At 37.6% G+C, this 72,089-nt stretch overlaps 2 protein-coding genes across 3 annotated transcripts; one reads left to right on the top strand and one right to left on the bottom strand.

The window, feature by feature from the left end:
• Positions 1-19,966: 19,966 nt before the first annotated feature.
• LOC121386762 (signal recognition particle receptor subunit alpha-like) lies at positions 19,967-41,068 on the bottom strand. Its single transcript, XM_041517772.1, has 14 exons — positions 40,930-41,068; positions 39,078-39,161; positions 38,028-38,221; positions 36,754-36,890; positions 36,058-36,199; positions 34,919-35,066; positions 34,031-34,164; positions 30,370-30,488; positions 28,178-28,264; positions 27,581-27,753; positions 26,442-26,655; positions 25,180-25,265; positions 22,683-22,859; positions 19,967-22,209 (listed from the first exon to the last, which is right to left on the bottom strand). Exons 1-14 carry the CDS (start codon positions 41,044-41,046, stop codon positions 22,084-22,086), a joined length of 1,938 nt encoding a protein of 645 aa, XP_041373706.1. The 5' UTR covers positions 41,047-41,068; the 3' UTR covers positions 19,967-22,083.
• Positions 41,069-42,274: 1,206 nt separating this feature from the next.
• On the top strand, positions 42,275-67,682 carry LOC121386283 (upstream stimulatory factor 2-like). 2 transcript variants are annotated; one of them, XM_041517137.1, is made up of 8 exons: positions 42,275-42,406; positions 46,224-46,291; positions 51,094-51,192; positions 51,994-52,088; positions 54,977-55,139; positions 55,464-55,598; positions 60,292-60,398; positions 62,949-67,682. In XM_041517137.1, exons 1-8 carry the CDS (start codon positions 42,375-42,377, stop codon positions 63,162-63,164), a joined length of 915 nt encoding a protein of 304 aa, XP_041373071.1. In that variant the 5' UTR covers positions 42,275-42,374; the 3' UTR covers positions 63,165-67,682. The 2 variants fall into 2 exon arrangements, with proteins under 2 accessions (XP_041373071.1, XP_041373070.1); XM_041517136.1 differs by having other exon boundaries at positions 51,091-51,192.
• The last annotated feature ends 4,407 nt before the right edge of the window (positions 67,683-72,089 follow it).

Below are 72,089 nucleotides of genomic sequence, written 5' to 3'. Positions count from 1 at the left end.
AGGGTGTTTTATTGATTTAGTAAACTAGTCTGGGAGTGGCAGTCCTCTTTGTGGCAGTCACGAAGGAAGGAAGTGTTTTATTGATTTCGTAAACTAGTCTGGGAGTGGCAGTCCTCTTTGTGGCAGTCACGAAGGAAGGGAGTGTTTTATTGATTTAGTAAACTAGTCTGGGAGTGGCAGTCCTCTTTGTGGCAGTCACGAAGGAAGGGTGTTTTATTGATTTAGTAAACTAGTCTGGGAGTGGCAGTCCTCTTTGTGGCAGTCACGAAGGAAGGAAGTGTTTTATTGATTTAGTAAACTAGTCTGGGAGTGGCAGTCCTCTGTGTGGCAGTCACGAAGGAAGGAAGTGTTTTATTGATTTAGTAAACTAGTCTGGGAGTGGCAGTCCTCTTTGTGGCAGTCACGAAGGAAGGAAGTGTTTTATTGATTTAGTAAACTAGTTTGGGAGTGGCAGTCCTCTTTGTGGCAGTCACGAAGGAAGTGTTTTATTGATTTAGTAAACTAGTCTGGGAGTGGCAGTCTTCTTTGTGGCAGTCAAGAAGGAAGGAAGTGTTTTATTTAACAACGCACTCAACACATTTTATTTACGGTTATATGGCGTCTATAGAGAGAGGAAACCCGCTGTCGCCACTTCATGGACTACTTTTTTCGATTAGCAGCAAGTGATCTTTTATATGCACCATACCATAGACAGGATAGAACATACCACGGCCTTTGATGTATCAGTCGTGGTGCACTGGCTGGAGCGAGAAATTAGCAGTCAAGACGGGTGTATGGTCCAGTCAAATATTTTCTCGGTAGTGGAAGTTCTCTCAAAGACAAGGCACAGGGATAGAGATACATGGAATCAGCCACTATTTTAACAAACGCCCATTCGACTCTATATTTGTGTAAAGTTAAAATTTGTTGGGGGGTTTTGTTTAACGATACCACTAGAGCACATTGATTTATTAATCATCGGTTATTAGCTGTTAAACATTTGGTAATTTTGACATACGGTATAGTCTTAGAGGGAAAAAACCCCGCTACATTTTGTCATTAGTAGCAAGGGATCATTGATTATCATCTTTTATATGCATCATCCCACAATCACCGGCCTCGGTGGCGTCGTGGTTAGACCATCGGTCTTCAGGCTGGTAGGTAATGGGTTCGGATCCCAGTCGAGGCATGGGATTTTTAATCCAGATACCGACTCCAAACCCTGAGTGAGTGCTCCGCAAGGCCCAATGGCTAGGTGTAAACCACTTGCACCAACCAGTGATCCATAACTGGTTCAACAAAGGCCATGGTTTGTGCTATCCTGCCTGTGGGAAGCGTAAATAAAAGATCCCTTGCTGCTAATCGGATGGAGTAGCCCATGTAGTGGCGACAGCGGGTTTCCTCTCCAAATCTGTGTGGTCCTTAACGCCATATAACCGTAAATAAAATGTGTTGAGTGCGTCGTTAAATAAAACATTTCTTTCTTTCATCCCACAATTAGGAAAGCGCATACCACGGACTTTGATATACCAGTCGTGGTGCACAGGCTGGAACGAGAAATAAACAAATGGGCCCACTGACGGGGATCGATCCGAAACCGACGGCACATCAAGCGAGTGCTTTACCACTTCACTGGGTTATGTCCCGCCCTCCATGGAATCAACCACTATTTTCACAACCGAATAGAATAGAATAGATGTTTAACGACACTCGAGCACTGAAAATACATCGGTTATTGTGTGTCAAACCTATTTTGACAAATGCCCATTCGACTCTGCATTGTGTAAAGATACGGCCTTGATCACGTATTACGTAATCACGTTTTGACGTTCAGATTCCATGTACAGTTACGAAGATGGCTTGGAACTGTTCATTCGAGTATATAGTAGAGAGCAAATGTTTGACTGATTCAGTCATGTAGTAAAATGATAGAATAATTTTGTCCGAATCCGAATCTGAAAAAAATCACGTAATTCAACATTGATAAAAAAAAAATAATAATATAATATAAATGTGTATTTTTAAAAAGTGTAAGATAGAACCCCGCTATCGGGTTTACATTAGGTAAACAAATAAATTTTAAATAATTCTGTATCTAGTGAAAATTATGAGTTCATTAAAAACTGTAGATCTGTAGATGTTTTGTTGTTGTTGTTGTTGTTGTTGTTGTTGTTGTTGTTGTTGTTGTTGATGTTGTTATTGTTGTTCTTTGGGGGTGTTTTAGGCGGGGAGTGTCAGATGTTTGCTTCTTTTCTCTATATTATTTTATTTTTCCATACTCCTCACCAACAACAACAAAAATCACACTTCTTTTTTTCACCGTCCACCTTTAAAATAACACATAACGCATAGACGTTGTGTGGGTGCCTCCCCTTCCCTCTCCTCGTCCCTCCCTAATATCGTCTTCCTACGCTATTGTATTTAAATTTTAAAGGGACTGTCACGGGGATCCTATAATACCCGTAACTGAATAAAACACGATTATCAAAATATCTCTCCTAACTGTATATCTATTAGATCTCTCTGTATCGGGCAGGCTACTACCCGAGTGACCCGATCATGAAGTTCGTACCCCGGTCGCTTTGAATTTCACCTGGTAAACCCGTTTTTTTATACGTGAAGTATTTAAGCAGCGCACTAGCTACAACAGATGCAGTAACCTTCCTTAAGGGAATCGCCTCTGGAAAACGCGTAGTTAAGCACATAATTGTTAACAAGAATTGGTTGCCTGAACGCGTTTTCGGTAATGGCCCCACGACATCTATCAATAGTTTTGAAAAGGCTTCCCCAACTATGGGAACTTTCTGCAGGGGATAGGGAGGAATTATCTGATTTGGTTTCCCCACAACCTGACACACATGACATGACATACAATGCTTACTGACATCTGCAAACATTCCCTTCCAATAAAACTCTGAGGCAAGTTTACTATGAGTCTTATTCCGCCCTAAGTGGCCAGCAAACACGTCCTCATGTGCTAACAATAACAATGACGGACGGTACTTAGAGGGCACCACAATTCTACATCTTGTCACACATTCCTCACTATCAGGCACAACCTTCTCCACACTCTTATTCATTAATACTCCCTTGTCCATATAATAACCTGACATCTGATCCTCCATCTCACCCTCAGTTAACAACGTAGTGCGAGTTGCCAACAAATTTGGATCAGCCCCCTGCTCTAGGATTAACTCTTGTCTATTACAAGGTAAGTCCCCTCTATCAAACACAACTGGTTCATTTCCCCTCTGCGGGAGGTCAACAGGTTCCACCACATTTAGTTCCTCGGTTGACTTTTCTACCATTTTACTGAAAACCTCATCCACTCCAATTTCATGGCTCACACACGTATCAGACAAATCACAATTTTCCTCTGGGTCTCGTGCTACCCTTCTGGCCATAGCCCTAGTCATTACACACGCAGGATATCTAATCTCATCAACCTCACACTCTTCTATTGGTAAAGGGCTGTCTTCAATTAACAATTGGTCACCTGGCGGCTGGCAACACTGACTAGTCAAATTGTTACCCAACAAAACTCCTATGTTTTCAAAAGACAAGTCCTTCACAACACCCATAACGACTGGTCCCGTCACAAACTTCGAACACAAGAAAACGTTATGTAATCGGACAACCATATTTTCTCCAGTAACCGAGGTTAAGGCCAAACTACGTCCTGTATCTGAATTCTCTATACCAGCTAAACAATCTGACGTTATAAGAGACTGGCTACACCCTGTATCTCGATAGATTGATATTGCCTTAGGACTCAACTCTTGTTTTACATCACAAACCATACCAGTGGACACATACGGGTTTACTTTCTCTGCCATGGAACTAACCATTAACTCTCTCGCTAACGGAGCTGAACTCACTAAACCGACCACTTGCGCATTATCGCGTTTCCTTTTAAAACAGTCCCCAACAAGATGGTTATCCTTTTTACAGTAACTGCAATGTGGACGAAAAGTTCGTGCATTGCCTGATAATGCAGGTTTATCCTTACTTTGCCCACCAGGTGCATTCCTTGCCTGACTAGCTGACCAACTAGATGACTCTCCCCGCGATAGTTACTTTCCCGGGGAAAACCTGGCTGAAATTTCTTAATCATCTGCCACTATGCCTGCCTCCTCTACTTTTTTTGATATCACGATCCTCTAAATGAATACGTAAGCTAACTGGTAATCCATTTTTAATGTCCTGTAAGATCAACAATTCCCGTAACTCGGTATATGACCCTACCTGATGAGAAACAACCCAGTTATCAAACATCCCTGCTTTCTTAGACACGAACTCACTATAACACTGACCCTGCGTTTTTTTCAACTCGCTATACCGTAAACGATAATCCTCAGGTCGTAACTCATAAGCCCTCAACACTGCAGACTTAACTAGGTCGTACTGACTTGCTTGCTCATCACTCATTGAATTATAAGCTACGCTAGCCTTCCCCTTAAACTTAGACACGGCTAACAATGTCCACTTAGAATGCGGCCAATTTAGCTGCTTAGCGGCCCGTTCAAAAAGTTGGAAGAACATATCTACCTCCTGGTCGACAAATACAGGCACTGATCCATAAGCCTCCGACATGTTAAACCCATTTCCTGCCTCTCGTCTAACTTCTTCAGTATTTAACTTTAACTCATGTTCCACTTTTAATTTTGCTAACTGGAATTCTCTATCCCTATCTCTCTCTCTCTCTCTCTCCCCCCCTCTCTCTCCCCCCTCTCTCCCCCCCCCCTCTCTCTCTCTCTCTGAACTCTCCTCTCTCTCTCTCTCTCTCTCTAACCCTCTCTCTCTCTCTATCCCTATCTCTCTCTCTATCTCTCTCTCTCTCTCTCTCTTCTCTCTCTCTTCTCTCTCTCTCTCTCTCTCTCTCTCTCTCTCTCTCTCTCTCTCTCTCTCTCTCTCTCTCTCTCTCTCTCTCTTCTTTTTCTCTATCCCTCTCTCTATCTAATGCACGTTCTTCTCTTTCGTACTCAAGCTTTTTAAAAGCTAACTGTTGTTCCATACTCAACTCATTTATTTCTATCTCTGGAACAATCTCACTTTCTTCCATAACAGGGCTATCACCAAAAACTTCCTGGATAATAATTGTCCTCATATCTCCTAATGTTTTAGCTGATGTTAAATCAATTTCCCGCTCACTCGCGATTTCAACTAATTCGGCCTTACGCGTCCGCTTTATCTCTACTACACTGAGCGTATCCAGCAAATTCTTATTCATGTTTAGATATGACACACTTATTATTTATTTTCTCTAGTTAACAACGTTGCTACTTATAGTGAACTTGTAAAAAATTTTTATAAAGCCCCCATTTACAAACCATACTTTTCAAATATGCATGTCCCGTTTCAGATCCGGGACGAGCACCCCAATTTTTATTCCTGTCACGGGGATCCTATAATACCCGTAACTGAATAAAACACGATTATCCAAATATCTCTCCTAACTGTATATCTATTAGATCTCTCTGTATCGGGCAGGCTACTACCTGAGTGGCCCGGCTTTAGGAGTGATCAGATCTGATATAAATATATATATGTAGCACGTTTAGTTCACTAGAAAACACAACAAAACACAGTACACTTTGGAATCTGTATTAACTCTAACGCTGACAAATGTACTTGCCGCAGTAGTTAATTAACAACAACAAAATAATAACAACCGAGAGCTAATCACTTAATTAGTTAATCACTAGGTGTCTAGTTTACACAATATTCTAATCACTTCACAGTGATACCACACACACACGTGTGATAATTGAGAAACGCTGCCAGGGGAACTTAATTAATAAAGGAATTACAACTCTATTCCTAACTGGTTAATTTTTATTTAACCCTTAAATACTCATTCAGTAATCTTGTAATACAGAATTAATACTGGTACATATCACAATAAAGACAATAACCTACAGTTTACCTAAGTCCTCTAGGATGACCGGCTAAGCTTTATCTTACCAAATACTCGTATAAAAATATTAGAACAGTGAAGCCTACAATTTACTTCGTCAGATTACCGGAGACACTGTCTAAAGAATATTGGTATAATACAGTATTAAAATATTTAAAGTCACATCAATCACATCAAGGTTATACAACAGAGCAGAAATATATATTTACCAAGTCCGGTCTGAACTAATATAAGTCGTTCAGTTGAACCACGTCCGTTCCCCTGGTTACTTCCAATGTTTCGCCCCGATATATCTAAAATCCTATCTATTTATTCAAAAATCTCAGACTAGTCCGGAGACCGCGAAAATCGCCTGGGGGCACAACGCGGTACCTCACCTATCATGTGATATTTCCACAACTCCCAGAGACGGTATATTTTCTTAGAAGCCTAGACTGATCGACGCCTAGTTCGCTAGAGATACCATGGTCGCGCGGAGGTATTACGTAACCACTCTCCACATGGCCTCCACAGCTGGTCTGGGTGTGTATTGGGACGCAGGACTACCATCTTCGCGCGGGGGTATTACGTAACCAAGCTGCACACGGCCCTCTAAAACAATTAACATCGCCACAGGCGAAAAGATAAGAGCATGTTTTGTCACAGGGACATACCCTAGTTTCAACCTCGTAAACATTAACAATAAGTTTATTTAATCTACAAACCTGTATCACATGTGGATACAGTTACAACTGAGTGAAACATGAGTCTGTGTCTTTGAAATGTTGAAATACCCTCTAAAAATAGACTAAAACTCGACTCCATAACTGTTACTTCTCAGACGCACGCGCGTTTTTAAAAATATGAGAAATGCAATTTGTAATATTAAAAACACCCGGATGACCAAAAACACTTCGAATGTACGGAAACTGATAATCTAAACCATAAAATCTAAGTGTTTAAACACTAGGGCTTGTCCCTTTAAGGAAAATGACACGAACCTATGATAAATCCACTGTGGTAATTTCTAACTGCGCAGCTCATCTAGTTTTGAAATGCAATAACTTTCAGTCTGTAATATCAGCAATAATTACCAAATTATCCTAAATATTGCATCGCTCTTTTATTAGCACTAAATCTTTGCCACAAAAATACTTTATTGCTTTTCCCCTTTGACAGCATCTTCCTCTCATATTAAATCAACTGAGTTCTCTTTCCTTCCTTCCTTTCTTGGTTGGTTTTTTCTGTTTTTTATCTTCTATTTTGAAAGACAAAACCTTATCTGTGTCCTACAATACCAATATTGCTTAATTTCTTTTGAACACTGGGATCCCGTAACGACTAACCGATTATCGATGTCATTTGCCAACAAAAATGGTAAGATTTTATTCCTTTCGTGTTCTTTATCATTCCGAGTTTTCAAGACAGTATTATTGGGCAATAAGAACGGCCGTTGAGTAGGCGATGGCCGTAAAACCGTAAAACAAACAACCTCCTGAAGCGAGGATGTTTGATCTGTTTTATGACATTTAGTCTTATGGAACGCTCGCTTTACCGGAAATAGCCTATCGATTCGGTTTCAGATTCCGATATTAGATTTGCATAAGAAGGCGTTTTTTGCGACGAGCGTTCGGATGAAAATCAGTGAATTAGTGGTTCAGTTACGAACTCACCACACAATATTGTAACATTATTTACAAATGCAGAATAAAAATATTTTTAATACGACTGTTATCATGCATGGCGGAGCAGGTGGCTTGGGGGCTCTAACCCCCCCCCCCCTCCAAATAATTATGAATCAAAAATATTATCGGTAATAAATCTCTTTTTTTTCTCTCTTTTTTTGGTAATTAAAAAAAAGTTTGTTTTGTTTAATGATACAACTAGAGCACATTGATTTATTAATCATCGGCTATTGGATGTCAAACATATGGTCATTTTGACAGTCATAGAGACATTTTTCCATTAGTAGTAAAGGATCTTTTATATGCACCATCCAACAGACAGGATAGCACATACCACGGCCTTTAATATACCAGTTGTGGTTCACTGGCTAGAGCGAGAAATAGCCCAGTAGGCCCATCGACGGGGATCGATCCTAGACCGACCGTGCATCAAGCGATCGTTTTCCCACTGGGCTACGTCCCGCCCTTTTTTTGGTAATTAAGGCAGAGATTAATTTTACTTATAGAATACTGGAAAATGCATTTCAGGACATCTAGATTTCAACATTTCACGGGGGAACATACACCCGAACCCCCTAGAAAATTTGCTTTGCGCCCTCAATCTCAGTCAGTCCTCTCCCGCCACGCCCCCAATGTCTATTTGCTTCCGCCGTGTCTGATTATGCTAATGCAGCTTTAAAAGCATACTGTCACAGATCACTGACCTGTTACATGGCCTAACAAAGTATTACTTAAAAATATATATATTTGATTTGTCCCTAAATGTATTTTATTCAACCATCTACGTAACCACCATACTCCTCTTATTAATGATATTTTGTAAAAATAATTGAATTATGGCAATGGTCCATAATTCAAAAACTAGTATTGCTGAGAGGATTGACATGGATTTTACTCCATCATGATGTAGTTAAAGTGATGCAATAGTTAGATTAGGTCTGTAAAAATTAATGTAATTTTTATTTATTATTCATTAAAAGAGAAATAAAGTCCTTAAATCTGTGACAGTATGCCTTTAATAACAAGGTATTCAACTTATGCCTGTGGTTAAAGTTTGTTTTGTTTACCGACACCACTAGAGCACATTGATTTATTAATCATCGGCTATTAGATCCCTTGTTACTAATGGGAAAACGTAGCGGGTTTCCTCTCTAAGACTATATATGCACAATTACCAAATGTTTGATATCCAATAGCCGAAGATTAATAAATCAATGTTCTCTAGCAGTGGCATTAAACAAAACAAACCTTTTAAGTTTATTCCCAGGACAACGTGCTTGAACATCAGTTTGGTACAAGCACGAAAATACATTAATCTTCGAATAACTCCGGGAGAACATAGATCTTTTTTCAACTAACAATCTAACTCAGGTGCCGATCCGGGATTTTGTCACAAAATTCTAAAAAAAGAAGAAGCAATTTGAGTTTGTCGAATAAATGAATAAATGAATGAATTAATTAATGAATGTGTGCAAAGCAAATAAGCCGAGCTTCCAAACGGAGCGAGATCTCGGAGACAAGTTTCCAGGAAATGTTTGAAGTAAAGATTCTGTGAATGCGTTGTCAGGGCAATTTAGTGTGGTATATTGTGAATGATTTTTTTTAAAGGTGGGGGGCAGGGGGCGGAGGCACTTTAAAAGGGTGATTGTGCCATGGGACCTCCCTGAGCCTCTAGATCCTATATACAACTTTAATCTCCCCAAGAATGACATAAAACTTTTATTTAAAAGTGCATTGTCCCATGTTACAAACCAGAACCAAATGAGGCTAATTGGTAAATTATTCCAGGAAAACGAATACCATAAAATGAGCAGTTAGAGTTTCTCCACACAAGGGACAGTCTAAAGCTCGCATGTTAAAGTACAATGGCATGTCTAAAACAGGAATCCCTGGAGAATGAATAGTGCCGAAAACAGGATTAAGATTAGTTAAATGTAAATACAGCTCAGTAACATCTCTGTTTGTCTGTGTGCGCGTGTGTTTGCAGTGAGAGAGAAAGAGAAAGACAGACAGACAGACAGACAGACAGACAGACAGAGAAAGACAGACAGACAGAGACAGAGATAGAGAAAGAGAGAGAGAAGGGGGAAGAGAGAGAGAGAGAGAGAGAGAGAGAGAGAGAGAGAGAGAGAGAGGGGGAGGGAAGGGGAGGGAGAGACAGACAGACAGACAGAGACAGAGAGAGATGAGGTCGAGAGACAGACTGAGACAGAGAGAGCGACAGACAGAGAGAGAGAGATAGAGAGAGAGACAGAGAGAGATGAGAGAGAGATGATGATGATGATGTCGAGAGAAAGAGACAGAGCAAGAGAGAGAGAGAGAGAGAGAGAGAGAGAGAGAGAGAGAGAGAGAGAGAGAGAGAGAGAGAGAGAGACAGACAGACAGACAGACAGACAGACAGACGCAAAGAGAAACAAAGACAAAAAGAGAGGAGGAAAGAGAGAGAGACAGCTAGAGAGACAGACAGACAGACAGACAGAGAATGAGAGAGAGAGAGAGAGAGAGAGAGAGAGAGAGAGAGAGAGAGAGAGAGAGAGAGAGAGAGAGAGAGAGAGAGACGCTACGTCTTCCAATAAAGATATGTTAGTAGTCGTTCAATAGTTACGTAACAAAATAGACTTTTTGTCAGGAATGGAGAGTTACTCGAACATTCCCCTATACCCAGTACTTAAAATTAAACTGGTTTGAGATTATTGTAGTATGGTTCAGAGACAATGACCGATTAGAAGATAGTGGGCTTTGACTGGCAATTTATGGACACCGGAGTACAGTGGTGTTTTTTGGTTTCTTTGTTGTTTGTTTTGTTGTTTTGTTGTTTTTTGTTGTTGGGTTTTTTTGGGGTGGTGGAGGTGGGTGTAGTTTGAGGCTGGGATAGTGTTGTGCTGGGGGTGATATCATCATTTTGTATATTCATGTTTTTGTATATACATTTGTTAAAATGTTTTGTTGTTTGACTTGTTTCTTGTACAATATGTTATCTCTAGGGGCGGGACGTAGCCAATTTGTAAAGCGCTCGTCTGATGCGCGATCGATTTAGGATCTATTCCCGTCGGTGGGCCCATTGGGCTATTTCTCGTTCCTGCCAGTGCTCCACAACTGGTGTAACAAAGGCCGTGGTATGTACTATCTTGTCTGTGGGATGGTGCATATAAAAGATCCCTTGTTGCTAATCGAAAAGAGTAGTCCATGAAGTGGTGACAGCGGGTTTCCTCTCGCAATATCTGTGTGTGGTCCTTAACCATATGTCCGACGCCATTATAACCGTAAATAAAATGTGTTGAGTGCATCGTTAAATAAAACATTTTCTTCCTTCCTTTGACAACAACAGTGCATAAAATCAATATAGATTGACCACGAACTTTTTCAGTTAGCCACCTCCAGGGTGTATACTATCAAATATTACTACCTCTCACCGTTAAAGTGAATCAGAAAAAAATGTGGGTCAAGCTGCTCATTTCAGCTAGTTCCGTACAAAATGTGAGTACGTCATACTTTTCTATCAAAAATTGGGTGGACCTCGAACTTTGACCCAGCCGGAAGTTATTTGGTTTAGTACTACTTTCATACCAGAGCACCACTTGTACGGGCAGTTTACCTACGAACGATACAGGAGGGATAAAACATCCTGTTACGCATCTCCTAGGTGAGTGACGGTCCTCTTAAGGACGAGTACCTGATAGTGGATCATGGAAGCAATCACAACTAACATCCTTTTGACTTCGTCTTGTGCAGAGATCTACGCGATTTTAATATCGGAATACGGTTTTGCTGTTATACAAATTGCCGTGTACCACTTGCATGGCTGTTATCAGTTAGTACTAAGACTGCGTTCAGCGTGGACCGAGCGGACAAAAAACGTCCGCTAGACTGGTGTATGCGCTTTACGGTATACCAAATGGCCACGTTGGGAACCAGTCAAATAGTTCGCGAACGTTAGCGAAACGTTTGCTGGCTGAACTTAGGGTTGGTGTAAAAAATAATAATAAAAAAAGGAAGGAAAATGGTTTATTTAACGACGCACTCAACACATTTTATTTACGGTTATATGGCGTCGGACATATGGTTACGGACCACACATATATTGAGAGAGGAAACCCGCTGTAGTCACTTCATGGGCTACTATTTTCGATTGGCAGCAAGCGATCTTTTATATGCACTACCCCATAGACAGGATAGCACATACCACGACCTTTGATGTACCAGTCGTGGTGCACTGGCTTGAGCGAGAAATAGCCCAATGGGCCCACTGACGGGGATCAATCCCAAACCGGCCGCGCACCAAGCGAGCGATTTACCACTGGGCTACGTCTCGCCCCTGAAAAAAAAAAAATAATAATAAAAAAAGAAACTTCAAACTAACGGATTATTTAAATAAATTTAACAGTGGTCAACATGTTGGTAATAATCAAAGAAGGGACCGGAACGTAGCCCAATGGTAAAGCGCTCTCACGATGCGCTGTCGGTTTGGGATCGATCACCGTCGGTGGCTATTTCTCGTTCCAGCCAGTGCACCACGACTGGTGTATGAAAGGCCGTGCTATGTGCTATTCTGTCTGTGGGATGGTGCATATAAAATACCCTTTGCTACTAATGGAAAATTGTAGCGGGTTTCCTCTCTAAGACTATAAGTCAAAATTACCAAATGTTTGACATCCAATAGCCGATGATTAATAAATCAATGTGCTCTAGTGGTGTCGTTAAACAAAACAAACTTTAACTTTAACTTTCAGTAAAGGGACATTCCTGAGTTTGCTCCATTGCAAGATGTTTCCGACTAATAAAATATTTCTACGATTAAACTTACAGTGTGTTTCTGGTCATCTCAATATTTGTAAGAGGCCCAAACTGGATTTGGTCTTCAAATAAATTCGTATGTACGAAAACATAATTTTTAGGAAATAAAATGAAATTTAACCTAGTACAAATATTAGAACGATCAGAAACACGTTTAATATACAGCCACTAATATTGTATGCAGAAAAATATATTTGATATGTAATTACAATCGTTAAAAAGTTTCTGTTAGTCGATAACATCTTAGAAATTGCAGCAAACTCAGGAATATCCCTTTAAAGATAGATTGAACAAGGCCTTTCAGAATGTTGTATTACGTTTTTCAAATGAGGAATTATTTCCTAAACCAAACAATATACTGCTACAAGTAACGACACGACAAAATGGCGGTGTGGTGCATTCATAGTCTGTAACTGCTAACTCAAATATGGATTGCTGTCCATTACCTGTCGTCGTTTTACAAACGACCCCATTAACTTCTGCATTAATGGTTCATCGTGCGAGGGAATAGGATAGAAACAGTGCTATTACCCACAGCGTGGTACTGGGCGACATCAAAGTATTATGGGAACCCTTCCTGCTGCGAGACATAGGCATAAACAAATTATTGTAAACCAAGGTTTTATGGGTCGGACGAGCAACAAATTGTTTTGGCGTATTAATATAATGATCTGTTTGTGCACCGAGGAACGATAAATGGGATTAAGAGATATTTCGATGTTATGGGTAATAATTCTATATTGATAGAAATAATGTTCCGGAAGTGCACGTCTGGAAAGTGTACTTAATTCGGACATAACGCAACGTGATGGCACTAACTTATTACTGCGAAATCACTTTTATTTGTGGTGTTCTAATTTTTGTGTAATTCATGGACAAGTGCAATCAACGAATTTAGGAACACAACGAAAATACAATATATGTATACATATAATATGAACCTATAATATTGCCTCCACGAGTCCAAAATATTGGACTCAAGTACTCGAGGGACAAACTCGACCCGTACCCGAGTACCCGACACTTAAACTAGATGATGATGAGATTAAGGAATAAAGTAAAACAGTCTTATGCATCTTAATCCCAGTGCTGAACATGGATGCCAAATCATGCCATTAAATTGCATTTTACATATTCTACTTTTGTTTTCCCTCCATGTCTCATAGCCCTATAATGTAACTTGTGGCAAGCATATGGCAAAGTGACGTAAAAAATATAATTCGATGAGAATGTTCTTCCTTGCACGGGTACTCGAGTCTTGTGAACGGTCTTGCTGGACTCGGTCCGTGCCCGAGTACTCATGGAGACCCTACAAATCAAACTGAAATTATTTACGAAGAAAACATTTTTATAGAATGATGGGACGGACCCAACGAATTGTGTATTTTTGTTTTTATAAAAAAAAAGAACACGAAACTTTAAGCTCACGAAAAGGATTTCACAATACAGATTGTTTAAAAGTACCTGTAGTGAATCTAGAAATTTGTAGTTGTCGGATGTGGTTCTTTCTACTTCTGTCTATGAATGAATGAATAAATGAATGATTATTTAACGACGCCCTAGCAGGAAAGCTATTATATCGGTTACTGAGTGTCTAATAAATGTAGCACTTGATGTTCCAGTAATAGATTATAAACAAAAAGTCATCGGTTGCCCTCTACTGAATCGTGATTTGATAATCGATTTTGTAAATTCAATATTTCATTGTCAGCTGTAATAACTGTTCTAACAATGTATGGGATTGAATTGATATATACTGGCATTTGGGTTTCTTTTAAAGACTATTAAAGGAAAATACCCTAGTTTTCAAACACTAAGGCATATTTTGTTTTACTATTAGAGCCGTTTTTGATAACTGAAATCATACTTTACTTACATTTTATTGTTTATATTATCCATTTCCCTACATTCGAAGTATATTTGGTCATCCTGGTGTTTTTAATATAACAAAATGCATTTCTCATATTTTTAAAAACGCACGTGCGTCTGAGACGTAAGTTATGGAGTCGAGTTTTAGTCTATTTTAGAGGGTATTTCACCATTTCAAAGTCTGTGGTTTCACTCAGTTGTAACTTTATCCAGATGTATTACAGGTTTGTAGATTAACTAAACTTAGTGTTAATTTTCACGGGTTGAAACTAGGGTCTGTCCCTTTAACTAAACTTAGTGTTAATTTTCACGGGTTCAAACTAGGGTCTGTCCCTTTAACTAAACTTAGTGTTAATTTTCACGGGTTCAAACTACGGTCTGTCCCTTTAACTAAACTTAGTGTTAATTTTCACGGGTTCAAACTAGGGTCTGTCCCTTTAACTAAACTTAGTGTTAATTTTCACGGGTTCAAACTAGGGTCTGTCCCTTTAACTAAACTTAGTGTTAATTTTCACGGGTTCAAACTACGGTCTGTCCCTTTAACTAAACTTAGTGTTAATTTTCACGGGTTCAAACTAGGGTCTGTCCCTTTAACTAAACTTAGTGTTAATTTTCACGGGTTCAAACTAGGGTCTGTCCCTTTAACTAAACTTAGTGTTAATTTTCACGGGTTGAAACTACGGTCTGTCCCTTTAAACTGTATGCTAAAATTCTGGATTGCATAAAAAAATTGGGGGGGGGGGGGGGGGGACGTTCAAGGTTAAAACATTCCACTACATTTCTTCTAACAAAATGCATCTTTCCTTGATGTTTATGTTATATAATATATAGACCTTTACTTATTAATTGAGCGTTATTAAATCTGAACTACTAAATCGTTATGCAATGGTCAAAACCGTATCCCCGTAAAATGCAGAGACGAATAGGAAGATGGCAGAATAGTGGTTGATTCTCTATGAAGTGTCTCGTCTATAAAAGGACAGCCACTCCCGAGATCCTTTACTGGACAGTACATCCTTCCTACACCACTAAATGTTTTTAACAAAGTAAAAAAAAAAAAAAAAAAAAAAAAAAAACTTAATTGAGTCAACTCAATTTTGACTAAAACTCCGACTTGCCAGGTTTTATCAGCACGTGTTAAATTCTGCCTTCGGCACATTGTCCCAAGTTTTGGGCGAATCTGTCTAAGTCAAGACAAGACTTCATCCTTTCTGTTCTCTCCATGATGGGTCACTGTATCGCGGCGAGCTAGATTCCAATATATTCATACAAACTAATAAAGACAATCAGTGATATAAAATGTAAATTTAGGTAAACATTTGACACCAAAAACAGTGTTCAAGCTGGCGTACATACATCAGTTGCGGACCACTTTGTCCAGTTCCGGATCAGTTTTGAAAATAGCGGCTTATGGCTTCAAAAAACACTATTTCCAACATCTTAGCACTTTCAGTACGTTCGTGGATCCTGCCCGACATATTTTATAGCCATTTGCAACTTCATGAGGTACACCCCCCACCCCCTTAATTACGCCCATAATTTACATTAGAAATTACTTAAGTTAAATATACCGACATACTGATAGGTAACTACAGGTGATCCGGAACTGGCGCATCTCCTATACTGTAACACTCTTCAAATGTTTAAAAATTCAGACGTTTTCGAAGGACCTGTAAAAGGTAGCACTGGCTTCGGTAATGTAGTGGTTGTGCCATCGGACGTAGGGTTGACGCATTCCGGTACCAGCTCCCACTCAGTGCAGATTTAACTACTCATTGGGTATGAAAGGTCACTAAACCGATTCTCTCTCACTAACCACTAACAAACTAACCACTAACTCGCCGTCCAAAAGACAGCCCAGATAGCTGAGGTGTGTGCTAAGGACAGCGTGCTTGAACCTTAATTGGATACAAGCAGGATGAATGAATACAAGTCAGCATTACCAATTTCAGGAATGGTAGATCAATTTAAGAACTTGAAGTTAAAAGTATCAAAGAAATGTATAACAAAAACAATGAAATAGTTTACATAAAAATCATTTTATTTCATAAATTAATGTACAAAGTATTGCCCATATCCAACAATATAACAAACATAATTAACAAATATCCGGACATTTTAAAAACAATGAATTTGAGTACTGAGCGTTTTCCAACATGAATGGTTTAGTTTTGTAATAATACATAACACCATTTTACCGATTCGAAAACAGACTACTTCTACATCAAAATTGTAATGTGAAAAAACAAACGACTGTGATGTCGGTCAGTGATGACGTGAACAATAAATGATCACAAACTCTTCTCTCTTTTTTGACACACACACAACGCATCCATGGCTATATCGAGTAAGAAGCGGGAGTGGGTGGGGTGGGGTGGCTAGATACACACCAAGAAATATGTGAACAAGGACCCTTTCTGTCTACCTGGGGAATACACTTATTTCTGTGCCCCGATTCCATTTGTACAGCCACCCTACTTATTTTAACCCTGGATAAGGCCCTGGCATTATTCAACACGTATACCGACTACTAACGAATGCTTCAAAATAATAAATAAATAAATACAAATCATAAGTACATGTATTCATTTGACTTTCTGATCTTAAATACTTTTGGCCATAAATATATATATATTTGGGCATGACAACGTATCTAGTGTTTAGTACTTGAGGTAAATTTCCTCAAATGATCTTATACAGGTTAAATTTAAAATCCTCTATCTCCAAATAATTACAAATACCACAATTCATAACTATTAGACATCAGAGGATAAAAGCAACTGGAAAGGGATGGGTGTATATCTGGGGCCCATTTCACTAAACATCGTAAGTATACGCCTGCTACTAGCAGTTTACACGTGTTTGGCATCAATTTCACGCAGAAAAAATTACATCATTAAAGACAAAAGGAAATGAAATATGTGTTCTTCTAACTATATTTGTTGAACTATAATAATAGTAATAAGAAGAATTGTGTTTTTATCGTAGATTTACGTTTACAAGCAAAACTAGGATTACGGTGTTTTGTGAAATTGGGTCCTGCTCTATAGGGTAGTCACTTTCCAACAAGGTTTGACAAGTCTGGACGCAAAATCATAAAAAATCAAAACATTACATTTACAGTTAGAAGTGGTTGGTTTACGAATATTGGACATTTATTCTATGCAGAACATTATCATACTATGGAATATGGGTCACCGTAAGGTCAAAAGAAAGTGATTTATGTACATTTCTGTTTCATGTATTGTTTGTAATTATAACAATAGTTTTTCAGTCGTAAATTTCTTTTCATGTACAAATATAGGCTAATAAATCCACTATGAAAAAAAGCAACAGTTATAATTACAGCAAGTTTGAAATACATAAAACTAATTTTCTTCCGTCCTTACTGTTATTCATACTCCGTAATTACCTAATGTTCTGAATGAAATGAATACAGAATACCTGTAAACTTATAGTTACTAGTGTTTTCTCTAGAAATTTGACAAGATATGGTAGATGAAAAAAAACTGGGTAATTTTCAACATTTTAAAGAGGGAGGGTCATTAAAGACATTAAATCAATTGAAATAAAAATAAATATAATTAATGTGCTTGCTTTAATAAATTGAACTGCAACATATATAACAGGGGTATTTTATTAATTAATAATACATTTTCTGAGTGTTTTATAAAGGCAAGTTTAGAAATATTTATTGAAAAAGGCTCGTTTAATCTCAGGGCAGCATGGCGCAGTTTAAGGCGTGATGTCGCACCATGCTAAAACAAGCTGGGGTAAACACCGGTTACCATGTTTTGTGGATTGTGCCCCCTTTCTTGTTATTTTCAAGGCCATTGTAAATAAGGTTAGGGTTAATGAGAACATCCCAGCTGAAACAAGTCACCTATAGATATATACATATACATATATATATATAATGATGCTGACGAATGAATGAATGAATGAAATGTTTTAACGAAACTCCTATGAAACATGAATTGTTTAGGTGTGTCAAACAAAAGTATATGAAGAAATTGAGGATACATGAAGCCGTCCCATTATTACATACATAGTTTTATTATCATATATATATACAGTGAAGCTTAACTCGGCTTCAAACAAAATGTCATAAACGTTATTTAGTGCCGAATTTACAAAGTCTGTTTTAGGCTAACACGCGTGTGTAACTAAATACAGTTAAAATGATTAAACACCGGAGTTTAACAAAACCAGGCTTAGTAAATTCGGCCCTAAGCCCTCTTCCTCCCCCCCCCCCCCCAATATCTCAATGTATAGACCTATGAAGAAATGTCTAGGAGATATTAGTTCTAATATGATATACACATTCATTATTGTAAAGAATATCCCAACTTCAAAAAAAAAAAAAAAAAAAAAAAAAAAAGGTCTCTCCTACTCCTCCCCAATGAAAAAAAAACTGAGGGCAATATGAAGACAACCTGTTTAAATACAGTTTCATTATATATAACAAAAAGTTATTTAACATCTTCCCTTTCCCCCGGTATGAAACAAAGTATATGAGAAATGGATGGAAATGGACAGCCCCTTAATACATAGTCTCATTATGATATATACACATCCAATAGTGTATAGCATATAATATTTCAGATTCCAACAAAATCTCAGACAAAAATAAGAAATATAAAGAGTTAATCTGTGAGTCGCTTACAACTTCTTCAGTTTGATCATTTACGTTCTAGTAAGAGCCAGTGAGAATTTAAAAAGGAGACATTTAGCTCTTGGGAGTAAGACTAATAGCAGATGAAACAAAAAACCATTAGAAGAAACTGGCTGATAAAACACTAAGCAAGATGAAAGATAATGATATCATCTGGCATTGTCATGCTTCAATAACTGGGCCCGCGCTTATAAAACTTTTATAGTCCAGACTCAATCTCAGATGACATCACACACACACAATTTGTATGCCGTCGTCATGACATTACTGTCTCAGACTCTATTTGAGTCTCGATTCTAGACTCTAAAAAAGTTATATAAGCACCAGTCCTAGTCGTTTGACTGAACTGAGAATATATCACCTATTATATCAGTGCTAAAATTCTTCAATGCTATTACAAAATGGTCTATTAGATTTGAAAATTTGAGAACGTAAAAAATGAGAAAGAAAAAAAAGAGAAAAAAAGTCATATCTGATTATCTCTCCTGTCAGACTATTTCCCTCATAAGTCAACCCCCTTTAAAAGAAACAGATGTCAACAGGAAAATGTTTTTAAAAAGTTTAAGTGCAGTGAGAAAACAATTCGATGAACAAAGCTCTTAAAAATTCAGACCTCTGAAAAATTGCGAGAACAATAGTTTTGTTTGTGCATTGCTCGCGTAAATATAGTTTGCGAAACCTGTTTTACGTCCGTGCGTTGAATTCATGACATCATTCACACGGTCATGACAGGTTGTGTAAAAACTGAAACGGGTTACCTCAATTTGTTCTCACATAACCCATAAATGGTGTACACAAATATTTTATTCTCAATTGTAAACTGACTGTCGTGTGTTCTCAAATAGACAATAACACCCGGAAAGCTAATGACGTCATAGAAAGTGACGTCATTAGCAATTGGAACAGGCGAACTTGACAATTCAAGGGTTTACAGTTAGATTGTAGCCAGGTATTTTTTTCAAGAAATGCCAAATATACAGTTAGTTCTGTAGAAAAACGATTCAGTTTACAATGGACATAACCATATGGAGTTTTTAGATTTGCGGATGTTATTGTCTATTTGATGCCCGCAAATGTTTCATTTTTGACCTCGGGCTAACGCCTTCGGTCAAAAATGACATTTGCGGGATCAAATAGACAATAACACCCGCAAATCTAAAAACTCCATATGGTTATCTCCTAAAGGTGTGAAAATTGTAGTCTGTAACATGCAGGATGCCAAAAAAGCATATACAGAGCGGAAATAGCATGTGAAGCAGTACGGTAGTCTTTAATCTAAACTTAATACTTCAGATGATTACGATTCTCTAATGACTACAAAAACGTAAAAAAGGCACAAAACTTCAGATGATTACGATTCTCTAATGACTACAAAAACGTAAAAAATGCACAAAAACAGACTTCCCTGTAAACACAAATTTTGATTTGCTTTCACAATGTCATGACATACAGAATGGATGCTATTTTAGTGCTGATAATCTCAACACATACCATACATAATATCAATCATAATAAAATCTTCAGAAACTATGTTTTATGATGAATAAAAGATGTAGCTCGTTACCAAGGAGATCACACACACAAAACCAGCATCTGGTGTTTTATGTTGTGGTTTTTATAACATGGTAATTCCATTAAGCTTTAGTTTATCTTTTCTGTCAAAAAATGTTTACACTGAAATTAAATAAAAACGAAACAAGGAAAATAACCATGGACTAACATTTGTTCATTTCCATTTTTTTCACCCACCCTTTGTTGTTGTAAACTTCAATTTCATCTCTTAGTACATTTCCAAAGAATCATGTTGTCTGTATGCAGTCCTATTATCCGAGTTTGCTATCAAGACCAAGTTAAATAAATTATACCTTTATTGCAGTAACAAAGAATGATAATTTAAAAAACAAAACAAAAACAAACAAATCAAAACATTAAAAAAAACTAGCTGTATATCTTAGTATGCAATCTTGGAAGCTGGTTTGCCAGTCAAATATTTATTCATTTTGTTTCAAAATGTCTAACGTTTACGTTTTGTAGAAAAAGTTGCTGGGGAAATGGCTTTTTATTAAAACACAACAAACATAGAGGTGGTTTGACATCATGAGCGATAAAGAGTTTAAGTTCAAAGTATTCAATTCTGAAAACTGTTTTAGCATTAAGACATGAAAACTGCACTTAGTGCTGTAACTAAACAAAGAAATATTACTTCCACAATAACAAAATAACGTATCTGGTGCTTCACACTTCCAAAATAACAGAACATCTATGGCATGGAATCCAGAGCTGATTTATCTGTGAAAGACGTTTAAACACTCACCAAAACAAAACAAAAAAACAAAAAGAAAGGGGAAAAAAGGAACAAAAAAGGAAGAGAGAACAATAAATATCGAGGCAAAAAAATTGAAAAACAAAATCACTAACCAAGTGAAGTTTTTCAGACAATAACATCAGATGTGTGACCCCTACCTCCTCCCAAACCATATCCCATTGCTCTAATTAACTAAGGGAAATTATTCAATAAAAACTGTGTGAAGGGAGATTACTCAACAAAAATAAAACCCTTTAAAACCATCTGGTCCAGAAAGATATTTACAATTTAACAAGCAGAGTATATATATAATAATCATGGGAAACTAAATTTTGGTTCTGTGATTTTACTGACCGGTACTGGAAACAATCGTTTCCATCAAATCCGAAGACCTGCATTTGTAGCTCTACAGCTTGACTTTTGCTACTGATGATGTCATCTATTTAGCCAAATTACTAACTGACTGATATCGAGGGCGCAAAGCAAAAGTTTCTAGAGGGTTCGGGGGTATGCTTCCCCATAAAATTTGAAAATTAGATGACCTATAATGCAATTTCCTGCGTTCTACAAGTAAAATTAATCTCTGTCGTAAAATTTACTACCAATAATATTTTTGATTTACAATTATTTGGAGGGAGGGTAAGAACCCCCCAAGCCCCCCTGCTCCGCCATGCCTATAAGTGTTTTACCATACACAATATATCATTTCAAATTAGTTTTTTTTAAATTTAAATCTTAAATTTAAAACATTTAGCAGCTTCATTAATCTGCTATTCACAACAAACCCAGTGTCAGATCGTTCACAGAAATATATACTCAAAAATACTTTATATAATTCATCACCCGTTTGGTGACAGTAGTCAAATATCGCAGTGACTGCTTATTTTAACAGTGCATGCACCACAGCTTTGGCGTTCAGATTACGAAGATCAGTGTAAGTCTGTCCAGTTCCGACAAACACGATGGGCTGTCCGGTTGTGTAGGTCATCGATACAGCCGCTCCCACCTGGAAACAAAGCAATGGTTGTTTAAATTAAAGGAAAGGAATATATGTTTAATGACACATCAGCACACTTTATACTACAGCAAGTTGGTGTGTCACATAGATATTTTGAGGTGTAAGTGAAAGAGAGAGAGAGAGAGAGAGAGAGAGAGAGAGAGAGAGAGAGAGAGAGAGAGAGAGAGAGAGGGGGGGAGGGAGGGGGAGAGAGGAGGTCGAGAAAGAATGCGAGGAGAGCGAAAGAAACACAGAGAAAGAAAGAGAGGGAGGAAGGGGAGATCTAGAAAGGAAGTGATTATTTCATTAACAACAGCACCTTTTAAACTACAGCTGCTTAGTGTTGAATGGAAAGGAAAGATATATTTGTTTAACGCCTCGTCACATTTTAAACCACAACTATTTGGTGTCGTAACATGTTGGGTATTTTAGACAGACTGTTAACTGAGGAGATATATATTAATGATCCTCTGTTTTCTGACCTTGTCGTCGATGGTGTCGAACTTGGTGAGGATGATTCCATCGATGAGCCGTGGGTTGGTCAGGTTGGAGTGGTCAGCCAGTGCCTGGTTGAACTTGGTCAGCTGGTCGACAGCTTCGTTCCCAACCAGTGCCTCCCCCACAAACAGAACCAGGTCAGGCTGGTTCACGTTGATCAGCTGTGAGAGAGAGAGAAACAACAAACTATTACAACATGTTAAAGGAAGGAAGGAAGGAAATGGTTTATTTAATGACGCACTCAACACATCTTATTTACGGTTATATGGCGTAAACCATATGGTTAAGGACCACACAGATATTGACAGAGGAAACCTGCTGTCGCCACTTCATGGGCTACTCTTTTCAATTTGCAGCAAGGGATCTTTTATATGCAACATACCATAGACAGGATAGCACATATCACGGCGCATCAAGCAAATGAATGAATGAATGAATGAATGAAAATCTATGAATGAAAGAAAGAAATGTTTTATTTAACGACGCACTCAACACATTTTATTTAGGGTTATATGGCGTGAGACATATGGTTAAGGACCACAAAGATTTGGAGAGAAAACCCGCTGTCGCCACATAGGCTACTCTTTTACAACAGGCAGCAAGGGATCTTTTATTTGCGCTTCCCACAGGCAGGATAGCACAAACCATGGCCTTTGTTGAACTAGTTATGGATCACTGGTCGGTGCAAGTGGTTTACACCTACCCATTGAGCCTTGCGGAGCACTCACTCAGGGTTTGGAGTCAGTATCTGAATTAAAAATCCCATGCCTCGACTGGGATCCGAACCCAGTACCTACCAGCCTGTTGACCGATGGCCTGCCACGACGCAACCGAGGCCGGTATGTATGAATGAATGAATGAATGAATGAATGAATGAGTGTTTAACGACTCCCCAGCACAAAAATACATATCGGCTATTGGGTCTTACAAACGGTAAGTAAATGAAAATATTATTTATATAATCATGTAAAACCACAGTGTAAGGAGCTGTGGGGAAACGTATAATACAATACAAATATCAATTAAGTACAATTCAAAGCTCTAAAAAATTATTTTTATGATTATATTCAATTAAAGTTCAAATAAAAAGATTTAGCAAATGAGAATCAATTTGCATGGGTTAAATCGGCTCTTTTTTATATATACCTTGGCTAGTTAAAAATCTTATATTTTTCTTTTCAAGTAAAAAGATTTTAACAAATTAGCATCAAAACTGCATAAGTTAAATCTCGTCTTTTTTTATATATATTATACCGTGGCTAGTTAATAATCTCTGGCAGTCTGGTTGATCGGTTTATCATGTGTAAGAGAGATAACTCAGATTGTATTGTCTCTCTACCTACATGGGTTATCTCCCTTATTAACCAGAACTCCAAAACTTTACATCACACTGTGTCTATACAAACATTATACAATGTGATATTAAACACAAAAAGTAAAATGTTTTATTTATCCTATAACACTTCTAATTTGATATTTAATAAATCACAGTTCTAAAGTTGCATTCATTGGTAATATGACATCATTACGATTGGCACAAAAGTAGTTTGACATCACACACGATAACTAAATTAAGTCAACACTTTGGACTCATAGAGATACATAGAGATTATTATACAAGCTTGGTGTCGTACTTATTTTACGAAACTCGTGTCAGGAGTTTTGTATTGTAATACATGAATCCTCACACAAGTTTCATAAAATCAATACGATTCACACGCGACTGGAATAAATTCTTTATTACCCATATTATTATTGTTGGGGTTTTTTCATGAATAACAAGACCCAACTCAAAATGTTTCAGCTACAACTAAGGTCGACGACAGTCACTTTTCGCACCCTTGTTTTGGGCTCGTACACAATAAATATAGCATATCTTAATGTAATTTCACTTGAAATCCATATTTCGTAAAAGGTACAATTTTTTAATCACAAGATTTTTTTCAAACACATTTAGATGCATTAGTAATGTTCAAACAAATAATTTTCAATAGCAAGTTTGCATTGGAATTTTTCCAGCATTCTTAAAACGGAAAGTCATGTACCCAGTATATGGTTATTGTAAGGCAATTCAAAGTGACGTCATTGGAATACTGACGTCATTCAAATTCAAAATTCACCATATTAAAATAAAAGCTGGTCTACTAACCTTGACCCCTGTCAAATTTCTATAACAAGCGGACAGCGTTGTTTACAGGTTATATTTTGTTCTTTTTCATAATTCTGGACAAAATATTAAATTTAAGTTTCAAAAGATGAAAGAAATAAAAAGTACCTTTTGTCAAATATATCATATCAAAAAATTACCGTTGGATATTGTTTTATTTACCGTGTACGAAGCCAAAACAAGGGTGTGAAAAGTGACTGTTTCTCAAAATCAGTATGACACACAAGCTCATGTATTAATCTCTATACATGCACTGGCGACACGCAAACGGAACTATCAACCTCTCAGTGACGAGAGTCCTGACACGGCCATACCTTTGCGAGGGCCCTCATCAGTGGTTCGTTGTCCTGCATCCGACCAGCGGTGTCTATGAGAACCACATTAATGTGTCGGTCTCGTGCTGAAAAACACACAAGTAAACGTTAAACACTGGTTCAATAACACATCATTTTAAATTATCACAATTTGAAAAGTAAAAGGAATATCTAAGAACACTGCTTTATGTTAAATGTCTTCACCACCCTACCTCACATATCCACTGCCCTACCATATAAAGAAACTGCCATATTCCATTTTTAATAAAACATACAACTATTTTGTTTACATTTTAAGTAGTATTTGATATGGAAAAATTACGATAACCGAATGTAAAATTCATAATTTTTTCGACTGAATGTGGAAACTGGCAAAACATTATGAAATGTACCGATAAATGTTCACTTGTTTTTATCAAACTTCTCCCCTTTCTTCTGGGAAGGGAGAAGTCATTTCTCCAACTTTTTCAATTCTAGATTAGGGCCTGATGTATCTCCTGCCCTACCCTACATTTCCACTGCCAGATCACAAGTATACACACTACCTGCCCTACCCCTACATATATCCACTGCCCTATCCATGTGCATCCACTGCCCGACCCCACATTTAACAACTACCCTACACATCTAACCACTACCCTATTCCAACTACATGTATAACAACTGCTCCACCTCATGCATACCCACTACCCTAGCTTACCCTACCCCAAATGCAACGCTTGCTTCACAGCACATGCATTCGTTCTCCTACATGTAATTATTGCCCTACCCACAGGACAATATTTAAAAATCTTAGGTAACATGGAAGTCAGTTCACCTGACCTTTCACCTAGGTAACTGACTGTTCGGTTATGTGAATTATAATTGTGAGTTACCTATTTCTATAACACACTTGTTGTCTTTACTACAAAGGCTTTCAAAATGTATTTTTAACAAACTGATATTGCTATGCGATTCTGATACTAGTTTACAATTAGAATTTTTGGAATATGCCAATAAAAGTCCAATGATCCTATGTTTACACCTTTTAATTCTTTAACAGAACAGTTCACAACATAACCCATGACAGTTTGCTTGCTTTTAAAGCTGCGTAACCACCATGTGAACAGAATGACTGTACTAGTGAAATACTTTGCCCTGCCTACCCAACATTAATTGTTCTAACCCACGTCTCCTTCTCGAGAACCCCAACTCCACTCCTTTATGTCCATAAATTCTTAATGGATTTCTTAAACTAGTTACAACTATAAATATTTTGCTACCATAGTTAACGGCTTCCATGGCGATGCCTGCCGCGTCCTTCCCGTAGCCCTTCTCGTAGAGCTGCACCATGTGCATCCCGTCGTGTTTATCTGGAGGATGCAGGGCGTTCAGTTTGCGTGTGTGTGTACGGAGCTGCTCCACGGCGCCGGCCCGGAACGTGTCACACGCCGCGATCAGCACGCTGAACCCATTCTCAACCAGCCAGAAACACACCTGGGAGAAAACAATATTAAAGGTGCTGTATCACAGTTATATGTACAATATTTTTTTTTTTTTTTTTACATTTTATCTATAATAAATAATTACAAAATTGTTGAAAAATTTGGATTGCTTGCTCTTTTAAAGTTTGTTTTGTTTAACGACACCACTGGAGCACATTGATTTATTAATCATCAGCTATTGGATGTCAAACATTTGGTAATTGTGACATATAGTCTTAGAGAGGAAACCCGCTACATTTTTCCACTAGTAGCAAAAGATCTTTTATATGCGCCATCCCACTTGCTCTTTTTGTCAATACTTAACCTGACCTCTTACCAATGGCATTGTTCATCTATTTCAATACAGGGCTAAAACTTGAGAATTTGTCTCCCACGGCTAGTTTTAAAAGAATTGCCACTAATGGCAATTTTGAGTCTGGCTATGGCTTTTGTTTTTAAAGTGACATTTGCAGCAAGTAAAGAAAGGTTATTGTGCTGTGTGTAGACATATGTCACATGAGCGAATGTTAAATATTGGCAGATAATGTACACCACATGTATACCTTTTGCCTTTATACCTTTATTAATGAGCTTAACTGGGTGATGCTCTCTACCTATAGCAATTTACATCTCAAGGACGACAATTGCCGTCGGTGCATTGTTAAGTTTCGAGCCCTGATATAAGATTGGTCAAAAAAAAGAAAAAAAGTGGAAACATTGAAATATAAGTTATTAATCATCGGTTACTGGATGTGTAACATTTGGTAATTCTGACATATGGTCTTAAAGAGGATAGCAGATAGATTTTTCCATCAATAGCAAGGGATGTTTTATAATGCACCATCCCACAGACAGGATAACACATACCACGTCCTTTGATATACAAGTCGTGGTGCACCAGTTGGAATGAGAAATATATTCAAAAGTGAATTTCATACCTTAGCAAGGTTAGTAGACTTGCCAACTCCGTTTACCCCACAAAAGGTAACAGTGTATGGTCGATTTTGCTGTTTGGCTTCCATAGCGTCTCGCAGAATATCAACTCGTCGGCGTGGCGACAGAAGCTGTACACACGATTCCTGTAGAGTGTTTTTAACAGTGGAAGTGATACCTGAAACAAACGAGGAAAGTTTGCTTCTAATGATGGCACAGCATATTGTTCAGTAATACAGTAATATTGTCACTAAACCTACTGCATATTGCCTGGTTGAGATTAAGATGGATAGATTGAGAGAGAGAGAGAGAGAGAGAGAGAGAGAGAGAGAGAGAGAGAGAGAGAGAGAGAGAGAGAGAGAGAGAGAGAGAGAGAGAGAGAGAGACAGAGAGAGATAGACAGACAAAGCGTGACACTTGAGAAGGGGAAAAACCTCAAGTCGAATGAGGGCGATCGATCTTTCAATGTATCACAAATCAGGTGAACATGCTATCGTTGATCTACTTCCCCTCTCTCTCTTATAGAAAACACATTAGTTTAAACCATCGGAGACATGACAACAGTCGACACAAAGGGTACGAAATGGGACATTCTCACTCACTTCCAAATGTTCCAAGAACTTTCCCTTCAAGTTTGGCTCCTACTGACTGGCACAAGTTCTCTGCTATGTTGCTCGCTACGTTCTTTCCTAATAACAGAATAGAATAGAATAGATTTTTAACGACAACACAGCATAAAAAATACATCGGCTATTGTGTGTCAAACTATGGTCAATGTAAAACTCGATTCCTAATAACAGAGATGTGTAAAATGTGAAATCTTAAATGTTTCCTCATAACAAAGGTTATAATAGATCCTACTAAAATCAGTACTTCCGACAAGTTTCTTTTGTTTAATGACACCACTAGAGCACATTGATATGTTAATCATTGGCTATTGGAAGTCAAACATTTGGTAATTTTTACATATAGTCTTAGAGAGAAAACCTGCTACATTTTTCCATTAGTAGCAAGGGATTTTTTTACATGCACCATCCCATAGACAGGACAGCACATACCACAGTTAATTATCAAGGTTATTAAATTGTTATTGTTTTCATTGAGGGATCTTTTACATGCATCGTCCCAGACAGGATAGCACATACCACAGCTTTTGATATACCAGTCGTGTTGCACTGGCTGGAACATGAAATATTGCCCAATGGACCCGCCAACCTTAATCCAACTGTGCATCAAGCGAGCACTTCACCACTGGGCTACGTCCCACCCCACTTGTCTATACATGCCTCTGATAATCACAACAACAATCATGCAAATCTGGTTTGGGGTTTCTCCTTTGTTTTTATTCCAACTGTGCATCAAGCGAGCACTTCACCACTGGGCTACATCCCGCCCCACTTGTCTATACATGCCTCTGATAATCACAAGAACAATCATGCAAATCTGGTTTGGGGTTTCTCCTTTGTTTTTATTCCAACTGTGCATCAAGTGAGCACTTCACCACTGGACTACATCCCACCCCACTTGTCTATACATGCCTCTGATAATCATAACAACAATCATGCAAATCTGGTTTGGGGTTTCTCCTTGTTTTTATTCCAACTGTGCATCAAGCGAGCACTTCACCACTGGGCTACATCCCACCCCACTTGTCTATACATGCCTCTGATAATCATAACAACAATCATGCAAATCTGGTTTGGGGTTTCTCCTTGTTTTTATTCCAACTGTGCATCAAGCGAGCACTTCACCACTGGGCTACGTCCCGCCCCACTTGTCTATACATGCCTCTGATAATCACAACAACAATCATGCAAATCTGGTTTGGGGTTTCTCCTTTGTTTTTAATCAGTGCATTAACTTTAGGACATTATCTTTCTCGTTCCAGCCAGTGCACCACGACTGATCTATCAACGGCTGTGGTTTGATGGGTTATAGGCACAATTGTCTTTGGTATATCAAAGGCCGTGGCATGTGCTATCTTGTCTGTGGGATGGTGCATATATAAAAGATCCCTTGCTACTAACGGAAAAATGTAGCGGGTTTCCTCTCTAAGACTATATGTCAAAATTATCAAATGTTTTGACATCCAATAGCCGATGATTAATAAATCAATGTGCTCTAGTGGTGTCATTAAACAAAACAAACTTTAACTTTACGACATTATCATGATGCATTACATAAAAAGAAAATGAGTTACCTGAATTCGTGTTTGAATAAATGGTTTACACCAATTTTCAATTCTTCTCGGCGTGTGCATATATTTGAAGCACTATATAAAACATCATTTCTAACAATTTCTACAAACTGACTTGGTGATTGACGAAAAATAAAATGATTACAAACATTTTTATCATGCAATAAGATAAGCATTCACAAATTCAACTATGATGGGAAAAAAAAGAGTTTTCTTTAACACTGCTTCCATAAGTGCAATAAAAGGCCATGGTATGTGCTATCCTGTCTATGGTATAGTGCATATAAAAGATCCCTTGCTGCTAATCAAAAAGAGTAGCCCATGAAGTGGCAACAGCGGGTTTACTCCATTAATACCTGTGTGGTCCTTAAACATATGTCCGACACCATATAACTGTAAATAAAATGTGTTGAGTGCGTCGTTAAATAAACCATTTCCTTCCTTCCTGGTTGGAACAAGAAAAAACCCAATCAGCTGAATAGATTCCCCCGAAGTGGTTCGATCCTGCAACATAAACACCTCCAGCGAGCACTCAACCGACTGAGCTAAATCCCGCCCCCCACCCCACACGCTGAGATAACACCTCGACCAACTCACCAACAAGATGGTCTTTCATCTTGTCCAGAGTGGACTCCAGGTCTTCCTTAGTGAGCGTCTTCGATCCCACCAGATTCTTAAACATGCTGAACACTCCAAAACTGCTGCCCTTCGTGGAGCTGCAAACACAATTAATAGGTTTATTATAATTTAAGTGATTTGCAAATCAAAAAGCAAACAGACTCGTAGTCATCAGAGGAAACCTGCTACATTTTTCCTAATACAGCAAGGGATCTCTTATATGCACTTTTCCACAGGCAGGAAAACACATACCACGGCCTTTGTCCAGTTGTGGTGCACTAGTTGGAACGAGATCCTGGTACTTGAATAAAACAATCCATTTATTTGGACTAGTGAAAATACTGGCAGACAAATAGATTTCTAGATGTATCTGTCCGGTGAATTTTTTGCTTATTTCTATCACTGCCATATATCCCTATGGTTTCAGGCACATCCATCCCAGGTCCGGTATCTGGCCTGGCCAGTGAGATACCCGGGGACAGAGGGATTGGGCTTGTAAGTTTGTTTCTACAAATGATATTGCTGGATTTGTTTTTGAAACAAATTTTGTTTAAAGACACAACTAGATGAATTGGATGTATGGATGGATGGATGGATTGGATGGATTAGATGGATTAGATGGATTAGATGAATTGGATTGGATGGGATGGATGGATTAGATGGATTAGATGGATTAGATGAATTGGATTGGATGGGATGGATGGACAGGTGCATGAACTGGATGGATGAGCTGGATGGATGGATGGATGGATTGGATGGATGGATGAACTGTATGGATGGATGGATGAACTGTATGGATGGATTGATGGGATGGATGGATGGATGGATGCATGGGATGGATGGATGGATTGGATGGATGGATGAACTGGATGGATGGATGAACTGGATGGATGGATTGGATGGATGGATGAACTGGATGGATGGATGAACTGGATGGATGGATGGATGGATGGAACGGATGGATTGGATGGATGGATGAACTGGATGGATGGATGGATGGGATGGATGGATGGATGGATGGACTGGATGGATGAACTGGATGAACTGGATGAATGGACTGGATGGATGGATGAACTGGATGAATGGATTGGATGGATGGATGAACTGGATGGATGAACTGGATGGATGGATGAATGGATTGGATGGATGAATGGATTGGATGGATGTATGAACTGGATGGATGGATGGATGGATTGGATGGATGAATGGATTGGATGGATGGATGAACTGGATGGATGAACTGGATGGATGGATGGATGGATTGGATGGATGAATGGATTGGATGGATGAATGGATTGGATGGATGGATGGATTGGATGGATGAATGGATTGGATGGATGAATGGATTGGATGGATGAACTGGATGGATGGATTGGATGGATGGATGAACTGGATGGATGGATTGGATGGATGGATGAACTGGTTGAATGGATTGGATGGATGGATGGATGAACTGGATGGATGGATTGGATGGATGGATGAACTGGTTGAATGGATTGGATGGATGGATGGATGAACTGGATGGACAGATGGATAGACTGGATGGATTGGATGGATAGATTGGATGGATTGATGGATAGATGAATTGGATGGATCATATGATAGATGGACGGATGAACTGGATGGATGGATGGATTGGATTAATAAATTGGATGGATGGATGGATGGAAGGATGGATGAATGGTATGATTACATTTTATTAAATTCAAAGACTTTCAAAGACCTAAAAATCATTTTTGCGAATTCAAAGACTTTCAATGAATTTAAAGACTACTACAAACCCTGGCTGGGTTAATTACTGGTGAGAAAGCAACCAGATGTGTAGTAGTTGGCTTTATTACTATGTCATGTACTCTACATATACATATACATCTTAAGGAGACAGCAATTGGGCTGAGGGGGTGACAGACACCTATAAATTATTTTTCAAATGCATGGGGCAATGCATTATCTTCAGAATTGTTGGCAGCTATAAATTAATTGGAGTTTCAACTTGGGGAAGGCAATGCATTATCTTCAGAATTGGAGGGTGTAACAATGCATTAACTTTAAAGTTGGGGGTGGGTGTGAGACAATGAACAATGCATTACCTTCAGAATTGCAGAGCACAATGAATTAGCTTTCAGAGATAAAGGGGAGACAATGTATTAGCTTTCAGTGATGGAGGGGGAGACAATGAATTAGCTTTCAGAGATGAAAGGGGAGACAATGAATTAGCTTTCGGTGATGGAAGGGGGAGACAATGAATTGGCTTTCAGAGATGAATGGGAGACAATGAATTAGCTGTCAGTGATGGAAGGGGCAGATAATGAACTAGCTTTCAGAGATGAAAGGGGAGACAATGTATTAGCTTTCAGTGATGGAAGGGGGAGACAATGAACTAGCTTTCAGAGATGAATGGGAGACAATGAATTAGCTTTCAGTGATGGAAGGGGGAGACAATGAATTAGCTTTCAGAGATGAAGGGGAGACAATGAATTAGCTTTCAGTGATGGAAGGGGGAGACAATGAATTAGCTTTCAGAGATGAAGGGGAGACAATGAATTGGCTTTCAGAGATGAATGGGAGACAATGAAATTAGCTTTCAGAGATGAAGGGGAAACAATGAACTAGCTTTCAGAGAGGAAGTGGGAGAGACAATGAAATTAGCTTTCAGAGATGGAAGGGGGAGACAATAAAATTAGCTTTCAGAGATAAAGGGGAAACAATGAACTAGCTTTCAGAGATGAAGGGGAACCAATGAACTATTGTCCGAACCGAATTGTTAACAACTACAAAAAATGACTCTCCTACCTTTAATTGCCGTTAGATTTCCTCCAAACTTTGTCCAGACACAAATCGTAAAAAAACCACTACAAATATACAGATTCCACACACGAGACTGCAACGATGTCGCCGATATCGCCTTTGCTGAGATTGCATAGGGAAAAATACATGCAGTTTTCTGCCGTCTGCCATGTTGCTTGTTTATGGAATACTCTTCAAGAGGGGTGAAAGCCTCCAAAGTATGTGACACAATTAATATGAAATCAATGATCTCTTGTGGTATCATTAATTTTTTTTAAATAATAATAAATAATAATATGACGTCATCACGTCTGCTTTTATATCATAACATGTTATGACGTTGTTAGATTAAGTCCTATCCTTTCACCCCTCTTGGAGAATATTCCATAAAAAGTCAAAATGGCAGCTAGCACAAAATTACATGCTTTTTGCCCTATGCGCTCTCAGCGAAGTCGATATAGGTGACATAGTTATCATCTGGTATGTGGAATCTGTGTCATTCTAGTGGTTTTTTCAAGATTTCTGTATGCACAAACTTTGGAGGAAATCTAACGGCAATTAAAGGTAGGAGAGTAATTTTTCGTAGTTGTTAACAATTCGGTTCGGACAATAGCTTTCAGCGAGGAAGTGGGAGAGACAATGAAATTAGCTTTCAGAGATGGAAGGGGGAGACAATAAAATTAGCTTTCAGAGATGAAGGGGAAACAATGAACTAGCTTTCAGAGAGGAAGTGGGAGAGACAATGAAATTAGCTTTCAGAACTGGGTGCGGGTGGGCAATGCATTAACTTCACTGAGTTAGTTGGAATGGCCCACTGGCCCTACCATTTCCGACACCTATGAGAGATATTTACTTTTTCGGGGCAGCTGCTGCCTCTACCACCTCCTCCTCTTCTTCTTCGTCCTCTTCCTCCTCATCATTCTCCTCACTGCTGCTCTCTGGTTCAATGTCTCGCAGCTGCCCACTCATCTGGCCAACCTGAGTCAGCTGAAAAAGGAAGGAAGGAAATGTTTTATTTAACAACACACTCAACACATTTTATTTATGGTTATATGGCATCAGATATATGGTTACGGATCACACAGATATAGAGAGAGGAAACCCGCTGTCACCACTTCATGGGCTACTCTTTTTGATTAGCAACAAGGGATCTTTTATATGCACGATCCCAGACAGGATAGTACATACCATGGCCTTTGTTACACCAGTCGTGAACCACCGACGGGATTGATCCTAAACCGACTGTGCATCAAGCGAGAGCTCTTTACCACTGGGCTACGTCCCACCCGCAGCTGAACAACAACAGAACACAAAGTCAGACATGTTACACTTACATAGTATATAGTGTCAAAAAACTATTCCTCTGCACACACAGGAAGAAGTTGGTTTTGTCTACTGACACCACTAGAGCACATTGATATATTAGTCATTGGCTATTGGATGTCAAACATTTGGTACTTTAGACAGAGAGAAAACCTGATACATGTTTCCATTAGTAGAAAGGGATCTTTTATATGCACCATCCCACAGACAGGATAGCACATACCACAGCCTTTGACATACCAGTCGTGGTGCACTGGCTGGAATGAGAAATAGCCCAATGGGCCCACTAATGGGGATCGATCCCCGACCGACCGCGCATCAAGCGAGCGCTTTACCACTGGCCTGCATCCTGCCCCCAAGTACCATGAAGGTTTAAATTGTGAAAGGCATTTTTATCACATGTAAATTGTTACTTTACCTCGGCCTGTGTGGGCGTCCCCTCTTTGGTTACTTGGTCGGCATCGCCCCCACCACTGAAGTCAAGTTCAACTGCATCTTTGTTGTTACCCGCGTTACCCCAAACTCTCTTTGCTTTTCCTTTCTTCTTGTCGGTTTCGGGACTTTTCCTGGAAATAAATTCATTACTTCAGTTTGATTAACTCACTAACATAAACAGTAGACCTTTAAAAATTGTGAGATTGATTGTTTAATTCATAAAATGTTTAAAAGGAAAAGATATTCAATGTCACTCATGCAGGTATTACATTGGGAGAGAATCTTGTTTTAGCCTATTTACACATTTGTACAGTAATTCCTTGAAAACTATTCAAAACTGGCTAATTTAAAGAACTTTTTATTAACCAAATACTAAATGTTGTAGCCATATAGTCCAACTTCATTGATGATTTGTGTAACGTAGCAAGGCTCGCCCTACCCATAGACAAATCAGCCAATTGGTCATTTTCATACAAAGATTTTAATGTTTCGACCCTTTCTGTCAGTTTCCTCCGACTGTCTTCTGAGCTGTCCACACCATCGCCTGCCTGTCTCAACTTCCTCCATGGGTGCAGTCTCTGCACCCACCTGGCATCCCCGTCCTCTGCCGCTAATAAAGCTGGTCTGACCCACGGCACTAACAACCGCCGGTAGTAGGGGTGCATAGTAGGTGGTTACAAGTGCGTCTTAACAATGCCAGAAGTAACTACTGAACACTCCCTGTAGTGGTCAGACTGAGCCCACAGCTAAAAGCTGATGGGGAATGGCAGATGTGTGGCACAGACAGCCACAAGAGGCAAGCACCTGTTGCAGTTGGAGAGATAAGGACTGGGATGTGGAGGTGGACAGTGAAAGAATTTGAAAGATCGGAGAAGTTGCCAGATTGGAAAGAAATGAGATGGAATTTAAAGGAGAGAAAGGAAAGGGGGCAGTGGGATAAAAAAAAAAATAATAAAAAAATCAAACAAATCATACAAAGTGGCTACAACATTTAGTTTTCAGTTAATAAAATTTTCTTTAAATTAGCAACTTTAGATAACATTCCGATGCATACTCTATATATCTGAAGATTAGCTAAAACACAATTTGTCCCAGTGTGAGCTCTGACATAGTCGTTAATACCCTGGTGATTTGGTGGCGGGTGTCTTCTTTCCGCGGTTAAAGAACTTCTCTCTGTTTTTCATGATGGTCTCATCGTCGAGTTCTCCGTTAGTCACAGGCTTTGTGTTCTCCTTGGCCGGAGAGACGGACTCCGGAACAGTTTCTGAAAACAAAAACCAGCAGACATCAGCACTGAAACAGTAGCAGTAGGAAAAATGTAGCGGGTTTCCTCTGACGACTAAGTGTCAGAATTACCAAACAGTGTTCGAGATTAACGGTATCCCGATATCCCGAGGATACCAGAATTTAATTTTGGATACCAGACTTCAATAACCCAGTATCCCACTGGGATACCATATAATGTTGGGGGTTTTTTTTCAATCCTATATTTTTTTTTCCCCGCTAAAACAATGAAAGTCGTCATTTACTGGTTAAGTTAAGTAACAGTGTCATCCAGGTTTGTTACGATGTTATTTATGACTGTCATTTAAGTAGGATACTAAATTCTCAGGTGGGATACCAGATTTTGAAATGTTAGTATCCAACTGGGATACTGCCCAAAATTTTAATCTTGAACACTGCCAAATGTCTGACATCCAATAGCCAGTGATTGATTAATCAATCAATGTGCTCCAGTGGTGTCATTAAACGAAAAATAAAATACAAACACACATAAAGCTTATTTGATACTGAAAGGTAGGAATGGGGACCTGTTACCTTTGGGACTTTTGTTCTCTTTTCCCTTTGATGACACGTTCTTAGTTTTTGAAGGTTTCTTCTCATCTTTCTTGTTGGTAATCATGGAGGCAACGGTTTTCTTAGATTTTTTCGATTCTTCAAATGTCATCATGGGTCTGAATATTAATAAATAAACAAACAAACACTGATTAAAATATATTGTCTAAAACGAAAGGAAAGACATATTTATTTAACGACAAGTTCCAGGGCTTCTAGAATTCTTATAAAAATCACCAGCCATGGGATCAGTGATTTACAAAATGTACTAGTCATGATTAAAAATACACTGGTCATACTTGTAAGTAAATACATTTTTACCAAGTAATAATCAGATATGTCACATAAAGAGGAAGATAGAGCTTAAACCCTTATAGTTGTGGAGAGGATATTCAAATTTACTAAATAAACTTAAAATTTAAATACAGCATTTAACAACTTCTTTTTTCACTAGCCGTCGGGCATGGTGATAGTACAGTTAAACTTCTCAAAACTAGACCCTCTGTAAACCAAAATTCCCTCGAAACCGGGCGATTATTGCGGCCCCCTTTTAAATATATGTAAAGAAGAGAACCTCTCTAAACCGAATCAACAGCAAGAACGAGAGGAAACCACATTAGGCTACATAAACCGAAAAAGAAACGGGGATCTTTCATGCAGACTTTTCCATAGACAGTCCACTGTACTAGCATGTTGTTAAGTATGCTCACCAGCCTCATTGGTGTCATCGTTAATCCATCGGACATAAGGCTGGTAGATACTGGGTTCACAGCCCTGTACCATCTCCAACCCAGAGCGGGTTTTAACGACTCAATGGGTACTACCAATTGAGTCGTTAAGACAACTACACCCTCACTGTTGTATAATGTCAATTATTTATGTTTAATTACTAAATTTTACAGAATGCCCTATGACAACTGCATCTTTAGGTCATATTCCATTCTCATAATCAGTCAGGGTTTCTGCCAGATGGTAAAACGGGTATGGCTCCATACCCAACTTTTTTTGCAGATTTTTTTTTTTTTTTAAGTTAAACCTTTTGACAAAATTAATGACTCATATCATTACTGTATTATTTTCTTAACCCTAAACCTAAACCTAACTTATTTTCTTTCTCGGAGAGGCCCCCCATACCCCCTGTCAACTGTGGCTGCATTCAGCACAAACATTGTAAATATTCAATTTCATAGCACCATACCCAAACCTTTCTTTCTGGCAGAAACCCTGTCAGCTATTGTTTCCATTGCAACTGTTACCTTGGTTTCTGTGCCTCCATCTTGCTCCTCATCTCCGCTTCCCGTAACATCGAGTTAAAAGTATCGAGGAAGTTATAATTCCGCGACACGTTGCCCTGCTGTAAATCATCCTTATACTTGTTTCTAAACTCCAGCTGTATATCGCTAAGGAACTTGTCTATGTACGATAGTTGTAAAATCTTCTGATATGCTACCTGTAACAGAAAACAGAACATCAATTCAGATCAATTCGCAGAATTACCAAGACTAAAGATATTACTTAGAAAGAGAAGACTAAATGAATTCCATTAAGATCAAAAGCAAAAATCTATTTTAAAATAATAAATGGTCCCTTAAAGGAACACATATATTCTCCCATCCCAAGCTAAAAACAGATGCATTCAATAATGTCATGTTTGTGGGCTTTTACTAAACAACTACAAAATGGATCTCCAATTAGTAGACACATTAACAAAAGAATAATCAAATACAGAGTTTAGTAGGATAAACTAGTAAAGATAAGTACTATGATTTCAGATTCCATGAGCAGACAACATTATTCCCTATGTGCGAGTGTTGGTGTTTTACTATATTTTGACCACTGTTTTTACAAACTGCACATAAAGAAATAATAATTTTGTTATTTCTTAAACAGTTTTCCTTTTGTTTTCACATCAAGCCAAACTAGAATTTATGATAAAAAAATACACTTAAAATATTTGCTGAATTGAGATATACCTGGCCACCTTGCTAAGCCTACAATTTCAGGGCTTTAGATTGCATGCAGCCAAAACTGAAGCGACAATGGGTGTGCCCAAAATATGCAAACCAAAATTAAGGACAAACATGGCTACATGCTAACATCAAAACATTCCATCTCGAAATCAATGGAATGTTAAGCTGTACTTCGATTAAAATAACTTGAAATGCATTTCTGAATATGTTCAATTCTTTACCAGCTTTTATTAACATCACTTCACTAAAAAGACCTTTATGTACTTGGAACAGACAAAAAATGTGTAGTGCCCTGAATTTATCTGACTTTACTGTTGCACGTTGTAGATTACTTACCACAAAGACCAGTTCAAACTCATTGTCCAGTTTGTACTTCAGCGTCAGCTGGTCGTGGGTGTACGAGTTACTGCCGCCACGTTCCTGGGAGGAGAAAAATATCTTGTTACAGAAGGAAGGAATGTTCTATTTAACGACGTACTCTAAACATTTTAATTAGTTATATAGCATCAGACATACTGACATGTATCAGGACTACACAGATGATGAGAGAGGAAAATGTCTGTCACCACATCAAGGGCTACTTTTTCAATTAGCAAGGGATCTTTTATATGCATCATCCCATATCTAGAATAAAAAGAAAGAAGAAAATGTTTTATTTAACGACACACTCACGGTTATATTGCATCAGACATATGGTTAAGGACCACAGATATTGAGAGAGGAAACCCACTGTCGCCACTTCATGGGCTACTCTTTTCGATTAGCAGCAAGGGATCTTTTATATGCACCATCTCACAGACAGGATAGTATATACCACGGCCTTTGTTACACCAGTTGTGGAGCACTAGCTGGAACGAGAAATAGCCCAATGGGTCTACCGACGGGGATCGATCCTAGACCAAACATGCATCAAGCAAACGCTTTACCACTGGGCTATATCCTGCCCCCATCCCATAGAATAGTACATTCCATGGCCTTAATTACATCATTTGTGGAGCACTGGCTGGAATGATAAATATCAATGGATCTACCAATGAGGATGTTTTGTTCAATGACACAACTAGAGCAAATTACTGGGCTCGAACTTAAGAATTTGTCTCCCACAGCAATTTTTAGAAGGATTGCCACTGACGGCAATTTTGAGCCTATGGTTATTTTTTTTAAAGTAATATTTGCAGCAAATAAACCTGACTGAAAGGCTATCTTGTTATATGTAGACATCTTTTAAATGTTTAAATGTTAAATATTAGCAGATAATGTACATCAGGTGTATACATTTCGCCATTGTTGAGGAGCTTTATCGACGGCACAAAAGTGCCATCAGTGATGCTATCTACAGCAATTTATATGTCAACGACGGCAATGGCAATTGCCGTTGGTGCTGCCGTTAATGGTTAAGTTTGAGCCCTGAAATTGTTCAGTTAATCATTGGCTACTGGTAATTTTTTGTTGACAGTGTGTTAAAACAGTACTTCTCTAGAAAAACTATTGCAAAATTTTCAACAAGCTGTTCCAAATTTATCGAGTACTGATCCAGTTTGTTTTATGGAAGCACTATCTGCTAAAACTTTCTTAATCTTCAGATGATTTGAGAGAAGTTGCAATCTGATTGGTCAGCAGATGGAAAGCGATTTTGAGAGTAGCTAGTAAACAGGACTTCCATTCCCAAAAAGGTATTAATACTTGAGAATTTGAATCAATTAATCATTAATGTCATGATTTAACTCGGGAATATTAAAATTAAAGGTCTGTGGCATCAGATTTATGAAAAAAATTGTATTTCAGACACCGTAGCTGGCTAAAGTTTGGTCGTTGATGATTGATGAAGTATTACACAGTCATCTCTAGTGTTATTCTCACATATAAATTTTAATGGAATAACGCTACAGGGCACTTGAGCTAGTCTGGACAGCGCCAGTCTTGAAACATTGGTTGGGATAGGTGGTCGGGGGTCCTGGACTACCAGTCTCTTCAATCATCACGATCAGACACTGTTTCTGTATTCGAAATTCTGTTCTGGTGTTGGGAACATGTTCCTAAAAGTTTCAAAGAGGCATAGTCACTGATAGCGGTGCACGACGAGAACGGGTTCTCAGCCGTTCGTCAACGCAGTTTCGAATACACGGCGTGAATTGAGAGTCGGACAGATGGTAGTAATATTTGGGCTGATTTTCGCTGTTTCTCTCACCTGTAAAATTACGCTTTTAATCAGAGCGTTAACTGAAGGTGTAAAGAGCTGGGATGTTCCCTGGAAACACCACAGAACGATTCCACCTTTGCTAAAAATTGAAAAAAAGTCTAACATCTTGTCAGTGTTGTGTTTCTCTTTCGACACACGCGTTTCCGCTTGCGCTACGGAAGTGACGTCGTCGCTATATTTTTGGCACCTTACGAAAACGAAATACCGTAGATAATACAATTTATATATATAATAATAATAATAATAATAATACAAAAATTATATATATGCACCTTAAATTTTAGGTCTTGGGGGAAGGGTCTGTTACAATAATATAAATTTCGGGGACCCACCCTCTTCGGGTGACTGCAATATAAAATTCCTAAACGTGTTTACCAGCTTTTAACATTTATGTTTTCAGGCATGGACGTTCGCATCTTGGTTGGAGATTCTGGCATTAACTCGAAACCGTTGGCGGTACCTGAACCAGTTTCGAGAATGCACATTAGATCGATATATTTAGTTAGTGCACTGGATTGAATGAGTCATATAGTTATTTTCGTGCTTAATTCAATTTAAGGTTCAATCACGCTGTCCTGGGCACATGTCCTAGCTATCTGGCTTATCTGTCCAGGACAGTGGGTCAATAAATGGTTAGCTGCTGCTAGTGTATGGTTACTTATGTCATATGACAAAGTGGTTATAGTGAGAGAGATGTCGGACCGATGCAATACCTTTGTATGTCGTCTTTACAGAGACAAAACAATGTGGCGTGCATGACTCGTCCCATGCACTAACTAAAGCTAACATTTATAACGAATTACGCCCATATATTAAAATAATTTTATTTGACTTACTGAGTGCCTCATGGGTGCATCTATCAAGATGAATTTACTTGCATAATGCAGAACGTATAATTTTCCCAATTTTTTGTCGGAGCATGCCCCCGAATTGGGGCCTTTCTACTTCTTGATCTCAGGTCGCAGACTTGACACACCCTGCATAATTCCCCGCACACGCGCTCACACACCGCAGTTAATGTATAACAATTATGAACTGTTCTTTTATTGAATAACGTACGGTAAAGAAATGTGCACAGTTTTCTTTGACGTTTGTAGACGATGCTTATGCTTTATAACGTCAATTATATCTCCGCAACAGAAAATAGTTCCAACGCTAATGTAGATTATCTTAAATTAGTCACATTTAATTATCTTTATATTAAGCACTGATATATAATAATAGAAATGGAACAAGAACATGTAGAAATCAATGCGCAGGGGCTAAATCGTGCAGAGGGGTTCTGTCCATATGCTAGCGTTATGTTAATGCGCACCTGCTGTCGGCCATCTTTGTCACATGTTCATTTTTCCATCTCACATGACCTGTTGTTTGGCCCCGTGATCAAGCTTGCTTTATTTCCTGGCAAATTCAAACATCAATCAAAAAGTCACATGGATATGCTAGATCAGGCACTGGATTCCAGGTATACTTATAATTGTCAAAGAAATTAGAATGGAAGAAATATCCGTGTGTTCTATTTCAGCCCGGAGATTGGGATATTGCCCGCGGAAGCGAACGTTTTTTGATGACATTTCGTCTACATCACTGTCATCGGTAGCCATGTGCTAATATAGGGGACTACAGGTATAATTTGTAACTGATGAAACAGATTTAGACGTTTTAAATTATTTCGTATTTTTATTTCAGTCCCATAGGTCACACTGTCAAAAGTAGGTCAAATTCACATGCCACCTCGGACCTCCCCCACGGAGACCTCCCCCACTCTCCGTTTTGTATTGTCAACATTAAAAATCTAAATTAGTTTAGGATAGTGCACTAACATTTAAAAAATATATATATATGTAATAACACTTTTAGAAGTAATGAGTTATTTTTGGATTCAGTAGCCTACTGAATTGTGCCAGGCTTTTGCAACCCCTGCAATTGCCACCGCAGTGCTGTGGGGTATCAGGTCGTTTCGCCCTTATTCCCGATCGCCCTGTGTTGTTTCGCCCTCATGTTTATGTTTGTGAATGATGAATAAATTTGTTTACGTGTTGCAAATCAGATATAGGTTATATAGACGACAGAAACACTCATCAAAAATTGTCCACTTACATTTACTTCCTTGCTAATGTGACTAACGATTGACATTTGTATGATCAGTAAATCTACTCTAATATAATCTTGACTATTCATTCTCATTTCTATTATATCTATCTCATCTAATTTATCTAAAAGTTCCATTCTTCTTTCGACCTCGTGCTGTCCATCTTGCCTTTTTTCATATCTAGAGTTCTCTTGTCCTACCTTCTCAAATAATAAAATATTCATACTAAAACACGAACGAACCAGTAAGTGCTAAAACACGGATCAGACTGCTACAGGTTATCAATTTGTAACCCTTTATCAACCATAAACACCATTTATATGTATATGTTATTATCTGCAATATTTTAAAGAACCCCTCCCCTCATACCATCCCAGTTCCTACGGGCCTGATGTATTTTATATTAATAAGTACAAAGACTAGCCTACACAATGATATTGTGGATAGGACATATTAGTTATAAAGTGCTTTGGTGTGTGTGGGGGGGGGGGGGGGGATTTGCGAAATTGGCCTCTGTAAAATCCATTGACGTGTCATGTTTACATCTATGCTGAAGAATATTTATGATGAAATATTAAAAGGTCCATTTGCTTCAGTTTACATTTAATTTAAATACATGCAGTTTTCTGCTGTCTGCCATTTTGGGTTTTTTTATGGAATACTCTTCAAGAGGGGTGAAAGACTCTAAAATATTAATATAAAATCAAAGATCTCAAGTGGTATCTTTAAACAATCAAATAATATTAATAATAATAAAATAATATGACGTCATCACATTTCCATTTATATCATAACATGTTATTACATTCAACGGTTGTTAGATTAAGTCATATCCTTTCACCCCTCTTGTAGAATATTCCATAAAAAGTCAAAATGGCAGCCGGCACAAAATTGCATGTTTTTTGCCCTATGCGATCTCAGCAAAGTCGATACAGGTGACATGGTTATCATCTAGTATGTGGAATCCATGCCATTGTAATTGTTTTTTCAAGATTTCTGTCTGGACAAAATGTGGGTAAAATCTAACGAAAAATAAAGGTAGGAGCAATTTATTGTAGTTGTCCACATTTTGTTTCGGACTTTACGTTTAAGTCTACAACCTTGTTGCCTGTTAGTTGACTATTACGACAAAATTATGGGTAAAATTATTTTTATATACCAAATTTTGCATACTAAAACCACCCCAATACATAGGGGCGAAATGACTCATAATGGAGGACGAAACGACTCATTCTAAGGGCGAACGGGAATAAGGGCAAAACGACTCGGGGTCGAATAGGAATACAGGCGAAACGACCCGGATTCGTGCTGTGGAGATTGCTGCATAGTTTTTCGTTCTCTGCGGTATTTCTTTTGTCAAGGACTATATTGAAAAAAAAATTCAATATCTATTTTTTCCTTATTGTTAAAAATAAAATATATTTTGTGAAATGAAAACAGATTAAAAGTACATTTTAAAACAGTTCTGCTCTGTTGTTATTAAGGTCGATGACAGTCACTTTTCGCACCCTTGTTTTAGCTTCATACAGTAAATAAAACATATCCAACAGTAATGTCTTGAGATGATATATTTGACAAAAGGTACTTTTTATTTCTTTCATCTTTTGAAACTTAAAATTAATATTTTGTCCAGAATTATGAAAAAGAACAAAATACCAACCTGTAAACAACACTGTCCGCTTGTTATAGAAATTTGACAGGGGTCACGGTTAGTAGACCAGTTTTTATTTTAATGTGGCAAAGCATTGTAATAATATAGCTAATTTTGTATTTGAATGACGTCAGTATTCCAATGACGTCACTTTCAATCGCCTTACAATAACCATACACTGAGTACATGACATTTCCGTTTTAAGAATGCTGAAAAAATTCCAGTATAAACTTGCTATTGAAAATTTTATGTTTGAACATTACTAATGCATCTGAATGTTTTTGAAGAAAATCTTTTGATTAAAAAATTGTACCTTCTACGAAATATGGATTTCAAGTGAAATTACAGTAAGATATGCTATATTTATTGTGTATAAACCCAAAACAAGGGTGCGAAAAGTGACTGTCATCGACCGTAAGTATCTGAATCTCAGCATCATTGGGCATGATCATAAATACATGTAGAGTGTAGTCGGATGGAAGTTCGTGTATAGCACCCTGCAGACAGATGATATGCCTGAACAATATTAATATTGAGTGATCTCCTTTTTGTGAAGTGTAATATTTTGAATATGATTTGTTTCAAAATAGTTTGCAAATGGTTTACCGTTTGATATTGGAAGCGGGTAATTCGTACACCATATCGGGTAAGTTCGTTCAGTTGGGTAGCTTAGTCCGAAGGGACATAGAAATAGAATGTGTTGTTGTTCTATATCCAGACCTTGTTACCCACCCTTCGCAACTCCTTGTTCATGTCCCTTGTCACTATCAGTGTGCAATAGCAGCTGTGATCCAACATTGGTGGATCCATTCACCAGATTGGTATCATTCCAACCAATGCACCACAACTGGTCAATGACTGTGGTATGTGCTTTCCTGTCTGTGGGAATGTGTGTGTAAAATATCCCTTGCTTTATTAGAAAAAAATGTAGCTGATTTCCTCTGATGACTACGTGTCAAAATTACCAGACATCCAATAGCCAATGATTAATTAATCAATGTGCTCTAGTGGTGTCGTTAAACAAAGCAAACTTTTAACTTTACTTTAAACTTGACCTTTTTTTAAAGGGACATACCCTAGTTTTTAAACATTTAAGGCATATTTTTCACTATTAGAACCGTTTATGATCATTGAACTCAAACTTTACTGGTATTTTATTGTTTTATAGTATCCATTTCTGTACAACCGAAGTGATTCTGGTCATTCTGGTGCTTCTAATACCACAAAATGAATTTTTTCATATTTTTTAAAACGCATGTGCATCTGAGAAGTAACAATTATGGAGTCACATTTTTGTCTATTTTTAAGGGTATTTCAACGTCACAGACCATTGTTTCACTCTGTTGTATCCAAATTTGTTGCAGATTTGTAAATTAACCAAACTTAGTATTCATGTTTACGGGTTGAAACTACGCTCTAGGTGAACAGTATGCCTTAGTGTTTAAAAATGTCAGTCCCTTTAAATCATTGATCAATATAACATGCATGTTTCTCCTGCTTGATAATTAAATTTAATTTTAATTTTTCTTTTTCTTTCAGTCATAAAAATGGATCGCCTGTTAATGATGAATCTGACCACTTGGGTGTACATCAGGGCTGTCCAGATGGTATGTTAGATGATTGATAATAATGATATTAAATAACACAGGTATTTTCTCATGATACCATTTGTATAAACGTTTAATTTAAACACATGAATTTCCCATCTTACTGTCTGACCAAACAAATGTCAGGCATGTGAAAATTACAAGAATTATCGTTTCATTCACAAATCTAATTTTGTATGACCTATTTTTTTGTTTGAGCGAAATTTGGGTTTTGCACAAAGGAAATGGGTTACTTGGATTTATTTCTGAATAACCGATAAATGGTTCACACAAAATTTCAATTCTCAGAAAGAAATGTTTTATTTAACAACGCACTCAACACATTTTATTTACGGTTATATGGCGTCAGACATATGGTTAAGGACCACACACATTTTGAGAGGAAACGCGCTGTTGCCACTACATGGGCTACTCTTCCAATTAGCAGCAAGGGATCTTTTATTTGCGCTTCCCACAGGCAGGATAGCACAAACCATGGCCTTTGTTGAACCAGTTATGGATCACTGGTCGGTGCAAGTGGTTTACACCTACCCATTGAGCCTTGCGGAGCACTCACTCAAGGTTTGGAGTCGGTATCTGGATTAAAAATCCCATGCCTCGACTGGGATCTGAACCCAGTACCTACCAGCCTGTAGACCGATGGCCTACCACGATGTCACTGAGGCCGGTTTCAATTCTCAGAGGTCTGAACGTGAGGTGATCAGGGATTTATCAAGGTATAGTGTTGTCGTGGCCTGAAAACATGTCCCAAGTGTGATTTACTTTCAAGCACAGGGAACATTTTGCTTTCAAAATATTGATTAATTAGCAGTATTTCTAGACAGTTGAAAAGTGATCAGCAACTACTGTTTAATTTTTTTTAATTGTGTAGCGACCTCTGAAACTTAGCTAATCACGGCGCGCAATACTGAACAAAATGTTCCCAGAAGCACTAATTGTTTCGAATCCCATCAGACATTGCACCCTGGCGGAATATCCTCGAGATAAAGTTCATGAGTTCCATAAAGAATTTTATATCTAGCGAAAATGAATACATGTGGTGTTTTACTTATTACTCACCTTGAAATGATGTAAAATCTGATAATTACTCAGTGATAGCAATCTGATAACTCAGCGAGACGTCACATGCGAATGCATAGAGCTAAGACCAGGGAAGATGATTTTCCTTACTGAAATGACATCATTTAGCAACTAATCAGGCCCTAATTTTGCCAGCGAAATGAAGTTTTTTGTTGTTGCCAAAACTGTTCAGGTCACCAAGTAATTAGCAGTGTTCGAAATAAATACTTGTCCGTTTGTCCTGACAAGTGCAAATCTGCTCGGACAAGCAAAATGTATCAGTGGTTGTCCAGTGGACAAATAAAAATGCATTTTTGTTTTGAGCAATCAAAAACATCCTTGTACTTGAATAAAACAAACCACTTTATTTGGATAAGTAAAAATATTGGTGGACAAGTAGATTTCTAGATGTACTAGTAAAGATTTCTGCTTATTTCTTTCACTGATTAGCATTGACATTATGAAAGGTACTAATACTACCGATAAATATTCACTTTGCCTATTTTAATCAAACTTCTCCCCTTTCTTATAAGAAGGGAGAAGTCACTTCTTGCTAATATGCACCTGGTGTGCATACGTAAGTTGCATGAGGATCATTCCGTGATAAAAAAATCACCCCCAAAAGATGGATTTTTTTTACCTCTTCCCCTCAAATATGTCTGGAATTTGGTTTCTAAGGTGGTTTTAGCTGGAAAAGCTTAATTTTCAAAGATTAGCTCAATCGGACCAGTGGTTTGGGTGCTACGACCTGCCTATTTTGGCAAAAATCACCAAACTTGGGTGGGATGCCCTATATTTGAACGTCCATAAATAAGTAACCACTGGTTCAATCTAGAATGGAATCTCTGGAATGGAAATTGCCCAAGGATTCCAAATCTGCCGTTATGTAGAGGTACGTTAAAAGTGTGATGACCTTGAATTTGACCTCGTTGCCCTCATGACCGTGACATGAAAATTGGTCAGAATTAGAGCACAACATGTTTTCTACAAAATATAACATAGCCGGGGGTGTGTATTACTCTGTAGTCCACAAAATCAAATCGAAAAACCTTTTCCATGCAATCTGACTACAATTTAGTTAGTACCCCGTTAAAGGGACATACCCTAGTTTTTAAACACTAAGGCATATTTTTTACTATTAGAGCCGTTTTTGATAAATGAAATAATACTTTATATAGATTTTATTGTTTAGATTATCCATTTCCGTACATTCGAATTGTTTTTGGTCATCCTAGTGTATTTAATATCATAAAATGCATTTCTTATATTTTAAAAAACGCACATGCTTCTGAAAAGTAACAGCTTTTGAGTCTAGTTTTAATCTATTTTTAGATGGTATTTCACCATTTCAAAGTCACAGACTCTTATTTCACTCAGTTGTAACTTTATCCAAATGAGTTACAGGTTTGTAGATTAACTAAACGTAGTGTTAATTTTCACATGTTGAAACTAGGGTATGTCCCCTACGGATATTTCCCACTGACTATGTGAGTAGACATTGAATGTTCCTGAAATTTGGCACACACATACTACTGACCATATTGAACAATGATTACTGGAAATTTAAAACGGTTGACGTCTCAGATTTTTGTAGAAGCCATACCCATATTGATGATTTATCGCAAATTTGTCAGTGTAGCAAATATTGAAATGTTGTTATTTCATCTTTGAAAATTAAACTTTTTCAGCCAAAACCATGCTAGAAACCAAATTCCAGCCAAATCAGAGGGGGTGGGGTTAAACCCATTCAGTGATTTGACACGAAATTACCCACGACACACCCGCATGTCAGTGTTCAAGATTAATGACATCCCGAGGATACCAGAATTTAATTTTGGATACCAGACTTCAAGAACCCAGTATCTCAGTTTTGGGGTTTTTTAATCCTGCATTTTTATTTTTTTGCTGAAACAGTGAAAGTCGTCATTTATTGGTGAAATTAAGTAACAGTGTCGTCCAAGTTTGTTACGATGTTATTTATGAATTTCATTTAAGTGGAATACTAAATTCTCAGGTGGGATACCAGATTTTGAAATGTTAATATCCAACTGGCATACTGCCCAAAAATTCTAATCTCGAACACTGTCATGTTCACCAGATGGGTAATACTAATACTAATCGTAAAAACTAATTCATGATTTTAATAATAATACCTTCATCAGTGTTCTCCCAAACGTTTTATGAAGTCAGGTCCTGTCAGGGCGCAATACTGCGAGTGAAACACTCGCCTATGCGAGTGAAATTCAGGGTTTTCCGATTGTAAATGAGTTTTCACAAAGCATTGGACCAATTGCTTCGCAGCCGATTTGTTTGCCCCTAAAGTTAAGCTAAATGTTACATGGCGGGAATATGCTAAATAAATTTTTTAAAAACGTTCGAGAAAGTTGTTGGTAACGATAGCATATCGTGAACAAAAATAAATAAAATACGTCCTAGTTTCGGTAACTGTAGCCGTCGGTATACTTGTCGGAATCGCGTAACCCAATTAAAAAACGGTTTACAAAGGAAAGTAAAACAAAATAGGATGAGGTTGGTGTTTAAAGTTCTTTAATTATATTCTTTATTATATTATTTAAACTTATTCTGTTATTATAATTATCCATACTAATACATGTACTTCTTATGTTGCCTGGCGAGTAACAATCTCTAGTTGGCTAGTATTTTTTTTCATTCACTAGCCAGTTGGCGAGTAAATATAAAGTGCTGCTTATAAAAAGCCTGTGCTTATAAAACTTTTAGAATCTAGACTCAGGTGATAGCAACATCTTTGAAAACAACAGTTTTAAACGTGCAGTTACAGTTTATACAGTGTACATATGATTTGAAGGGATGTAGCCCAGTGGTAAAGCACTCGCTTGATGCACAGTTGGTTTAGAATCGATCCCCATCAGTTGGCTCATTGAGCTATTTCTTGCTCCAGCCAGTGCACCATAACTGGTATATCAAAGGCCATGATATGTGCTATCCTGTCAATGGGATGGTGCATATAAAAGATCCCTTGCTACTAATGGAAAAAATATAGCAGGTTTTTTTCTAAGACTGTATCATATTATGTTAAATTACCGAATGTTCGACATCCAATAGCCGATGATTAATAAATCAATGTGCTCTAGTGGTGTCATTATATAAACTTTAGAAATTTTAACTTGAAGGGATGTAAGCACGATGATAAAATAAATGTGCAGATGTATCTCCCCTTACTTCAGAAAACTCAGAGAAGGAAGGAGTCACTTCTACTTTTTCAGTTGTAGATTAGTCTCGACTACAAGTAGATTAGGCCTGACTACAAATAGATTAGGCCCGACTACAAGTAGATTAGGCCCGACTGCAAGTAGATTAGGCCCGACTGCAAGTAGATTAGGCACGACCGCAAGTAGATTAGGCACGACCGCAAGTAGATTAAGCCTGACTACAAGTAGATTAGGCACGACCGCAAGTAGATTAGGCACGACCGCAAGTAGATTAGGCCCGACCGCAAGTAGATTAGGCCCGACTGCAAGTAGATTAGGCCCGACTACAAGTAGATTAGGCCCGACCGCAAGTAGATTAGACCCGACTACAAGTAGATTAGACCCGACTACAAGTAGATTCGGCTCGACCACAAGCAGATTAGGCCAGACTGCAAGTAGATTCGGCTCGACTACAAGCAGATTAGGCCCGACTACAGGTAGATTGGGCCTGACTACAAGTATATATATAATTATTTATATGCATGTACTAATGTTTTTCCATTGCTCCAGAAGAATCACCTGAGGAACAAGCTGTCGCCATTGCTAGTGTAGCACCCAATCAAACAACCTTGACCCTTGACCCTTCCCAGGTCCAATATCAGTTAGGACAAGGTGAGTGGTTAGTAGTTGGGGTAGCCATAAAGATGCATTAGCAAGATTATTGATATTCAACTTTTTTTATTTGATCAACTACGCAAATTGGCACAACTTTAAAAAGGTGTTTAAACCACTTTTGTGTCTTTGCCTTTATGAATAAAAAGGTGATATATCTATATATAGGTATTACTTTTCTGACGGCAAAGGCATCAACTGGTGTGTTAAGTGTTCATGTTTCAATCCGTTTCTTGCTAACTATAAGTCCTAGGTCTGTGAAACGTGGTTTGTAGCTGGAGCGATGAGTATTCATCGCAATGCACCGAAGGCAAGATGTTTAATTCTGTACAACTAGAATTCTTTACTAAATTTAAAAAAGAGAGAAAAAAAAAGGCCTATTGAGTACCGGTATACACATCCATGTCATGGACAGAACACTCTGGCAAAGTACCCATGACAGGTGTGCTTGAACAGTTCTTTGATAAAAGCATGCCAAAAATTACCCATACACCCAGTATACATGTATTTTACATGAACAGTATTCGTGACTGATACACGAACGAAAAAAAACACAATAATTAATATACCCATGACATTGTTTTGTTGATTTTGACATTGTTTTGGTGATTTTATAGTGACATTGTACTAGTTATTTTGTAATGTTTTGTATTTAATGTCAGCCTGTCTGGTCACACATGTATGTTTTACATGTATTTCCATTTGTTTTGCATTTAATGTCGGCCTGTCTGAATATTCTGATATCAAATGGTATGTAATCTATTTTCTAATATCAAGTGATATGTAATCTATTTTCAACAGGTCCCGTCACATATCGTGTTGTACAGGTGTCGCAGGATGGGCAGGAAGCCACGGCCCAGGTGGTCACCTCATCACCGTTTGTGGCCGGGCAACAGGTACTTTATCACAGTCACATACTAGCAGTACTAGTGTTTTTGTGGCCGGGCAACAGGTACTTTATCACAGTCACATACTAGCAGTACTAGTGTTTTTGTGGCCGGGCAACAGGTACTGTATCACAGTCGCATACTAGCAGTACTAGTGTTTTTGTGGCCGGGCAACAGGTACTTTATCACAGTCGCATACTAGCGGTACTAGTGTTTTTGTGGCCGGGCAACAGGTACTTTATCACAGTCACATACTAGCGGTACATGTGTTTTCGTGGCCGGGCAACAGGTACTTTATCACAGTCACATACTAGCAGTACTAGTGTTTTTGTGGCCGGGCAACAGGTACTTTATCACAGTCACATACTAGCGGTACTAGTGTTTTTGTGGCCGGGCAACAGGTACTTTATCACAGTCGCATACTAGCAGTACTAGTGTTTTTGTGGCCGGGCAACAGGTACTTTATCACAGTCGCATACTAGCGGTACTAGTGTTTTTGTGGCCGGGCGACAGGTACTTTATCACAGTCACATACTAGCGGTACATGTGTTTTCGTGGCCGGGCAACAGGTACTTTATCACAGTCACATACTAGCAGTACTAGTGTTTTTGTGGCCGGGCAACAGGTACTTTATCACAGTCGCATACTAGCGGTACTAGTGTTTTTGTGGCCGGGCAACAGGTACTTTATCACAGTCACATACTAGCGGTACTAGTGTTTTTGTGGCCGGGCAACAGGTACTTTATCACAGTCACATACTAGCGGTACTAGTGTTTTTGTGGCCGGGCAACAGGTACTTTATCACAGTCACATACTAGCAGTACTAGTGTTTTTGTGGCCGGGCAACAGGTACTTTATCACAGTCGCATACTAGCAGTACTAGTGTTTTTGTGGCCGGGCAACAGGTACTTTATCACAGTCCCATACTAGCGGTACATGTGTTTTTGTGGCCGGGCAACAGGTACTTTATCACAGTCACATACTAGCGGTACTAGTGTTTTTGTGGCCGGGAAACAGGTACTTTATCACAGTCACATACTAGCGGTACTTGTGTTTTTGTGGCCGGGCAACAGGTACTTTATCACAGTCACATACTAGCAGTACTAGTGTTTTTGTGGCCGGGCAACAGGTACTTTATCACAGTCACATACTAGCAGTACTAGTGTTTTTGTGGCCGGGCAACAGGTACTGTATCACAGTCGCATACTAGCGGTACTAGTGTTTTTGTGGCCGGGCAACAGGTACTTTATCACAGTCACATACTAGCGGTACTTGTGTTTTTGTTGAACTTAGGCTTTTCTGCTAGAAAGATGATTTAACAGGCCATAGGATTTCAAATTTCATGGGAAACACTTTTTTAGTTCCATGCCTCGTGATCATGGGAACTCATCAGAAACTGAAAAGAAAATTTCAGGGCTAGCTCTGCAAAACATTTCACCAAATTATGTCCAAAAATGCAAAACACTGTTATTTTCCAGCAAATATCAATGATTTTTTTCCCTGCCAAATTAAAATAAAATTCACCAGTTGTTCCTAAAATTTGCAATTGGCGAATTTGGCGAGTGGCAGTTAACCCTGATTTTATATATAGATATATATCATTTTCGTTGAATAGTCGTACTCATAATTATCATGGGAACACAATTTCGCTTCAGTGATTTTACCAACATGGTACTGGAAATGATCGTTTCTGTAACATTTCACGCCTGTTTTAACTTGGTTGGAGGGGGTGGAACATAGCCCAGTGGTAAAGCGCTTGCCTGGTGCACGGTCAGTTTGGGATCGATCCCTGTCGGTGGGCCCATTGGGCTATTTCTCGTTCCAGCCAGTGCATTACGACTGGTATATAAACGGCCGTGGTATGTGCTATCCTGTCTGTGGGATGGTGCATATAAAAGATTCTTTGCTACTAATGGAAAAAAATGTAGCGGATTTCCTCTCTATGAATGTGTCAAAATGACCATATGGTTGACATCCTATAGCCGATGATTAATAAATCAATGTGCTCTAGTGGTGTCGTTGAACAAAACAAACTGGTTGGTAGAGTGCTTACCTGAGCTATATTAGGTCCTAGGATCAAACCACTCCAGCAAACTCATTGGCTTGTTTCTATCCCATTCAGTGCTCTGTGACTGGTATATCAAAGGCCATGGCATGTGTCGTCTGTGGGAAAGTGCATATATAATATTGCTTGCTGGTAATGGAAAAATGTCGCAGATTTGATGGGTTATATGCATAATTGTCTTTCGATAATATTTTCTCTTGTCCCAATCAGTGCCCCATGACTGGTATATCAAATGCTATCAGGTGGAAAGCCTGGAACAAGGCACAATATTTCACGAGAACCATTGTTCTGTTCGCGTGTCAGTTACGCAACTTCAAAATCACGAGAACCAACAATCGGTTACGTGGTGAACAATTACATGCTTACGTTAAAAGTATCATATATGAGTAATGAAAGTAAAAATCAGTTTATGTTTTTGAACCACCAATGTAGCATACAATATAGGATTAGGTAGGTCTAACTCATCAGTTACGAGAACTGTATTCACGTAACCGAACAATCGGTTGCCTAAGTAAAATGCACATTAATGGACTTTCGGTTACCTACGATTTTGAAATATTGTCGCCTGATGGAATTTCATGGAATTTTGAGTTGGATCATAAAAAGTGTAAAGTGGTTGATGATAAATTTTTCTCTTTAAAATAATATGTTTAAAAAATGGCAACAAACATCAAAATATTGTAATATTATTAGGTTCCCGGAAATATCCTAAACTGGTCATAAAAGATGTCTTTTAAAGTTATGGAATTTTATCGGTAACAGTGTACGAACCCTGGTGTCATGATACATAATATTATTTTAAATTTAAAATGCATTCTTTGTCTTTGTTTAGGCCATAGTCCAAAGTCCATTCAGCAATGGAGGAAGTCCCACCCCCGACCAGAACGAAGCCCGTTTCACCTATTTCCCACAGGTGGCAGCAGCGGGTGATAACGTGGCCACCACCGACGCAGTCAACGTGGTGTCAGCATTGGGATCGGTGTCGACGACGGGAGGTAAACATCACATTAAATGATACATACAAAGTACACAACACGACAATAGAGTTGTTATTGTCCATAGTTGGTTTTTATTTATTTAATGAACATTTCACCAAATTATTGATTAAATGTTTTTTAAATTGTAGCATCCCACTGTTAGTTTACAACAGAATATCAGATATTACATACAAATATTTTTCCGCACTAAAAACAAAATTCTCTAAATTTGTTTTTTAAATTCATGAATTTGGTGAGTGCCATAGCTAGACATGAAGTTACTAGTTTTCAAAATCCTGCAATATTATCTGAATTTCTTTGTTCTGTTTTGCTTGTTTTCAGGTCAGTTTTATGTGATGATGTCACCACAAGATGTGTTACAAGGTCAGAGGAATATCGCCCCTCGGACGTCGTTCTCTCCCAAGATTGAAGGACGCTCCACACGAGATGATAGGAGAAGAGCCACACACAATGAAGGTTAAAAAAAAGTTTGTTTTCTTTAACGACACCACTAGAGCACATTGATTTATTAAATATCGGCTATTGGATGTCAAATATTTGGTAATTTTGACAGGTAGTCTTAGAGAAGAAACCCGCTACTTTTTTCTATTAGCAAGGGATCATTTATATGCACCATCCCATAGACTGGAAAGCACTGTCATAACGAGATAAAGCTTAAAATGAGAACAGAACATAACCTGTCATAACGAGATAAACGTTAAAATGAGAACAGAACATAACCTGTCATAACGAGATAAACGTTAAAATGAGAACAGAACATAACCTGTCATAACGAGATAAACGTTAAAATGAGAACAGAACATAACCTGTCATAACGAGATAAACGTTAAAATGAGAACAGAACATAACCTGTCATAACGAGATAAACGTTAAAATGAGAACAGAACATAACCTGTCATAACGAGATAAACGTTAAAATGAGAACAGAACATAACCTGTCATAACGAGATAAACGTTAAAATGAGAACAGAACATAACCTGTCATAACGAGATAAACGTTAAAATGAGAACAGAACATAACCTGTCATAACGAGATAAAGCTTAAAATGAGAACAGAACATAACCTGTCATAACGAGATAAACGTTAAAATGAGAACAGAACATAACCTGTCATAACGAGATAAAGCTTAAAATGAGAACAGAACATAACCTGTCATAACGAGATAAACGTTAAAATGAGAACAGAACATAACGAGAGATAAAGCTTAAAATGAGAACAGAACATAACCTGTCATAACGAGATTAAAATGAGAACAGAACATAACCTGTCATAACGAGATAAACGTTAAAATGAGAACAGAACATAACCTGTCATAACGAGATAAAGCTTAAAATGAGAACAGAACATAACCTGTCATAACGAGATAAACGTTAAAATGAGAACAGAACATAACCTGTCATAACGAGATAAACGTTAAAATGAGAACAGAACATAACCTGTCATAACGAGATAAACGTTAAAATGAGAACAGAACATAACCTGTCATAACGAGATAAAGCTTAAAATGAGAACAGAACATAACCTGTCTTAACAAGATAAACGTTAAAATGAGAACAGAACATAACGAGATAAAGCTTAAAATGAGAACAGAACATAACCTGTCATAACGAGATAAACGTTAAAATGAGAACAGAACATAACCTGTCATAACGAGATAAAGCTTAAAATGAGAACAGAACATAACCTGTCATAACGAGATAAACGTTAAAATGAGAACAGAACATAACCTGTCATAACGAGATAAACGTTAAAATGAGAACAGAACATAACCTGTCATAACGAGATAAACGTTAAAATGAGAACAGAACATAACCTGTCATAACGAGATAAACGTTAAAATGAGAACAGAACATAACCTGTCATAACGAGATAAACTTAAAATGAGAACAGAACATAACCTGTCATAACGAGATAAAGCTTAAAATGAGAACAGAACATAACCTGTCATAACGAGATAAACGTTAAAATGAGAACAGAACATAACCTGTCATAACGAGATAAAGCTTAAAATGAGAACAGAACATAACCTGTACAAATGAGAACAGAACATAACCTGTCATAACGAGATAAACGTTAAAATGAGAACAGAACATAACCTGTCATAACGAGATAAACATTAAAATGAGAACAGAACATAACCTGTCTTAACAAGATAAACGTTAAAATGAGAACAGAACATAACGAGATAAAGCTTAAAATGAGAACAGAACATAACCTGTCATAACGAGATAAACGTTAAAATGAGAACAGAACATAACCTGTCATAACGAGATAAACACTTAAAATGAGAACAGAACATAACCTGTCATAACGAGATAAAGCTTAAAATGAGAACAGAACATAACCTGTCATAACGAGATAAACGTTAAAATGAGAACAGAACATAACCTGTCATAACGAGATAAAGCTTAAAATGAGAACAGAACATAACCTGTCATAACGAGATAAACGTTAAAATGAGAACAGAACATAACCTGTCATAACGAGATAAACGTTAAAATGAGAACAGAACATAACCTGTCATAACGAGATAAAGCTTAAAATGAGAACAGAACATAACCTGTCATAACGAGATAAACGTTAAAATGAGATCAGAACAGAACATAACCTGTCATAACGAGATAAACGTTAAAATGAGAACAGAACATAACCTGTCATAACGAGATAAACGTTAAAATGAGAACAGAACATAACCTGTCATAACGAGATAAACGTTAAAATGAGAACAGAACATAACCTGTCATAACGAGATAAAGCTTAAAATGAGAACAGAACATAACCTGTCATAACGAGATAAAGCTTAAAATGAGAACAGAACATAACCTGTCATAACGTTAAGATAAGAACATAACCTGTCATAACGAGATAAACGTTAAAATGAGAACAGAACATAACCTGTCATAACGAGATAAACGTTAAAATGAGAACAGAACATAACCTGTCATAACGAGATAAACGTTAAAATGAGAACAGAACATAACCTGTCAACAACATTAAAATGAGAACAGAACATAACCTGTCATAACGAGATAAAGCTTAAAATGAGAACAGAACATAACCTGTCATAACGAGATAAAGCTTAAAATGAGAACAGAACATAACCTGTCATAATGAGATAAAGCTTAAAATAAGAACAGAACATAACCTGTCATAACGAGATAAAGCTTAAAATAAGAACAGAACATAACCTATCATAACGAGATAAACGTTAAATGAGAACAGAACATAACCTGTCATAACGAGATAAAGCTTAAAATGAGAACAGAACATAACCTGTCATAACGAGATAAACGTTAAAATGAGAACAGAACATAACCTGTCATAACGAGATAAACGTTAAAATGAGAACAGAACATAACCTGTCATAACGAGATAAACGTTAAAATGAGAACAGAACATAACCTGTCATAACGAGATAAAGCTTAAAATGAGAACAGAACATAAACTGTCATAACGATAAAGATATAAACGTTAAAATGAGAACAGAACATAACCTGTCATAACGAGATAAACGTTAAAATGAGAACAGAACATAACCTGTCATCATAAATGAGAACGAGTAACCTGTCATAACGAGATCCGACAGCGACAACCACAGCCCCAGACCCTGCCCGAGCTGGCAGTAGCCTTGCAGGCCGAGTGGGCCACCATCCCCCGGGACGTCATCCATACTCTGGTAAACTTAAAATGAGGCAGAACATTGTCGTCCACACGCGGAAACCACAAATGAGAATTGACTCCAGATGACCTAAACCTTGGTGTGTCCTATCACTTACTCACAATGGACTAAAGTTGAATTGTGAACCATCCTGTCAACAATTTATTAATTAACTGTTGACTTGACATAGCAATAATCTCATAAATCAATTCTCCAAAAGTGTTATGATCAACATGTATCTTTACCAATTACATCCTTCACTAGAGGAATGTTGGTTTATATATTCTAATTCATGTTTGGATACCCGTATCTGCCAAGGAATAAACTTAAAATTCCAGCAGAACATTCTATTGGAACAATTCTTGACACAATATTTATTGTATGCATATGTACACCAGTTTGGGTTCACAAAATGGAACATTTGGTATAATTACAATATTCCTTAAATTGGTAGATTATCAATAATTCACTGTTTGGTCAAAATAGAACATAGAATTGATAATAGTATTTTTTTTATCTACAAAAATCCACGTTAAATATTTGAACATGCTCTCCCGAACTTCCACTTTTTCTGTTTCTGATTCTTAATGGTGAAGGGTAAAATATAGAAAAATAAAAGTAATTTCTTTTAGGTACATGTGCATTATCTAGTCAGTTTTGCCAATTTCTTTATATAGAGAGATTTAATACATTTTTAATCTTTAGGCTTACTCAGTTTAACCTGCCATCTTGAATGTCATGTCCTGGCTCAAAGTTTGAGGTGGTTATTTTAATCATTTAATACAACCAGTCATCATTATACCTTTTATTTATACTTGGAACATTGAGAAGGAGGAGGATTAAAAAGGATTTTTATTTCTGAAAAACAGTTTTAAATAAAACTCACTTTTATATGTCAAATCAGCCAGGACGAGTCATTATATATTTTGAAAAATAATTTAATATACTAATTATGATATGAAAGAAGGCAAAGTAGTATTTTCATATGTAGTATATTTTAGATGTGATGACCTGATACCTAATTTTTAAATTTGACATAAAAGTAATGAAATATTACCAAAAAACAAATGTCATGTCCTGGCTTACAAAAATTCTTTTTTCAAATAAAACCGTCATAAAAACCCATAAAACATAAGTATATTAGCAATAAAAGTATATTTGTATGTGCTTAAGGGTGTTAACTTTAAGTTATAATAAAAACTTAGTTTAACAGATCATTTAGAATTTTCCACACCCATGGACCAAATACCATGGAATGGCCCATATCAGTAATAAAAGTGCCAAATCAGTTTATGTTTTTGAACCACCAGTGTATCACAGAACCATAGTTCAAGTGTTTTATGGTTAACTGAACAATCGGTTACCTAAGTAAAACTCATGCGAACTGACTTCTGGTTTTGAAATATTGTCCCCTGCTTTTTCATATAATTAGGATGCATTGTGTTAACCCATCTTATTTTTCGTACACTGACGAAGCTGTTACATTTCAGTTGAAAGGCGTCGGCGAGACAAGATCAACACATGGATCGTACAGCTGTCTAAACTGGTGCCCGACATTACCCTGGAGAGTACCAAGTCCGGACAGATCCCCGCCAGCGTACGTTGAACATTTTCTCTCTATACGGTTGTACGTTTTTTCTAATTACAGTTGAGCGGCGGCGCCGGGACAAGATCAACACGTGGATCGTGCAGTTGTCTAAACTAGTACCTGATTGTGCGCAGGAGTGCACAAAGTCGGGACAGATGGCAGCCAGCGTACGTTGGTTCATGTTCTGTTTACACAGTTAACGCGTGAACATCTCGACTGACCCGTACCCCTGTGTCAGTAGTAGCTAGTGCCGTAGCCGTACAAGACGCAGTCGTAGAGTAGGATATATGTCCAGGGCTCACCCGTACCCCTGTGTCAGTAGTAGCTAGTGCCGTAGCCGTGCATACCCCTGTGTCAGTAGTAGTAGCCTGTACAAGACACAGTCGTAGAGTAGGATATATGTCCAGGGCTCACCCTACCTGCCTGCCCACAGCTAAATTACTGGGCTTGAAATAGCGCCTGTAGCTGTACAAGACGCAGTCGTAGAGTAGGATATATGTACAGGGCTCACCCGTACCCCTGTGTCAGTAGTAGCTAGTGCCTGTAGCTGTACAAGACGCAGTCGTAGAGTAGGATATATGTCCAGGGCTCACCCTACCTGCCTGCCCACAGCTAAATTACTGGGCTTGAAATAGCACCCTGTAGAAAGCAATTTTTTTTTTAGAAATTTACCGGCTAAAACTATAAAACGTTACTGGTCTTTTACAAGAGATATATGTACGTGTATGTGTGATTATCTTATCAGCTTTTTAGCTCAAGATTCTGTTGTATTTTAATTCCATAATGCTTTAAAATTCATCTCGGTGATCCTAATTATTACACATTGTCCCAAACCTCCAATCACCACCCTGTACTATTTTATTTCCAGTAGGACATATTTTTTGGTCTGTTAGTAAAATTGTTTTTTAAAGCAAACCAAATTTACTTCCTATTTTGAGTCTTGAAATCAGTCTATGGCTAATTGTTAAACAAAGTGGATACAACATTTAGTATTTGTAAAATTCACCATGTTAAAGATTATTTTTAACCAAATGCTCTACCTGATTAAAAGTGAGGTGAGAGTGAGCCCTGAAAATATCAGTAATAAATACATGTGAAATGGCAGTAAAAGTAATATGTATGAGTAGAGTAGGTAGAAGTAGTCTGTGTTTCGTCTTTATAATGTCGAAATAATGTTGGACAACAAATACCCATTGTTGTAAAACATTCCGAAGTTAAAGTCTGTTTTGTTTAATGACACCACTGGAGCACATTAATTAAAATGATTGCCTATTGGGTGTCAAACATTTGGTCATTTTGACTCGTAGTCATCAGAGGAAACCCGCTACAGTTTTCATAATGGTAGCAGGGGATCTTTTATATGCACTTTCCCACAGCAGGGCTCGAACTTAATGATGGCAATTGCCGTCGTTGAGATATAAATTGCCATAGGTAGAGAACATCACCGACAGCACTTTGTGCCATCGGTTAAGCTCCTCAACAATGGCAAAATGTATACACCTGGTATACATTATCTGCCACTATTTAACATTTGCACATTTGAAATGTCTACATACAACACAATAAACTTTCAGTCATGTTTATTTGCTGCAAATGTCACTTTAAGAAAGATAGTGCCATAGGCAGGTTTAAAATTGCCATCAGTGGGTCATTTCACCCATGGCAATTCTTTTTTTAAAAATGCTGTGGGAGACAAATTCTTAAATTCGAGCCCTGCCACAGACAGGATAGAACATACCACAGCTTTTGATATACCAGTCGTGGTGCACAGGTGGGAACAAGCAAAAACCCAATCAGTTAATGAATCCACAGAGGTGGTTCGATCCTGCGACACAAGTACCTCACGCGAGCACTCAACCAACTGAGCTAAATTCCACCCCACATTCTGAAGTATCGTTAGGCTTTTTGTATTTTTTATATTTTTTCCACTTTTCAGGTACCTCAACATTTTTAGGGCGATCTTGTCAGCCATCATACTCTTACAGAATTCATAATAATATATATGTTAACCAAATTTACAATCAGAAGTTTGAGAATCTTTTATCTTAAATTTAACAGGTTTTGTTAATGATCAAAGAGCAAGTTGTCCTACATTGGTTGTATAGATGGGCTTTACTATTTACAAGATAACTGGGTCGGTTGGTTAACATATTTCTTCAGTAAGGACTGTTGATAATTATTGATATCTTCACAAGCAGATAAATTAGCGGTAATGTTAACATACATACTTCTTTTTTTTTAACCAAAAAACAAAATGTTGAGAATGATTATATCTGTTGCAGACTAAACCTTTTGTAAATATGCTAACATTAGAAGGTGGGGAGGGGAGTAGCAAAAAAACAGAAATGTACATTGCATATGCTTTTTGAAAAAGTTGATAAATGAAACGATGATTAACAAATTAATAAATTAGTAGCAAAAAAAAGAAATTTACACTGCTTACGCTTTTTAAAACATTTGATAAATGAAACAATGACTAAAATGTTTTATTTGATGAATCTTTTCAGCCCTTTTTTATATTCATTTTTTAAAATAAATTTTATGTTTTTCATATTTCAGAGCAAAGGTGGAATACTGGCGAAAGCGTGCGACTATATCACGGAGCTGAGAAACGCAAACGCCCGAATGGGGGAAAGTTTAAAAGACACGGAACGGATTTCGGTTGACGCTGAACTTCTACGCCAGCAGTGTGAGGAATTGAAACAGGAGAACAATATTCTGCGTACTCAGCTGCAGCAACACGGGATAGTGCCACAGGACTTGGCACCCTCATAACATCGGCCACTCCCTGTGCGTCCACACCTCACCCACCACGATAAAAACAAAACAAAGATAATTGTTACTGTGTGCGCCTTTGTGATGGGAAGATAATCGTAATGTGCGTCTTCACTTCACCCACTACGATAAAAACAAAACAAGGATATTTGCTAGTGTGTGCGCCTTTGTGACAGGAAGATAATCATAATGTGTGTCTCACTTCGCCCACCACAATAAAAACAAAACAAGGATATTTGCTAGTGTGTGCGCCTTTGTGACAGGAAGATAATCATAATGTGTGTCTCACTTCGCCCACCACAATAAAAACAAAACAAAGATAATTGCTAGTGTGTGCGCCTTTGTCACGGGAAAATAATCATGATGTGTGTCTTCGTGGCAGATAATCAACAAGTGCATTGTGGGATTGCTATCAGATTTTTTCTTTCTTTCTGTTCGGAGATCAGTTGTGTTGAAGAATAATTGTGGGTAGAAATCACTGAGGAAATATCTCGATATTAATACGTGTTTTAGTTTACAGCTGAAATTCTGTAAAGGTTACCAATCTGCAGGGATCGAATTTAATGTTGGCACCGACAGCAATTGCTGTCGTTGAGATGTAAATTGCTGTGCGTTAGGAGTATCACTGATGGCACGTTTGTTCCGTTTTAAGAATTTCTGCCATCGGTAAAATTCATCAACAACAGCACAATGAATATATTTGGTATACATTATCTGCCAGTATTTAACATTTATGCAATAACCTTTCAGTCATATTTATTTGCAGCAAAAGTTACTTTATTAAAAACTGTCATAGACTGGCTCAGAATTGCTGTTGGTAGGCCATTACTTAAGTTCGAGCCCTGAATCTGTAAGTCATCTTTAGGTAACTATTCTATGTATCAATAACAAATCGGGGTTGACCCTGTAATAAATTTTCATTGAGCCAGTTTTCATATATGTAGAGTATTTCCTTGAACATTACATAAGATTTGTTAATTTAAGGAATAATTTATTAGCCAAAAACGAAATTGTTTAGCCACTTTGTTCTAAAATTGGCTAATTTGGCAATGGACAGGGTGAGCCCTGCACAATTTATTTGTGAAACAACAAGCAAAAAAACCCTCGATATATAATAAAATTTTAAAATCCAAAACATTGGTTTTGAAATTTTTGACTAAAGTTCAGTTTTCGACAATCGGATCCATGAACACATGACATTTCAGAAATAAAACCCCACGTTTAATGGATCATTTACATGACCTTTACATCTCAGTTCATCTGTAGAGCACAGCATTTCTTGAGTCTCTCACTGATTGTGTATGACAGTCATCCAGTATTTACTAGTTCAATAACTTGCACAGCTCTTTATTTGCTGCTTGTACTTGTTTCGAAAACTCGTTAGAAAGTACAGTAGAATCTCATTGGGTTGAACTCTGAAGGGTCGAAATTTGGCGTAACTCTTGAACCAGCAATAAAGTCCCGAGTTACACATAGGCCTACACGTTGTTGATCAAGTGGTTAGGTCGAATTCTGAAGGGTCCAATACAGCGCAACGCTTGAACCAAAAACGTAGTCTCGAGTTGCACTTGAACATTGTTGACCGAATGTTTAGGTCGAACTACCTGATGGGTCAAGCACCGATGGGGTTCGAGCCAATGGGATTCAACTGTACTTGTACTGTAGATAATAAACGGGCATCAGATTTGGGGATTTTTAGGATTTCACTGTGTTCGTAAATTTGCTTAATATAGATATTTTGTGATTCCATTTCACAATGTTATGCTTCGGATCCTAATTCTGGAATTTGCGGAAGCATTGGAATCCTGTAAACTTTGCAGCCCGATAAATATATTTAGAGTAATACTTTTACCGAGAAATATATTTAGAGTAATACTTTTGCCAGGAAATATATTTAGAGTAATACTTTTGCTGACAAATATATTTAGAGTAATACTTTTGCTGACAAATATATTTAGAGTAATACTTTTGCATAGAAATAATGTTCAATCAAAATTGATTCTTATAATTTTGAGAATCGAATGAGTCTGTGTATATTGTTTGGGTTTTCCAGGCCTAAATGTGTGTAATAATTGTACCTCGGGTTGTGAGAGTAAATGAATATCCTGTTGTATACAATAACTAAATGAATGGTGCATGAATTGACAAGCTCTGATTCTTCTTAGCTGAATACAATTCACTTTGATTGGAAGGAATTTGAAAGCTGCACCCTAACTTAACAATGATGTATATTTGTTCAGCTCTCTAGATATATTAACTTTTCCATCTAGGAGCCAGGTAGGGCCTACTTGTATTTTTATATAGGTAGTATGAAACATTTTAGTCGCCAAATGAAAAAAATTAGTCACAATGTGGAGGGCTGATGTTGTAATTATACCTTTATACGGAGGACAATATTTCAAAATCTTAGATAACTGGAAGTCGGTTCATATGAGTTTTACTTAGGTAACCAATTGTTCTGTTACGTGAATATAGTTCTCGTAACCAATGAGTCAGGCCTACTTAATCCTAAAACACTTGAACTACGGTTCTGTGCTACATTGGTGTTTCAAAAATATAAACTGATTTTCACTTTCATTACTGATATATGGTACTTTTAATTTTAGAATGTAATTGTTCACCATGTAACTGATTGACTGTTCTCGTTATTTTAAAGTTGCATAACCGACACGCGAACAGAACAACGGTCCTTGTGGAATATTGTGCCCTGTTTATACATACATCAGTGTTCATTTTTCAGAAGATAGAAAAATTTCTCTGGATGTTTATGGAATTTCCACACTACCTAAAATCTGTTCTTGTGTTTGAACTTTGGTTAAAAGCTCACAGTAATCATATCATTAGTTTTCAAGTCCATGCAAATTTTCTAAATATTTTTTCCATGTCATTTTTATCTCTTTCTTTTAGCTGTATTTCTTTTCATACATATTCTGACCTCTGACCCTACTGCATTTTCCCTCTTAGTCTTATGGACTAGCCCGATCATCCCAACATAGCTGTAATCTGCTGTTATTCATTGTCATCTGTGCTCAATGCTTATATATTTATATCACTGCTTTAAAAATGCTTTTCTTTTTACAATTATTTGAATTTTATTTCCATTTGAATTGGAGCATATATTGATACCTCACAAAGAACTTTGACATTCTTTTAAATGTGTTCACCCACCAGTGTACATGTATTAGAGTTAAGAGGGTGTATACCACCAAATAAAATCCTGTAGATAATCGTAGTAGCATATTATGTGTGTATTAGTGCTACAAGCAATGTTTTAGTGAACATGTACACCACAGATGTAAAGATTACAATACCTCAGCCTTAAAATAAATCAAAAAGAATGGGTGTGTCAAGCCAATAGTTTTCCAGATTTAACAGACCTGTAGCGTCCTTTACAACCCCAGTCCCGCACAAGAACATAGGATTGGATTTGATACAGTTTTTGTGATGTTTCGACAAAATGTGTGGGGGGAAATCTGACATAAAAATAAGCTTACCAAATTTTTTTGGTCTGATAAAAGTGTGGTGAAGGAATGCAGAGAAGCAGAGATGAAACTGGAATCAATCTGGAATGAATAACCCACTTGATGACAGGTCCTGTCACATACATTGGCATATCTCTAGTGGCATTTGAGGCACTATCAAGTGCTCTATACTTAAAACTTTGACTCGAATTTACGAAGCGTGTTTTTTTTTAAACACTGGTTTTTTTAAGCAATGTAAATGTATGTAGTTACACTCGTGTAAGACCTAAACACTGGTGTTTTTAAGCAATGTAAATGTATGTAGTTACACTCGTGTAAGACCTAAACAGGCTTTGCAGTGTTCGAAATAAGCACTTGTCCGTTTGCCCTGACAAGTGAAAATCTATTCAGACAAGCAAAATGTAACTTGGTAGTTGTCCAGTGGACAAGTAAAAAATTTCAGTGTAGTTTCTCTCTCTCTCTCTCTCTCTCTCTCTCTCTCTCTCTCTCTCTCTCTCTCTCTCTCTCTCTCTCTCTCTCTCTCTCTCTCTCTCTCTCATTTTAATCCACACTATTCTATTCTGTTATGTTTTTCTTTCATTCTCTTTTGTGTGCTGTTTGTTTCCATATACATTGAGATCTTGTTTTCACTTCTTTAAAATTATTTTTGTTCATTCCATTAGTGTGTTTTAACTATATATAATTTTCTAGTGATATTGTTCCCTTCCTATCATCTTTTTTGTTGTTGTTGTAAACAATATGGTGCTCGATTGTGTTTCAGTTTTAAGTGTGGGGGAATGTTGGCTTTTCTTTACATTTTATTCTCTTCAAGAGTTGCAACCTAATTTACAAAAAGTATTTGTTAGTTGTGTGTGCCCTTCCTAAACAGCCGTGTATATTTAATAGTTTACAACAAATACAGTTTAACAATGCACTGACCGGCCTCGGTGGCGTCGTGGCAGGCCATCGGTCTACAGGCTGGTAGGTACTGGGTTCGGATCCCAGTCGAGGCATGGGATTTTTAATCCAGATACCGACTCCAAACCCTGAGTGAGTGCTCCGCAAGGCTCAATGGGTAGGTGTAAACCACTTGCACCGACCAGTGATCCATAACTGGTTCAACAAAGGTCATGGTTTGTGCTATCCTGCCTGTGGGAAGCGCAAATAAAAGATCCCTTGCTGCCTGTCGTAAAAAGAGTAACCTATGTGGCAACAGCGGGTTTCCACTAAAAACAGTGTCAGAATGACCATATGTTTGACGTCCAATAGCCGATGATAAGATAAAAAATCAATGTGCTCTAGCGGCGTCGTTAAATAAAACAAACTTTACTTTACACTGGTCTCTTTTTGTTCTTTTTTCTTTTTTTCCCACACTTAAAATAAATGTCAGAGGTGTTATAATATATAAAGAAAATTGGCACTTTTCCCAGGATAAGTGGTCTATCTAAATATACTTGCCTGGACTTAACGCTACTTGTTCAGGTTTTAACAATGTAACTTTGACCTTTTTAAAAACGATAATTCAAAAAATAAAATACAGTTGTTGAACAATTCTAATTTCAGGTATAGCTCTGGCACTGATGATAAACACAAGTGTCAAATTTTATTTTAATTTGTAATGATCGATAGTCTATTGAAAATAATGGTGGTTTTGGAGTTTAACGGGGACAGACTCTAGTGTTTAGACACCACAGCATATTTTTCACTATTAGAGTCATTTATGATCAGTGAAATTAAACATTACTTAAATTTTATTCTTTAGAGTATCCATTTCTGTAGAACCGAAGTGTTTCTGGTCATGCTGGTGTTTCTAATACCAAAAATTGAGAAGTAGCAGTTTATTGATTCGAGTTGTAGTCTATTTTTAAGGATATTCCCCAACGCCACAGACTCTTCTTTCACTCTATTTTAACTTTATGATCCAAATGAGTTGCAGGTTTGTAAATTAAATAAACTTAGTGTCCATTTTTTTTACGGGTGAAAACTAGAGTTGGCACCTTTAATAGATGATTTTGTGAAAATATATTGTACAGACCCAGAGATAGTCCTGAGATAGTCCTGAATTTGTATAGTTCCACGAACTGGTGTCTTACATGAATGACATCTAGAACATTAGTGTGTATTGTCATCACTGTTCTGTATGCTACACAGATCATAGCACTTGTAATTTATATGGCTTTAATTTTTGTGTTATCGGTACTTTACGAGTCTGTCAAAGACATCGGAGGACTAATGAATTAGCATATATCTCTAGGGATGTTGCTAAAACTTGTATACTATCTCACATAACACTAATACAAAATTGCAGGGTAAATACATTTCTTAACAAATGTACAGCAAATTGAGGCATGTAAATGCTGCTAAAGCCAAGATAAGCAGTTTCACCTGAATTGTTACAGGTACTCGATATAATTTATATGCCGTATACGTGTATGCTAAAGGAAGAATTACAATTTCTTAACACTTTTGTAACAATGTGGCGCATTGCATGCCATCAGTTTAATTACGTTGTAGACATGACAGAACCCTGCACACCACTAGTAGTTTGACGTTAACAAAAGGTTCAGTCTGTGACATGATTGCAGCAGACGTGATTTAACTTGGCTGTTAAAGGATTTTCTCAGCATCTCTGCATTAAAGAAGACATTTAAGCTATACATTTGGAGGGTTATTTGTTAAAGCAAGACTTTCTTCATTTACATTCTACTTCTTTTTTTTGTAAAATTCTAGAAATAGGTGTGGATTTAAGACTTAATAAATGACTGTTTTTATTTAAGATTTATAGGGTTACATGTCAATTCCTAGGTCTTCATTTGACATAAATGAATTGCGGTTTGTGTGCATCTTGAACTAAGTTTAAGAATCCTTGTTATAGTGCATTGTAAATAGTTGATTGTATGTATATTAAACTTGTAATATCTATAAATATATATATATATATTATGGAAGCACTTGTTACAGCCCATGAAGTGTAGACGGAGGTTTTCTTACATGTTACTTTTAAGTTTTATGAAATATTGTTATGGTATGTCCTCAGTTGATGTGATATTGGTTATTCTACTTGTTTTATGTATGATGGTTTTTACACTACTGCATGACGATCCTTGTTTTTAAAAACATTTTACTAATCTTATACTTGTAGTTATAGACTGGGAATGAATTCACCGAGGGACTCGTAGAGTTGTGGCAATCTTTAACCCCTTGAGCAAGTCTATCTTGTATATATTATATAAGTAAGAAAAAATGGGTCAAACAAAGTAACACCCTACCGACTGTACAACTTTCGGCTGGGACATACCCCTGTGGTGAAGTGCTCGCTTGGTGTGTGGTCGGTTTGGGATCAATTCCTGTTGCTGGGCCCATTGGGCTATTTCTCATTCCTGCCAGTGCACCATGACTGGTATATCAACGGTCGTGGTATGTGCTATCTTGTCTGTGAGATGGTGCATATAAAAGATCTCTTGGTAATAATGGGAAATTGTAGCTGGTTTCTTCTCTAAGACTACATGTCAAAATTACAGAATGTTTGACATCCAATAGTCGATGATTAATCAGCACTTTACCACTGGGCTACATCCCACCCCACAACGTTAAAGTGACGGACCCTAGTTTTTAAACACTACAATATATTTTTCACCATTAAAGCCGTTTTTGATCATTTAAATTAGAAATACTTAAATTTTATTATTTAAAATATTAATTTTTCATACACCTGAAGTGGTTCTGATCATCCAGTTTTTTGCAATACCTCAAAATGCATTTTTTCATAATTCTAAAAAAACAAAGTTCATCTGAGAGTGAGAAGTAATGGTCAAGACCAGCTCTTGTTATTTGTTCCCCTGTTTAAACATCACAGACGAGCTTCTCTCTGTTATAACCTCATCCAAATGTGTGTTGCAGGTTTGTAGATTAAATAAACTTAAGTGTCCATTTTCACTCATTGAAACTGAAACTAGCCTTTAATGCTTTATGATGTGAAATGTAGCATACTTGCTCCTGATACAGTACACAACACAGCATGTCACCTAGCAACACAGGCAGGTTTCTTTGGTCATTATAAACATGAGCAAACATCACTGTAGTAATTATCGAACCACACACACTCACTCATCACACCATACAAGCGCTCGGCAAAACAGACGGTTTTCCATTTGTACTCTCTATTTTTCATAATCAACATTTAAAAACGTGAATTGAGCATATCATGACAGCAAAGTTTTGTTTGCTTTCCTTTTTATTTTTATTTTTAAAGGAGCTTGCTTTTAGTTTGACACATACTAGCCAGGGCCTAGATTTTCAAAGCTACATGTATTGTGGTGCTACGATATCGTACTGGATATTGATATTGACGTTTTAAGTATGTAGCCTCCCTGAAATGGCTGCAAAATGGTATATCAGAGCCTTTAGATTTCAAAATGTCTTGGGGGGGAGGGGGGGGCATGTCCCCGGTGCCTTGTGCGTTCCATGATCTTAGTTCCAAGAATTCATCTGCCTTCCCTCCCACCCCACCCCACCACCTACCCCCCAATTTTTTTTTTTAAATCCTATCTACGGCCCTGACCATAAAAAAACATATTGAAGGGAATAACTAATTGCTATTATGGGGAGCCATTTACGGTATTAATATATTGAGCATCGATATTTAATCCTTTTTCAGTACCTGGTTTATGTCGGACCATCTTGCGACTATTCCTGGACAAATTTTTGTTGGTCTGCAGTGATCATTGATGTCCTATTGCTAGCTTTCCAGAATTCTAGATAAAAATATGTATTGAGGATTATATAATTTATATTCAGGATTGTTATTTAAAAGGAACAGTCAATTAACACGCTAAACATACCAATCATTGTTTAAATCTTGTTTGTGCACAGATATTGTCATTCAAATAAAATGTTTGAATGTCTCGTTTTTGGTTTTTGTGTGTTTAATGCTTGTTTTTAGTGTAACTTTGGTTTGATATTCACCAGATTCTTTGAGATATATGGGGGGGGGGGGGGGGGGGGGCATAGCCCAGTGGTAAAGTCCTCACTTGATGTACGGTCGGTCTAGGATCGATCCCACTGGTGGGCCCATTGGGCTATTTCTCGTTACACTCAGTGCATCGTGACTGGTATATCAAAGGTCATGGTATGTGCTATCCTGTCGGGGATGTTACATATAAAAGATCCCTTGCTGCTGATGGAAAAATGTAGAAGGGTTTGTATTTGTCTAATGAGTAAGCTATGAATCTGCTAACTGACCAGACCAAATGTCATAATTGACAGAAACACCAAATAACCATTTTCCAACTGTCTTCGCAGCTCCTGTAGATGTCACCATCATGTAACTAGACCATATATTAACATGATTGTATCTATGGTTACCAATGTGCAAGGTTGTCCCAGCAGACTTGTCAGCCTTTTAGTCAAGAAAAATCAGATGATGTGTGTGCAAAAAGCTGGAGATTTTGTCAAAAATATACTC

The sequence above is a fragment of the Gigantopelta aegis genome, chromosome 12, assembly GCF_016097555.1.
Source record: "Gigantopelta aegis isolate Gae_Host chromosome 12, Gae_host_genome, whole genome shotgun sequence".
In the NCBI taxonomy this organism is placed as follows: Eukaryota; Metazoa; Mollusca; class Gastropoda; order Neomphalida; family Peltospiridae; genus Gigantopelta; species Gigantopelta aegis.
This window is presented reverse-complemented; position numbering and strand designations above follow the sequence as displayed.

Bases quoted from the DNA above. Each gene is read 5' to 3' on its own strand.
- LOC121386762 (XM_041517772.1), bottom strand. From the start codon at position 41,046: ATGTTAGACTTTTTTTCAATTTTTAGCAAAGGTGGAATCGTTCTGTGG. The intron at 35,067-36,057 runs GTATTAACGACT...ATTTATTTCCAG, and splicing joins CCCGCCACCAAATCACCAGG to GAAAAGTCCCGAAACCGACA. The intron at 22,210-22,682 runs GTCAGAAAACAG...CTTTGTTTCCAG, and splicing joins TCGACACCATCGACGACAAG to GTGGGAGCGGCTGTATCGAT.
- LOC121386283 (XM_041517136.1), top strand. From the start codon at position 42,375: ATGGATATGCTAGATCAGGCACTGGATTCCAG. The intron at 42,407-46,223 runs GTATACTTATAA...TTTTTCTTTCAG, and splicing joins GATCAGGCACTGGATTCCAG to TCATAAAAATGGATCGCCTG. The intron at 51,193-51,993 runs GTGAGTGGTTAG...TATTTTCAACAG, and splicing joins CCAATATCAGTTAGGACAAG to GTCCCGTCACATATCGTGTT.